This window comes from Hippoglossus hippoglossus, chromosome 19, assembly GCF_009819705.1.
Source record: "Hippoglossus hippoglossus isolate fHipHip1 chromosome 19, fHipHip1.pri, whole genome shotgun sequence".
Classification (NCBI taxonomy): Eukaryota; Metazoa; Chordata; class Actinopteri; order Pleuronectiformes; family Pleuronectidae; genus Hippoglossus; species Hippoglossus hippoglossus.
In genome coordinates this window covers 4,311,614-4,383,702 of record NC_047169.1, presented here as the reverse complement: position 1 = coordinate 4,383,702, position 72,089 = coordinate 4,311,614, and the positions used below count along the sequence as shown (strand labels likewise).

At 44.0% G+C, this 72,089-nt stretch overlaps 2 protein-coding genes across 2 annotated transcripts in view; both read left to right on the top strand.

Moving 5' to 3' along the window:
* The first annotated feature begins 37,771 nt into the window (after positions 1 to 37,771).
* LOC117753067 (protoheme IX farnesyltransferase, mitochondrial) lies at positions 37,772 to 67,280 on the top strand. The gene is made up of 7 exons (XM_034570933.1): positions 37,772 to 37,907; positions 39,132 to 39,274; positions 39,381 to 39,768; positions 39,929 to 40,053; positions 60,514 to 60,584; positions 63,742 to 63,974; positions 66,348 to 67,280. Exons 1-7 carry the CDS (start codon positions 37,877 to 37,879, stop codon positions 66,782 to 66,784), a joined length of 1,428 nt encoding a protein of 475 aa, XP_034426824.1. The 5' UTR covers positions 37,772 to 37,876; the 3' UTR covers positions 66,785 to 67,280.
* Positions 67,281 to 70,977: 3,697 nt separating this feature from the next.
* Positions 70,978 to 72,089, top strand: part of LOC117753074 (heparan sulfate glucosamine 3-O-sulfotransferase 3B1-like) — a 16,947-nt gene continuing 15,835 nt past the window's right edge. The window contains exon 1 of the mRNA XM_034570942.1: positions 70,978 to 71,821. Within this exon, the coding sequence (XP_034426833.1) occupies positions 71,241 to 71,821 (581 nt within the window). The 5' untranslated portion in view covers positions 70,978 to 71,240. The remainder of the gene's footprint in view (positions 71,822 to 72,089) is intronic.

Genomic DNA, 72,089 nt, shown 5'->3' with positions numbered 1-72,089 from the left:
TTTTTTAGGGTAAGTTTGGTTTTATCTATTTATTTTTTGCCTTAAAAAACTTGAAACATTACGATTGACAGCTGAGACTGACTCACGATTGGATGTATCAGTGGGACGACACTAACATGGCTCCATCCCCTGATAATCGCTGCTCAGACTGTGGCTCCAAATGCGCAAAATGGCAGCATTTGTATCATTAGCAGTTTTAAGACCTTAAAACACTTTTTATTCAACATTTATGTTCTGAATTTATCATTAAAACCCTTTCTGTGTTTTTCAGTGTCAGTGTCCGTGAACCATGTCACCTTCTGACCGCGTCATGCCCGGTGACCGGGCCAAAATGTGGAGATGGTGTAAGCGTGATAAGGGATTGATATTGGCTGACGTGTCGCACGTGAGCCTATCAGAGCCACACCGGACAGCGGCGTGCTCATTAAAAAGCAATATGTGGAGGTCTGATCTGCCATTTCCTGCAGATAAGTATCTGTTCATACATCCAAACACAGCAGCTAGGCTGCAGGTTGTTTTATCCGCCACCGGGCCGCGTAATCATAAAGCCTGGATCTCCCAACTGTGAGTTCGAATTAACTACGGTGCTAACTGTGCCTGAAATTGTGTGGGATTGAGGGTAAGGGCCTGAAATCCGGCCAGGACCCCTCCGTGCTCCTCGCTGTCGTAATGTGAAGACGGATGCGAAGCAGAATCGATTAAAAGCGATGATTTGTTGAATCAGGTGTTTTTCTGCCTGGCTGCAGAGACGGTATGACGGTTCTGTTCCTCTCGTGCTTGTGTTCTGCTGAATAGTCTTTGCCTGATGTAGCACGGTACGTTCAGAGCAGCAACAATCTTTGTTTTGGCAAAGGACCGTGTTTCGTGTCAATAAAAAACCCGACAGTATCACAGACCATATGGAGATTCTATTGGCTTTAGCGCTGAATCTGTGATGTTATGGTTTTAAGGCTTGTTTAAAAAAAAAAACCACAGCTGGGTGTAAACTCACTTCTTTGATGACATCACAGCAATCAGACTCATTTAAAGCCACTTCTTCAGAGCGGGACATTGCACAGTTAGTACAAATCACGCACCAGCGGCGCTCTGCTGCGCGCCGCTCTCGTCGCCTCTCACCTATTTTCTTTGAAAGCGATACAAACCCCAGGCCCGACACCTCAGACCTCTGCCTATAAACCAGCCTGGCTCTGTGCGGTCGTCAAAACCCCCGACTCCTACGGTGATGGACATGCGAGAGTCTGAACGCTGTCCAAGACAAACAAGAGCCTCAGTTCGTGTGATTATTGTGGAAGTTAGAATAATTCTTAGTCAAAGCAAAGCCGAAGGAGGGCGGGTGCAACCGCTGTCAGAGTCAGGAAATCTGACGGTGCGCGGCATGATGTATGGATCGAGACTGTTTTTAGAGATCGCAGCCACCCCCCTCCTCCCCATTAATGACCTCCCTGAAGGGTATATGAGCAGAGATGCAGCGATATATAAGACTGTGGTGCTGGATATAGCGGATATTGCTTTACCTCTGGAGAGGGCTCCATTGCTAATGACAAATGGACGGTTGAAGTGACTGGGAAAAGATTGATCTCCTCACATTTAGCTCACAGACATTCCACCTCTTCCTGCACCATCTACTGTATGAGGTGTGCCGTAGAATTAATTCAAACCCTTTACGGCTGTCGGATTGAAAATGTTTTTTTTGTTGTTGTTCTCAGGTGCATTGAGGCCGGACACCACAAACCCTGCAGCCCCTCCGAGCCAGAGGGGTCAGGAGAACTGGGACGACTGGTAATGAGGAGAACGTGTCTGGTTGAGATGATGTATTAACGGATCACAGCTGATGTCTTGAGGCACATTAATCCACTGAGCAATTTGTCAGCAGCGCTAATAACTGGAAGCAACAGGTAACAGTGTGTTTCCCTGAGTTAAGGTCTATTTGAAATGTTCATGGTATTGATTAAAACAACTAGAAGAGCACAAACCTCCACCAAGGTGCAAAGGTCCCTTTAAATCCAATCGAGTGGCACCAAAATACACACGCTGGTAAATATCAGTCCCCTAAATATGTCAATATACCAAGTTTTTCATCCAAATCCATGAATTAGTGTCTTGAGAAATCAAGAAAAATGTTGAACACACCAAGTTTTGTGAAAATCCATCGAGTAGTTTTTGCGTAATCCTGTTTACAAACAACAAACCGACAATCATTACATTATATGAAACATAACCACGTTCTCATTTTAATATCAACGATCACTGCTGATGAGAAGGAAATAATATTCGGAGGTGATTTTTCTCTGTCAGTGGGAAAATAAACTTCTCATCTCTCACTGCCAATAAAGCAGCTTTCCTCATGCGCCGTGCGTAGCTGAGGATTTAACCTCTCACCCTGCGCCGGCGACATTTACATCAGAGGAGATCTCGCTCTGTGATCAGATGGAAAATATGTAGTGGAGACAATTTGTTAACGTCGGCCGTGTAACCTTGTGGGTGCTTCTTTAAATAATCAGAGCCCTGGACGATTTGTTGACTCCTTTTTGTTTCCTTTTTTTTTAATTCTAATTAAATTTCAGACTCAATAACAGCAGCCGAAGCGTGAATGATACCTTGTTAGCCGCGGTGCATAATCAAAAATCCGTGGCTGCCACTGCGCGTCCTTTTCCTCACCTCTCTGCCGCTTCCAAAACGATTGTTTAGGCTTGAAATTATCGCCTGTCAGAATATTAATAACGTATCGCCGCTCGTGGCACTTCAAACAGCTCAGACCCTCAGTTATGTCGGGTATGAAACCCTTTAATTGCTCCCTTTTTTAAAGCAGACGGAATTTCAGCACGCATCACAACCGCTGATTCACCTAAAAACAGGTTTGAGCCAAAAGGTTTGATGCTGTATTTTATGCGCGGTGTCAATTAGCCGCCTCAGACTTCAGTTGCATGTCGGAGCACGACACTCAGGGAGCTCACATTCCTGTAGGTCTGTGTGTGGTTTTCATAATTCACAATAAATTATATATTTGCATTATTATATGTAACTGCCAACCCTCCCCCAGAAGAAATATTTTTAAATTGAGCTGTTGAAGATGTAATTAAAAGGGGTTGAGCCTTATGAGACCAATTTGATTGATGAAATGATTATATACATAAAACCCAAGGATCTTATCTGTTGCTTGACAACTATGTTGTTTCACGTTTCACCCAAATTCTGAACAAATGTTGTGTACACATGTTGAGGAGGATGATTTGAAGTCCTCAGGGAGTTCTCACAGGTTCCCAGTGTCCTTTGGGAGAGACGTGATCGTGGTCTCTGATGTTACTGTGTGATCTGACTGCAGAGTGTGTCCCTCGTGTGTTTTGCAGATACGTGCACGTACCACAGACCCACAGGTGGCCTTGCAATGCAGGTTTCATTTTGTCATATCGCGAAAACCGTTCATCATATCGGCTTTTCACTTGTCATGTGTATTATTAAGGGCCTGAGGAAGTGCGGAGTTGAATTTCAGGTGTTTTGGCCACATGATATGTTCAATATTAATAAAGGTTAATGAAATGTTGTAATGAAATGTTGTCGATCACAACAACGGCAACGACAATTCCCAAATGCTGGAAGGTGCTTGTTAAAATCTCTGTTTTAGGGATTTAAAACACCGTGTGCGTGTGGACGAGAAACCTAAACACAAAGTTCTTTGGTCTGAGCCTCTGTTTTTCCTACTTTGAGTCGGGTGGTCACAGCCTTCAACTGTGAGACTGGGTCTTAAACATCTATCTTTACAGCAAAGTCACTTAAAGTTAATCACTGCAGAGTGAGTAAAGCCATCAAAGCTGTAAACGTTGCTCAATTGTAACTACCCCGGGCCTCGCTGAAGTCAGGTGGACCCGTCACTGGGTGAAACTGCTAAAGCTATTAAGGGATGAGAGTCCCTGTGCTGCAGAACATTAACTCACATCCATCAGCGCCTGTGAGGATGCAGACAAACAGTGCACACACACACACACACACACACACACACACGTACACAGCCACATACTCTGGGAAACTGACACACAGAGACATATTTACACTCACGGAGACACCCACACACGCTGATCGCAGAGCTGAGACAGATGTGACAGTCGAGGCAGAGCCACATCTGGGCTAACGGTTAGGTAGGTGTGTGTGTGTGTGTGTGTGTTTCCCAGGAGTGCTGCCATCGAAACCTCGAGCTTATTCCTCTCCTCACACCACAGGCTACACATGCAGCACCTGTGTGAGTGTGCAGGTGCCATGCGTTCTCGATTCTCTCCCGATCCTCAGAGTGGCCAGCGTGTTGCATTCCACACACTCGCCTCCCCACAAAGCTTTCACGTCCGACTGAACAGAAGAGATCCCGTCTTACTCTGATGGGCTGCCAGAGGAGGGGAAATGAGAATAAAACATGGTGTCGTAATACAACCTTTCATATCACTTTTACCACTCGAGGGATGACAGACAGCGATAAAATGAAAGTCTGGCCAAGGTTGCGTCAACTCCCCCTCCGTGCGTAATGAGGATGGGGAATGCAGATGCATGAGAGGAATCCGTCCTATTGCTCTGAAAATAGTAATTATTTGTATGATTTAGATGCTCGGGGAGTTAGACGGATGCCAAGAATGTCTCTCCCCGTTCAGATTAGCATTACCACATCAGCCTGGACTCAGGGGGAGACCGACAAAGACGGTCCACCAACCGTTTACTCTGCTCTTTAGAAACCGATACTCTAAAACTGAGAGGGGAGAAAAGGTCTGTTTTACATAGAGGCTGGAGAAGCTTTTGTTTAAATCCAGCTAAGAATTCACGAAATGTCTCTGTCTGTGCTTCGCATATCTCGAGAACCGTTCATCTCGTCGGCTTCACACTTGGCATGTGTGTCGGTAAGGGCCCAAGGAAGAGCAGTGTCGAATTTGGTGCCGTTTGGACATGTGATATGTTCGATATTATTATCTGAAGCTGCGGCGGCTGGGAGTCGTCAACGAAATTGAGCGACAACGGTGCTTTTCTGAACTTTGAACAAACAGCTGATCAGCTCTTTGTGCAGCAGCGGAGGCGCACCTCTAGGATTCAGGTTTACAAAGTCAGGAAAACAAAAAATTTAAACAAACCAAGGTTGAAAAAATAGTAGTGAACTGGGGATAATAAAACTAGCGATCAAAAGTCTGAGGGGTTTCTGAAAAGTGAAGTAGATCCATATCCGAGGAACATAGGTTACAGGATGGAGTACAGACGTTGGGGGGGAGGTCAGACAAGTCTTAGGGGCCCAGGGTATGTAGTGATTTATATATGAAGAGGGTGTTGATGAGACAAGATAAGAAGTGGCAGAGGCAGGCACCACCCAAATTCTACTTGAAGTAAAAAGCACCAATTACACAAAAAAGAGTGCAAGATTTTCCTGAGGTTGAGAAGTGGTGTCAAACACGATAGCTAGACCTCTCACATCCGGGTCACTGAAACTTAAATTAAATCAAATTACAGAAAAGCTATTTTAAGGACCTGAAGAAATGCATTAAATGGGCACGTTTAGAACAGACACTGCACGTTTGTGTCCTGCTGCTGTAGCTGCACTGAACACCCCCCCCCCCCACACCCCCCACCCAAACACCCCCCAACCACCCACCCACCCACAATGTCAGCACAACCTCATTTCGATGTGCAGATAGGGAGAGATAGGGCCAACACCTCTGCTGCCACTATTTGACACAACTAATTTAGAATTGGGTCTTTTTTTATGGAAGCCGGGAATACATTACCTCGGCAGAACATAATAATAATGGAGACGCATCAATCAAACGGGCCCCGTGCATACATTGTGTAATAAAGCTTATCTCTGGGTGACACAGTCTGTCCGACTCCGCCTGCCAGCCAGAACGGAGCTGTGTGCGAGCGCTGCCATCAGGCGCTGGTTAACGCCGCATAAATATGCAGTTTAACAGTCGATGACGTTTTAATAAGGTAAAGCTGACGGCTTACGGCCTGCACACAAACACCCAGTTGTTTCCACGGTGCCAGAAAAAAAAGAAAAAAAACACACACAAGCTCAGAGTCCGTGTCTACACAGAGAAAGAATATTGTTTTTCTGAATAGGTGTACCCCCCCCCATCAGCTGTCATCACACACGCACCCCTCCAGATTGTCCGACATTGGTGTGTCCCCTCCCCCCCCCACCCCCCCTTTGCTGCCAAATGTTTCTATAATTTTTTTCCAGGCGTTAACTGGATTCAGCTGCTTGCAAACTGCTTTGGCTCTCATCTCCACTTTCATATTATTTAGAAGGGGGCCCTTTTGTTGACGTATGGCTCCAGGCTTGTTTTGCCGACTGTTCTCACCGGCACCTCTGAAAGTCCTCATTGTGTTCGGAGACGGAGGCAGCGTGATGTCATGCCTCCCAAACACCTGGGAAATCCTGGAGTTTGTGTCAGGGTCTGTTTGGACGAGGCTTTTCTCGGGCGTCCTGCACGAACTGCCGCGTTTGAGACGGCTCCGGCGTTCAAGCAGGAGAAAAGACCCGAAAGGATTCGTCTGCGATGTTCATTAATAACGCAAAAGCTTGAGCTTAAAAAAAGATTCTGAATTTGACTGACATTACTCTCAAAAGACCCCCCTTTTCACAACAGTTTGACTCGTGTTAAATATCCAACAAATGACTGAACTATTTATGTATTCATCTCATAAAGACCCAGGTAGTGTGATCCAAAGTCTAGGACTTTGTTTTCTCATGCCACAGCCTCCACGCCACCGTGTCAATCAGCAGTAATGCCCGCTGTCACTGCGTCACGGTTTCAGACGGCCACCCGCTACTCGCTGGGGACTATGGACGGCTCCAGATGGGCTGGAAAAACATCAGCTCCACAAACACACACATGCATTTTTTCCGTTCTTTAAGCAACGGCGATTAGGGCTCTTCACTCCGTTAGGCCCTTTGTATCAAGTGGGATCTCGCTGCAGTTGGCGACATCCCTCTTTTTAGTCCCCTCTTCTTTGGAAAGAATGCCCTTCAGTGTCATGTAGTAATGCAAAGACTGCAACACACACACACACACACACGCCGCAGCATTTACTCTTTATTTGGATCCCTAATAGATCCCGATGTCGAGGGCACTAATAACATTTTTGCCTCTGTTTACCCGCTGGCACCCAATGCACCACATTTAGCATAGCCCCTTGACACCCAGCCTACAAAGGAATGTGGAGATGGATGCAGGCGGAGTGAGGGCTAATGGGGATGATCCTCTCAATGTGGGCCGTCGCTCATTGTCGCTGTGTTTTGGGCGTTCTTGGCATTAGAAAGATTAGTGTGAGGACACGGCTCATTGGACTCCAAACGATTGTTGCCCTGTTTCCTCCCTTTGAAATGACCGAACTCCGATGGATCTCGGGTACTTCTGCATGCATCCACTACCAGATGTGAAATACAGTGTTGCTAAAGTAAACAAGGCAGTGAAGTTGCAGGAACAAATATGCCAGTCGATGTGTTTTTACTTTCACTAACGCAGATATTTTACAACTTTTTTTGTCTTGTCCACACGCACACAGCTTTTTTACGTAATTAAAAGCACAGATTCTCTGTTTCTCTGTGTCTTTGCCACCTACTGGCCCGACATGCTTGTTTGAATCATTTGTAGTCGAGATAATTTGTAAAATTAAGGATGTGTGGATGGATATTCTTTATGTTTTATACATCAGTTAAAAAATCCTCCGAAGTGTAGACGAGGGCTGAGAGGCTGCTAATCAACAAGGAAACAGTGTGAGACAGTTCCAACTAAAACACTGACTCGTCTAGACAAATCATTGGTTAGTCCACCGTCATTCTGCTTTGTATGCATGTTTTTTTCTGTCCTACACCTTTTAAATGCCGGGTTGCTGATATCTCATTAGGTGACAGTCAGTCCGGTGATAAGCTGCAGTCAGACAGGATGAATCCCTTGTCTCGTCTGCAGGCCTCAGACGCCACACCCAGCCCGGGCCCCCGGGTAGGAGACACATGCACAAACACCCACGAGCACATATGAACCTTTGCACATGCACGCACACATATGCAGTGCGCACACACACAACATCCTCAGCTGTCACGGTCTTTACAACTGATTTACCATCTTGCCTTTGAAATTGTGGGCAGTCGTATACTTACTGAGCAGGGCAGAGGAAGGGTAAGGCTCTCATTTTAGGATGGTAGTGTATCACCCCTGAATATCTGCTCTGGAACGTTTAATTACTCAACGCTGTGTTTTGCTCGTGAGAGAGTATTATTTGTGCTGTTCGCCACGTTGCTGTGGAAGATAAGACGAAGATGTGGAGCCGTTGTGACTTTGCAGTTGGAAATTGCAGCACTTAGGTACAGACACGATATTCTATATTCACACATACAGGACTTGTGGGATTGTTTTTGGTCGGCCCATCACTTTGGTGCAGACTTAAATATCTCAACAACTACAGGGTGGATTGCGATGAAATTTCAGAGCAGACATTCATGGTCCTCAGAGGATGGATTCTACTAAATATAATGAATTCTTAGCACCGTCATTAAGTCAAACGTTGGATTATGACCCTTCAGACGCAGCTTGGTGTTTAAAAATAGTCAGAACAATTCTTGCATGCTAACTTGCTCAGTTAAGATGGTGCACATGGGAAACCTTGTACCTGCCAAGCATCACTGTGGATGTTAGCACTTCTCAAGGTGTTTTTACAGTTTACGAACTCTGGTCTAAATTAGTTGATGTTTTTTGTAAACTTTTTCCACTCTTTATTTCCGTTTGGTTGAAAACTTGAAGTGTCAGTAAAAATCCCTTATTGTGCAGTTATGGTATCGCTGAGTCTAAAACTGTGATGGATTTTGCTGTTTGACTTAAATTCATTGAGGTAACCTGCCTTTTATATTTTTTAACTAACATTTAAAGTATTTCTATGCATAAAGAAAAGTGTCACCCCTAATAATTATAACTGGAGCACAAACTATCAGCCTTGATTTATGTTTATATTTAATAGAAGTTGAGACTTTCTCCTCACGTGGGGAAATGGGGCCGGGGGTTGAACATCTTCAAGGTCAAAGGACGTGTTTCAGTCCACATTTCTGGGTTACGACTCAGATACACTGTGTACACTATGGATGTATTTTCTCTTTAGCCCGTGTTTACATTGTGCCCGCGCCCTATAACAGTTTATATTACACTTAAGTCAATCTTTATTATTTGCATGAGTGTGCAGCAGTGCAGACAGATGGAGGATCTCCAAACGCTGCAATATGGCAACCTCTAAAGATGTCAGCTCTCCCTAAACAAACCTGAAGGCTCTCCACTGGGGCTGCCTTGTGTCATGCACAGCTCCGACTCATCAACGTCAAGTCGAAATGCCTCCTCTTCCTCTTCCTCTCCACTCCTCTCCCTCTCCTCTCCAGACGCCGGGTATTAGAACAGAGCCTTGATCCCAACACATATTCCGTGTCAGACCAGTGTACCGAGCCAACTAATCCCTGACATGCCAAATGAGTACCTGCTATGCTAACCCTTGATCTGCCGGGTTTAGGACACGCACCGGTCCAATTACATTCAAGCTTTTATGAGAGGGCAACAACGTGTTCTTTCAAAACCGCCGGGACTTAAGCTTTTTTTCCTCTTTTATTACAATATGGGGCTTGTCTCTCAGACGGCACCCTGAAGTCTTACGGATTAGACGTGAGGGTGGAAAATTCAGTTGACCAGTTTTTTTTATTAACGTACAGCCATATTTTGCGCTTGTTACGTGCTTTAGCTTCTAACCCCGTGGCCCTCAAGGACAGTAAAAACTCACCACAGCCACTGCTAGGATTTCAACCATGGTTCTTGAGGTTAATGGTTCCTTGGCGAACGGGAAGAGTTGTGACTGTGAAATGAAGTTGTTAAGGTGCCGCCTGCGTAATGGAGTCGTGCATTGTGTTGTGGAATAACTGAAATTGCTCCTCGGTCAGGTCAAGAATGATTTCTGAGGTTTGGGATTTAGCATTTTTGGCGACGTGAGGAGTAAACCGCTGCAGAGCTGTGATTAGCATTAGCATACAGGGAATGTAGAATATTAAAGGGTCGTATCTATGATGTATGTTATGGTTATGATGCAGATCTGCGGCGTGCACACCTCCACCTCTTTATTTGCAGGAGCGAGCAGCAACAGCTTCAGACCTGGTTAGGAGGCCCACGGGAGCACTGAGCTGTAATGGACAGAAAACTGATGAAACCTCCTTTCCCTGACAGCCCAGTGTTTAGGCGTGTGTTGTGTAAAAGAGGGGGGGGTGTGTGTGTGTGTGTGTGGGTGTGTGCAGCAGGCGTATGGATAACTGCACACTGGGGTCTTGTAGTCAGACTCAGAAGGACGGATTCTAATAAGAAACCTCTCCATCCTCTGCGCTCACCATTTCAAGCCTCCCCCCCCCCCCCCCTGCTTAACTGGTCACATTGGCATGAGATTAAAAAAGAAAAAGCTGAGAAGATCCAAAGGACCAATTTCATTTCAGAACTCAATCCGGCGGTGCTTGGGATTTGCATAGTTAATTAGAGGCTGTCTTGGCCTTTTTTCTCCCCCCCCCCCCCGCCGCTCCTCCACGGCTCCTCTGAGCTCGGCTTTGTACTGACAGCAAAGGAGGCTGAGCCCCACGCAAAGACCTCTGAACTCAGCTTATCTGGCAAAATGAAACACCCATGTTTCTAATGTAAACTGTTTTGTAGCACATCAGCGAGCCTCAGTGTCAGCGCCGGCTGCCTCGGCTGTTTGCTTTACCATAACAGCAGAGACGACCCCGTATGGCTGGCCTACTTTCACTCGCAGCCGAGGGAGGTTGTTGCCCTTTGTGGCTTTATTTCAGTTGTGTACTACTATTCTCCCTGAGTGTGCAGATTAGTGCTGTACAGTAGATTTAGGCTGTTTTCCTCTCTATCGAGCTACAAAGGGTGATTAGAAGACATCAGAAATGTGCGTTAAGTAGATTTCCAGTCTTTCCCGAGGCTCAGAGACGAAATGTTTGTCCTCTGCCTCTTTCTCTCGCTTTCTTTTTTTTTTTGTCTTTCTGTCTCGATCGCTCACTGGAGAGTCACTGGAGGCAGGTTAACTGAGCGTACGCCACGAAATACATTGTTCTCCCTTAATGACGGAGGGATAACGAGGGAAGGGTGAGACGCGGCGGAGAAATGGAGAGGGATACAGCAAGTGATGGGGAAGGGCGGAGAGGAAAAACCATACTAATACAGTGAGGAGTCATATGGTATCACTCCACTGCTTTTTCTCTCCTGCAAAGCTTTACACCTAATTACCCCTAATGGCTCCTTTCGAACGGACGAGAGGCAGGGGTCTCATAATCGTAATAGAAATAATAACAGTCTGATGCATATGTAAATGATCAGAGTGAGAAATTATACTTTGGACCGAGTGGAAGCGGAGACCGAGGGGTTCAGGAGTTCAGTACGAACATTAGAAAATAAGATTGTCTTATTGTGCTTATTCTGCAAAATCCCAGTCCAGATGAACAATGGCTCTCCTATTGATTTCCAGTGTTGTATTTTCTATCTAATGACATTTTAATGATTGTAGGATTAACTGGAGATAAATATTGAATCTTCTTGTTCACTAGTATAAGTCTGACTCCAATCTGGAACAATTACGGGACTCAAGGACGTCTGTGCTCCACAGAAGATCCCGTCTGCCGAGATGTGAAGTCCGACTTCGGTGTGTTTGTGTACTTTGAGGTCAGAATGTGGAAAAAAACATGGACACTGTGAACAAAGTGTGTTGTGTTCATGCGTTTAGAGCGTTTTTTAATATCTTGACACCTCTTTCCAATATCTGCATCAATTTGAGGAGCCAAGAAAAAGGGTCAAGGTGTGATATGTATATAAATGATCTTCTCATGCACATCCGGATACTTTTATCTTTCTTATCTTCAGTTCCAATTTGAAGCCTCACAACTCAGCAACTCGTAAACCAACATTTTCTCGGACTTTCCAAGTTGTTCACGTGTTTTTTCCGAGTCAGGAAATAATTTGGCCAATTATTCCAACACCATATGAACGCATAATGTCACCAGTCATCAGACATAATCATTGTAAGTAATAGCTGCTTTAATTTACTCCCCTTTAAGTCTCTTAGTGAAGGTTTGTTGTCTCTATGTCCCCCCCCCCCCCCCCCTCCAACGCCTGGACTCCGCTCTGGATCTCCTGTGTCTCTGTCAGACTTTACACTGTGTGTTTTCTTAATCATGTGCAAATTAGCCCCTCGTCGCCGATAAAATCCTCAAATCCTTTCGGGCTCCCACCGCCCCCGTCCTGCCGCTAACGCAGGGCTCGGGCGAGCGCCGCTGGAAAACTGTGCCTCACCATCGTCATTTATTTTCACTGCGCGAGGGGGGGAAAATATGCACTGTTTGTGTTTGTGGATGTGTTAAAGGCCCACAACGTTTGGGTTGTAAAACCCTCCTCTCCCGGCTGTTAATTCCAACTCCAACACGGGGCCCTCGTCGCCGACTGCGCGCGTGTTTTGCTACATGTGTACGTGTCCTGCAGCTGAGTTTGTACAGTGACTGCACGCTGCCCCGTCTCGGTGTGGCTCGCACACATCAGAACCGTCGCTTGTTTCATGCTACGGCGTAATGGTTGAAATAAATCACAGGCGGTTTTAATCAGAGAGCGAAGCAGCGCAGACCAGGCCTATAAATGATGGGCCGAACTTAGTTCAACTCCCCTCCCCTCCCCTCCTCTCCCTTCTTCTCCATCTGTCTCCATTCTTTTTGCCCTCTCACTCTCTTTTAACAAGCCCTTTATCTTCCCCCTGCTTTCCCACCATCACTTCGCCTCCTCCTCCTCTCCTGCTATCTTATTTTGTCTCACCCACTATCTGCCTGTGTCCTTGACTGCCGGGCTCCTCCTCCTGTAAACAAGGCGAGGAATCACATTTTGGCATTCCTGAAACAACTCTGGATTTGATTTTACAACCCAATTAAAGTCGAGTAGTAAATCAGCCCAGGAACACATCTCTGTTCCTTTACTTTTCTTTGTGTGTGTGTGTGTGTGTGTGTGTGTGTCTTCTTCTCAGTGGGCACCTCGGACAAAATGTAGGACCCTCTTGACCCACAAACCAATATGTGAGCAGGACCCCGGCCCGCTTTAAGAACAGGAGGCGTCTGATGAGCGTGTTTACAGAGCACAGACGCCGCTGTGGAGGTCCTATCTTTGTGAGGAATGCCAACACACACATGCATGGACACACATACACAGACACACACACACGTTAACTGAAAAACTCAGTCATACAATCATTCATTCCCACTGTGGCTCCTCTCTCTCTCTCTATATATATATACTCCCCCCCCCTCTCTCTCTCTCTCTCACACTCACACCCTGGCAGAGCGATGGTAAACCTGTCACTAAAACAGAGGCGTTTGATTCATCAGAAAAGAATCAATAGTGGAATATTCTCCACTCCACTAGTGTCCCATTAATCTGCCGCTGGATTAAAATGTCACACGGGGAGCGAACGGGAGCCGGAGCTGTTTTTCATGCAGCTCTGTGGCCAAGACAGTAATTACGTGCGCTAATCAATCAAAGGGACGCGCGCGACTGTCATTTTTCATTACAAAGACAACAGGTTACGACGGGCTGTCAACTTTACTGCGGGAATATGTGTTAATGACATTTCAATGACTGACTGTGGTCGCGGTGACACGCGGGGATTTGAATGGAAGATGAAAAAAATGAATCCACAAATTACAATTCTAGGATAAGAGACTCTGCAGATTTTGTTTTCTGAGGCGTAAACAAAATTATATGACTGCTCTTTGATGAAGCACATGAATGCTGGTTTTAAAAACACTATTATTACAAAATGTCTAAAAAAAATATATATTTATTGATTGAACATGGTTCATAGCGCCACCTAGCGTTTCAAACCATCTTGCACCTTGCAGCACCAATGCTTTCTCTCGCTAAAGTGTCTGTGCTGCTACTGGAGTCATAACTCATAGCTAGACAGCCTAGATAATTCGCTTTGGCAAATTAATCTGTTTGTGTTTACGATGTCTGTTTGGGGGGTGGGTGTGGTTAGGTAGGCGTGTCTTAGCCCCGCCTCCCAGCACAGCGTTCCAAAGGTAGTTTTTTTAAATTTCCAGGAAGAGACACTTCAGCCAAAACTTTAAGGGGTGAAGTTAAACTTTAAGGGATTTAAAAGCAACAGTGCAGAAGCAAGAAATCAGACTTTCCACTGATGAACTTCTGACTCATTATGAAACATCTTCTGGCAAAGTGCTGGATTCATTTGTTAAACGTTGGCGCTGAGCTCTGATTGGAACATTCAGGGAAACCACCGGGGGAATTCTCTGTTGTTTTTAGATGAGCTGAACAAACGAGTGTGGTTCTGTCCGTCGCATCAGTAGCTCTCTCTCTCTCTCTCTCTCTCTCTCTCTCTCTCTCTAAACACAATCAAAGCCGTGTTAATAGACTTTTAGTGAAGCACCCATATGCAAACAGTGTTGTTTTGGCGCACATGCTCGATGTTGCTCGGTGATAAATGTACCGAGCGTCCTACAAAGACTGGATGACAAAGTTAATTTGGCCCCAGCAGACGCGTCAGAGCGATGAGGTTCCGTATTACCGCCGCCGCCTCACAAAGGCGCCATTATACTGAGGCGAGATGTCGCACATCCACAGAGCCGCCTTACATGAAGCCTCCCAGCTCCTTTATTAGGTCTGTGGAACTCCTGCTGTAAAGTCGGAGGCGTTGCAGAGGGGAGGGAGGCATGAGGCTAACAGGACTCCGGCTCCAGCTCCCGGCGCCAAACAACTGCCACGGCTCTCTGACAAATAAAGGACGCGGCCTTGAAAAGTGCACGGGCAGGATTTGCTCTGTATCTATGTTATTTCTTTGTTTGGGCCGGACTGCGGAAGGAGAAATTATGAATGGCAATTAGCGAAATAGAATGAGCACATGTGTTCTGCCATGCATCACGGTTTTTCCTGCTGAAAATGACCCCGAATGCTAAATGATGTGTCTCGCTGCACGGTGGAGGTGTTTGGGTGTTAAGAAAGGAATCCCCCTGCCAGGGTCGGTGTTGGACGGTCATTATGTCATGGGTCTCAGTTCACCACAGTGCCCGTACCGTCGGCCGCGGGGCTGACAGTCGTCCTCAGGACACACTCGGATAAGACAGAGGAGCGGAGTGGATAATACAACTGGGGGTCAGAGGGCAAGAGGCGCCGGGGACTCTCGTGATTACGCAGGTATCTCAACAATGTGCCGCTTTGTCTCCAGCGAAGGAGACCGATATGAACGCCGAGTCAAAACAAGGTCACTTGAATAAAATGACGAATGTTCCTCAAAAAGGGGGCTGATTCCGAAAGTGTCGGGGACTGAGCTGGACACTGTCGAACGCTCGACGATAACCCGTTCAAAGGAGATTCTGTGCGCTTTGCAAATCCAGCGCTGTCAACCACCCAAAAGACACTCAATTTATCATGTGTTTGATATGTTTTCTCAGCTGTGGCGTCCAGAGTATTTCCCCTAAGTAAACTTTGGGTGGAGAGGAATCCCACCTGTGTAAGAGAGAGAGAGAGAGAGAGAGAGAGAGAGAGAGAGAGAGAGAGAGAGAGAGTGTGACAATGAATACTTGACTTTTTAAAGTTTTACACTCTGTGATTAGTTCCATTGCAGCTGCAGAGACACGAGATCCAACAGTCGTCAATTCTCAGGGGACGACTATGACGTTTTTTTTACTTGATGTTTGATTCAAAAGGTTGTGTCATTGTTGTGGATTGTGATAACAACCGCTGCTGTGGATAATTTATTTTGAGAATAAAGTGGAAATGAAAGACAATAAAGTGGAAATGTTAAATTAAGGGAAACTAAATAAGTTAATAAGTCGTCAAAGTCCAAACACTAGCTATCAAACTATTGTCGTGTGCTGAAAGATAAATAATCTTCCTTGTTACGATTCTTAAAAGCAGCTTCACCAGTTCAACACAAGGCACATGCCAACGTTAGTAGTTTGATATTTTCTTAAAACTTTGACATTGATCTTTAAACCTTTAAATGTCAAGTTTATTCTGAACATTTGATTTTTTATTCCTTTTCTTGAAATTTCAACTTTATTCTTAAAATGTGAAATGTCCCCGATGCCCTTCTGTATCTTTTAGCTCTGCACTTCTGAAGTAGGATTACAAAAATGAAAAGAACTAATTATTAACTCCAGGCTCCAAATGAGAAAGTTCATATATGAGATACTTTAGATTTCTGGAAAGTGGGGGGAGCGCCCATCTGAATACACTGTCTATAACCCTGACTTGTTATTTTCTTCCTATAAACCTTTGTTTAACCAAGCGCACAGAGGCCAGAGACCACTTCAGCAAGGGAGAGCTGTTCAAGATGCCTGTGTGAAAAGAAAACAATGTAAAAATCCGTCAGACAGACAGAAAAAGAACAGAGATTCATTTACAGCCGTGTTTCTTTCCACACAAACATGAGTTGAAGCGGTGATTGCACTCGAATACGTTAGCAAAAGCAGGAACAGTCGTTTTTATTCATGAACCCTGGCTTTATGAATAAAAATACACCAACGACCGAGTCCAACGCGAGCGGCCAACTCTGGAATCCAAAGCACAATTACGAGTGAGTGGTTTGAATTTAGTAACAAACCTCAAAACCTGAATCACATGTGAGAGAGAGAATGAACAGCAATAAATAAGTCAAAGCACTTCAGTGTTGGGTTATAATAAAAACACATGGCGGCTTGATGCCCTCTCCAGCTGTACCTGCAGAGTGGTGATGGGATCTCCATGCGGCGTGTGGAGGTGGTGACTTGTCAATGGGTGGCGCTTCTCCTCGCCGTCGTTATTTTGCGCAGCAGCCGAAGTGGTTTGGGGCCGTTGGTGACAGTTAAATGATGACGGTGTGAAATGAAATGTCTGGGGAGAGCAGAGGTTTAGTGACTCGGATGTGGGGGCCACAGGGGCTCCGAGGAAATCCAAGAAAGAGCTTCCTGTGTGGGGTCTTCCAGGGGCTTGATGTGGCGGAGATGGCGACGTGAGGGGACTTCCAGGGTTCATCACACGTTATACCTCTGTCACTACATTAACTATATATAAAACCACGCTTTCACCACCGCCGCCGCGCCCTCTCCGAGTTTTAATGCGTGCGCTCAGAGTTGGAGAGAGAAATGAGCTAAGAAATAAAGCATTTTTAAGAAGAGATTTAAAAGTTGTGGCTAACCCAATCTCCTCGGGGCCATATGCTCGTTTCTCAATGATTCCTTGGAAAGTGGCTTCGGTGTTGAGCGAAGGACCCGTGGGAGGGTTTTGGGCATCAGGCGTCAGAAAGGGGCCAATTGAACGATGCTGCCTGGGATGAGCAGCACTTCAGCAGCAGAACGTCAATAAAAGCCTGTTTGAAATCCATCTGTGCCATTAAGTATTTACTGTATACTCCACTTAGCACCTAAATGGGGCCGATAGCACTGAGTACACAACTTAAAAATATTCTAAGCCCAGTATTAGCAGTGTTTAAATCCCCCTCTTTCTCCTGCTCTAATCCTTGCTTAGTTTGTGCCTGTGGAGGTTTAGGAGAACAAGTTCTTTGTAGTGTAACACGGGATTAACGTTGAGTGTGAAGCTACTAAACCCACAAGATTACAAAGTTTACTTACGTCTTAAGTCAGAGTGATAAGCAATACTGGACATCGCTTCTGTTTCTTTCCTTCTAGCTGAGTCGAAGATGCAAAGATGCATCGTTCAAATAACTTCAAATAAATAGATGGATACGGAAATAAGATGGGGTTTTTTTATGTCTTTGTTATTCTTTTGCTATTTTCGTTCCAGATGTTTTCTCGTCAAAATGCTGCCGTGGCCGAGGTTAGTTTCAAGGAGGAGGCCGTGTTTGATCTTCCACAACTTATTCTCACAAGATACATTCCTGTGATATGAGTTTTTAACTGTCTAAATTCAGAAAGCAGGACAATTCTGTAGATACCTGTAATTATTCTCCACTCTGACTTCTCTCTGTGTTCACAGTCTGACAGCAGAGCCGACACAAACAGCATAAAAAATGTAAGGTAATGTAAAACAGAACAGGCTGCTCCAAAATACAAACATGCCTGCAAAATGTCAACTCGAATTCTCCTTACGACAGTGGAATATGTGAAACCACATGTGTTTTGCTGAGACGCAAGATGACGACGGTTGCATTGGCATTTAATCGTAAATGCCAGCAAAGTGGTGTTATCAAAACCGTGGTGCTGCGAGTCTTTACTCATCCTCCACAGATGGATGACGTTAACACTGCATTTTATACCGAGGCATTTTCAGCCACTTTACCTCATGCACCGAACAAAAGTTTGTTTTTTCTCCGGATAGCAAACTTCCACTTTCGTCTAAAAAGTCCAAAAACATGCAGATTGGAATTAGGATTAACCGGAAACTCTAAACTGTGATTGTGAAATATGTATTTGCTCAGTCACGATCCACACAGGTTGAATACTCGGATTAATGACCAGATAGAGAGAGATTAGTTAGTTTAGTGTGTTCGTATGCAGACACACTAAACTAAGATGGTACACGTGGTAAACATGACACCTGCCAAACATTGGGTTAACCTTGTCTGGCTGCTAATGTTAGTATCCAGCTCAAAGTGCCACTAGCTTAAATTCTTAGTGTTGGATTCCTTACCACTGCATCTTTAAGCCTTTTAGTAGTTTTATTCCAACAAGGGTCAAACATGTCCATCAACTGATGACTCTGATTTCTGTTTTCATGACTCAATGAGATCGTCTCTCCTTAATTGCTACGTACAGAATGGACTAAATTGGACCAGCAGCTGTATAAAGTACCGTGAGGGGCCTCCTTTAGATGTTGTCACACATGCAAACCAATGGGAAGGTGTAACTCCACTCACTCTCTCCTAAAACACAGACACACACACACACACACACACAGATAAAATGGGCAATATGCCAACTCCCTCGGGCGCGATGCTCCTTGACCACAAAGCCCACACTTGACACCTCGACCCACTCAGCACACCCTCGACACATCCCCGACAAAGACAAAGAACAACTGATCTGCCCTCGTCCTCGCCGCTGTGCATGTATCTGTCCGTCATCCCGCTCTGCCAGGGCCTCCTCCGCACGTCAGCTCCTGAAAAGAACAAAATGATGATAAATGTCTTTACTCTAATTAATACACAGCTGTAGACTGGGGAGAGCAGCCTCGTCCCTCTGAAGGGATTTGAAGGGGAAGGTAAGTGTGTGCATAAGTGTGTGTGTGTGGTGTTTGTGTGTTTTGGTGTAGCCGTTGTGAGGCAGACAGGTGTGCTGATGGTGCTACGTGATTCACTTTGCTCCCTATTTGCATACATATGACAACCATCTGTGCTAATAGGCCTCCGCGATGTCTCTATTAGGCCCCACTGCCACACTGCTCTGCCTGAGGACCGCAGCGGTTGTAACCAACATTGTGTTCATGTCTGTCGGCTTGATGCAACACGCCAGCTGATGCCATCTAGTGAATGGAGACAAACAGGGACGCAGTGATTCGGTGGGAAACAGGAGGAAGCGCAGGAGGAAACCATATGAGCGCTGAACTCCGATCTAACTGTTTTTTCAGAATTTGTGTCGAACAGCTCAGAGTAACATAAATAAATGGTTCCTGTGCAGGAAAGTATAATATTTCACGACAAGTAGAGAAAGTAAATTATTCTGTCATCTTGGAATAAAACCGAGCCCTGGATGATCCGTACAGAAATGTTCCCTTCTGTCCTAAGGTGAGGGAAACAATAGAGCTGCTCACCTCTGAGTGTTTGACAGAGGAACAACAGGGAAAGTAGACATCTTACAGGAAACGCGAGGAAATGTGGAAGACATGAACATATTAGGCACTGAACAAGATTGGTAGAGGAAAGGGAAGCAGCAGACAGAGCGGGAGAGACAAAGTACCCCACAAGGGAAGACTGCCAACGTCAGCACTCGAGACTTTACTGGAGAATCCGAGCTCTTTTTTTCTGAGATTTTTTCCTCCAGCTCGTGTCGAGGAAACAACTCCGAATTGTGTGTCTTGGAGATGCATAAAAGTCGGTGAACTTGTTGAGTTGCTGTGGCGCCTGCAGAGTTCCAGGCGCTGCACTTTGAACAACTGCCTGTGTCTGTTCCATAAATTTACCAATAAGAGAAGAGAAAATAGAGCGGGTAATGAAATCAGGATTGTTTTCTGCTCGGACTTTTCCAGGCAACCTCCGAGGGGAAAAAACAGAATTGATACCAAAAGATTTAGAAATCTGTGCTATCTGCTCTGCAAGGTTTGATTCAAGTCTGTGGCCTTAGTTAGAAGGAGATGAGTTATGAGTTCAACTCTTTGAGAGATGATGCAGAAAGTTTGAAGTTGTCACCTTTTGTGATATTTCGTTTTTTTCGGTTGATTGAGGTGTTTGAGAAAATGTCTAACATCAGCCTCGACCGCTGGCCTTTCAGCCTAGAAGGCACACGAGGACATGGTGGTAACACTTTGGGAGGACGCCCCTTCTTGCTGCTGAATCCAAACGTGGCAGAGGGAGCCTGGAAACTGCCCCCCCCCCCCCCCCCCCCCCCCCCCCCCCCCCCCCCCCGCCTCCCCCCCCCCCCCCCCCCCCCCCCCCCCTCCCCCCCCCCCCCCCCCCCCCCCCCCCCCCCCCCCCCCCCCCCCCCCCCCCCCCCCCCCCCCCCCCCCCCCCCCCACCCCCCCCCCCCCCAACAGTGGAAGACTGGTCACCATCACAACACTGGAGACCATTTACAAGCTCCGACTTTTACAACTTCAGACTTTTCCAACTCGCCAAGTTCTGTCATCGTTGCAGTTTCTTCCCTAAGAAGATCTCCCCCACGATTTCCTTTTTTCATAACATAAATAACGTTGAGCATAAATTGAGCCTTTTCGGGTATGAACTCAGCCCCTTGAATGATACAGCTTTCCTCCACCTTATTTATACTCTATTGTCAAACTGTTGTTCATCGAGCGCTTAACTCGACAGGAAATGTCTCTTTTCCTCTTTCACCCTTAATTACTCCCCCCCCCCAGTACTCGACTCCCTGCAGTCAAACCCATGAGCATTTGGACATTTTCATTATGCTCACGAGTGAAAAGCAGCAGTAGTTTAACTTACACGTTTTCAACCTCCCGCAGTTCGGATCGGGCGACTTCCCGTCACAAATACAGGAAGATAACGATCCCAGTGTTTGTCTGTGTCTTTCTTGTCCCTGTCTTGTCATCAACTGTTTATAAAAGCCGGGAACACCAAGCTAAACAGGACTGTCCTCCTTTCATTACCAATTTCTCCCTCCTCCACTACAACTGCTCTTCCTCTTGTTCATTACTAAATGCTTGTCATGAGACACAACGGAGCCATCACCTAATTCTCCTCCTTTAATTTTGTCCTTACGCACTATTTCTTGACTCTTAACCTTCCTCCTCCTCCTGTTTTCGTTGACGCCGCTGTTATTTTACACCTCCTCATCACTTTTCTCCTTCAGTCCTGCTCCTCCTCTTCCTCATTCTGCTGATAAGTGACAGCTTGCAGAGGTGGGATGAGCTCTGTCTGCAGCTGCTCCATTGGCGCCCTCCATCAGTGGCTTGGTCCAGACAGCAGACTCCCAAGGCAGTAATGACCCCCGAACAGATGATGATAATGGCAGCCAGACGAAAGACAAAGCTCATCCTCCTCTCAATTTCACTCTCCTTCCTCCTCCTCCTCCTCCTCCTTTCCTTCCTTCCTTCCTTGCCTCTCTCTCCCCTTCCATCCTAACATCTGATATGTTCATGGTGCTAACACGTGAGGAGCAAACACTAACTTGGCCCGGCAGCTCTTCCTCCTCTTGTGGTTCTTTAATAAGCTTTAAGTGAGGAAGAGGAGAGTAAGGTTGTAAAAACTGAAAAAATAAATAGCACCGAATACAGCACCCAACAAGATTTAATTGGAGGTCTCCTCACTTACAACCACAAAGGCCCCGGGGCCTCTCGTTGGCCCGATGCTGTTGCATAATGGTTTCTTGACGTTGTGGCTGCCACGGCTGAAAATCAATTAGCGAGTGCTGCAATCGCAGAGTGCAGGAAGACTCCTCGTCCAAGCCACGAAATTTGTTCCCAAAGGGGCAAAAATCTGACTCTGCTTATTGGCAAGTGTTTTACTTTTACCTCGGCCAAGGAGGTTATGTTTTCACCCCCGTCCGTTAGTTTGTCGGTCGTTAAACTACTCGACTGATTAACGTGAAACTTATTTCCTGGGAAATGATTCATGGATTGCAATTTGGTGCAGCTTGATTAAACTTAATGGCCATGATAGTTTAGTTTCCTGTGCCTTGTCCTGAGTAGACCAGGTTTCAGGGTACACTAATATGTTTTCGTGTCCCCAGCGCCGATGAGCTAATCATTCCCTCTTTTTTCCCCATCTGTCTCATCATCAGTTGACCTTGTCAATCCCTCAAATTCCTCTTTTCTCCTCTTTCGCTTGGCTCTGACTTCGCCCAGGAGAACAAACGCCGAACCGAGGGGACTGAGAGCGAAGGGCGTTTGAGGGGAAACGGCAGCTAAAACTCTCATCTCAGTCCAATGTGTCTTTCACTTACTGTTGAGTGAAGGACAGACGGGAGATAAATCATATCACCCAGCGGATTAATATGGGCGTCGCTAGATGAGAGCAACTGACAAGGACATTTGCTTTCCCCTCAGATTTACTCGCTGTGGTAGTTCTTCTGGGAAAAGCTCATGTTTCATATTTTTAATAGAAACATGACAAATGAGCTGGTGTTGTATGCAAATTAGAGATTAAATAAGCAAAGCCGAGCCGTGTGTAATGCACTGCAATGCTGAACATCATAACACTTAACAGAGCAGCAAGACAAACAGGCCAACACACACTCACACACTGTCACTGATGAGTTGAATGACCTCGCCGCCGCAGGGGATGCTTATCTTGGAAGTGCCACTTTTATGAGTGGAGGGGATGCGGCCATTAATAAAGGCAAGAGCCAGTGTCTCATTAGACCAGTCGTCCCCGTGCCAGCTTGGCAGAGCGAGGGCAGCCATGTGCAAGAACAAGAGCCGGGTCATCAAACCGCGGGAGGACTCGGCCCCGACACGCCGGGGCCAACGTCCACAGTGACGCCCGAGCCCCGGCGGAGGAGCAGCTGCTCGGCTCCTGCAGCTGTTCCTGGATTCGGTCTCGACAACATTTGTATCTGATGACCGTTTGAGTGAGTAAACACGAAACTTCAAGTGCAGCACTACCAAGTTTCCGTTTCAAAATATTTGTCTCCCCTGAAGACAGTCTGTGTTAAGTAGAGCCAGGAGAAGAGAGGAGGCTCTGCTCCTTCGTTTGTGGGAGTGATTAGAGACGATGAGATGAACCCAGTCATGTTGTGTTTTTCAAATAGGGAGTGGATCCTTTGTCTTGTTTTTATTTAGCCTTTTTATCAGACGTGAGCTCCGGGAAATGTCAAGATAATTGGGTCATTTTGCGGAGTTGGCCTTTTCTCATATGAAGAATGCAGCAGGAGATGGTCCAGGTCAGAACTGTCCAGGACATGACGTATAAATTGCAGTATGGAAAAGCACGTGTTTTTTATTTAGGGCTCAGATCTTGTTGTTTTTCCAACCTGACGTCATCTGCGTCTTCTTCATCCATATATATATATTATTTGCTTACTGCGGATCTTCCTCCTGTTTCCTCCTGGGCTCATTTGGACATTAGGGTGCTGGCAGGAAATGTTCAGGAAAATGTCAGGAGCATCTGACATCTGACAAGCAGCTTAAGATATGATACGATAATCCTTGAGCTTTTGTATCTGGGCTTAAAGGTTAAAAATCCAATTCTAGGCAGTGATAAATCGAATTTATTACAACTTTTTTGGGGGGCTTCCTTGCATATTGCGTGAATACAATATGTAATTTAATCCGTTTTAGGAAGTATTTTTGAACTCTGGTGACAGACAGTCTTTATGCTATGCTAAGCTAATTGCCTCCTGGTTCCTACCTCATAAAGTACAGACATAATTTAGTATCGATCGTCTCATCTCAAGTCTCGGCACTAAATCCAGTAAACTACAGTCTGTATGTTCAGTCATCTCCCTTTAACATAACATCAATTTCATTAATTGTCTCTGCAGCCTTGAAGTCATCATAACTTAGAAAATATAGCCGCGCTTTAGTGTGCTGTAAAAGAAAGAGCGAGTGTGATGCGAGTGGAAAGCCCCTACTTGCCTAATGTTTGGATTAATTAGTGGATCTCATCCCCTGACGCCCTCTGGGAGGACACACTCTATCACTCCAGCCTGTGTCTGTTTACCAGAGGAGTCTAAGCGATCCAAGCTGACAAAATGTCCTCTCCTTCTCTCCTTCCTTAGCTCTTCACTGGACTAATTGAGCAATTAAGCGTGATTGACTGATTGGTGAGAGTGAGAGGAGCGAAATCTGCCCGGGGACACTGAGGGAATCCCATACAGTAGCTTTAAATTAGCGTTAGTGACTGAGGCGGCCAGACATCTGACTGCTGCGTGGCTCGGGGAGGTGCGGCGGCGGCGGCGGCGGCTTCGCCTCAGAAGACAGATAAGGAAAATAAGGCTGTGTGTTTAACACTGTGTGCATGTGTCAGTGAACTTGAGCATATCCCTGCCCGTGGGAGAGGAGATGGATGTGTGGTTTGGAAAAGAAAAAGCAACTAGGAGGACGAGGGAGGGGGAGGGGGGGGGGGGTTCAAAAGCACAATTAGTCTCTGAGTGATAGCAAAGCGGTGTCCGGTAGAAACCCATCATATATTCCCATGAATATTGCAAAAACAGGGTCCATTCCAGGGAGATACTGGTGTTACATGCTGCTAAATTCACGTGTTATCAGATCAGAAGACGACGAGGAGGAGGCGATTCCCTTTCCTCCAAAGTCGACCTTATGAACAGCTCCGAAAGATTTGCAGTCGTTTTGTTTATTTTACACTTACGCTTTTTTTTCGTATCTGTAACTGAACTCGTCTACAAAAAGTCAGATAAGATGGCGTTTCATCGACATAAACACAGAGCGGGGATTCACTGAAATTGCACTTTCATTAATGACGGGTTTGTCTAGTGAACTATTCTCCATTACTCTTAATTGTTGCTATTTGCTTATTAGCTAAAAGGTCACACGGTAATAACACAGATAATTGACCTCGTGTTGACTACACAGGCTCCATGTGGTGCAAAGCAATGCCGGCTATTTTTATTGATGGTAAATGGGCTTTTAAATGTACACAAGATTATCTATGGGGATCTGTCTGAGCCCATCCTGCACACCGGCTCCTTCCTGCTCTTTTTCCAGGCAATTATTGATATATGAGGGTATTAAATATGACACCTGTGTCACAGACAAATCCCCCACACCGGGGTTCAACCATCGTTTAACCGGCGCTAGTTTATTCGCCGCTGGTGGCAGCTGCGTGACAGAGATTACCTCAAGGTCTTCAGCCCACCCAGGCAGAACAATATCTATACATTAGCTGTGCCTCCACGGCTGCAGCTCCACACACACACACACACACACTCTTACACACACACACACAGTACATGCACACACTCAAGCACACATGAAGACAAATGCTAACATTGACGTTTAATCTTAAAATGCTTCCCTTTTATGAATGGAGCCTGGAAAACTCATTTTTGTAGGATTTCACATGACTTTCCATCTTCCACGGGACATTTACGGTGGAAAAGGGGAGACAGGGAGGAGAGGTAATATTTACAACAGCATGAATCTGCGCTCATCGTAATAACACGCAACCACTTCTGCACAGACCAATTTGATCTCATACAGCGTGATTACAATAACCCTGCAGAAGCAGCAGGTAGCGATTCCAGCTGCTGACGAGGCGCTTTCGTAATGGTCACACTTTGAACATGCAGCAAAACTTAATTTTCCTCCTTAAGTGGTGATAAAAGTGTAATAAAAAGCAATGGGTAGTTGGCGTTCAGCATGTGTCAACAGCTTTTCTGGGACTGAATTAAACATGAGAGAGTGGTTGAGTAATCATGAGCTGGATGGAATAACCGAGTGCTTGAGACTCACCAGTGCGAGGATGCGCTGAGTGGTTTAACACGCAGGTGATGTCTGCGGAGCATAATCGATGTGAGACGTGGGCAGATGCATGGATCGTGAGAATATGGAGAGAAAATGTCAGAAGCTGTTCTCTCTGGTATACTGTCTGAGGAACAGAGTTAAAGTTGTGTATTTTTATGCGATTATTTCCCTCCAGTAACCATCCGGGAATCTCAAGAGATGACCACAGAGACGGACCTTTTCATAGACTCCTGCCCTGCAGCTCAATCCATGTTGCAACATAACAGGCCGTGCACAGCGAGACCAAAAGAGTCGGAAGGTGCACGACCAGCTGGAACTACACCGCCTGCCAGGGGAAGTGACATCATTTCTTTGGAGCCCTCAGCCTAACCCTCGCTAGCATGAAGTAGACTTTAGTACAGCTACTGATACGGAGCGTAAAAACACGAGTAAAATGTTGGAGAATTGATGTTCTGTAAATGCGGAAACCCAACTAATTGGCACAAGCCTCATACGGCTGCTCTGGTCTTCTCAGTGTTATTGTTTGAGGCAGATTTCCTCCCTAAAGCCAATAACACTTTGTACAAGCAAAGTATCTGTGTGGGAGGGAGGAGCAGCGGTGACCGGCTCCTCACACACACACACACACACACACACACACACACACACACACACACACACACACACACACACACACACACTAACTCCTGACTTAAGCATAACTGTCTCCCAAAAACCCCCCCCATTTCCTTGTCTAAACCTCTTCAGTCCTCTCGTACGAATGTGATCCAAACCACTGGCAGAGGATCCTCCAACACCCAGCGATTCCTGGCTGGAGCTCCAGCCGTCAAGAGTCCACTCTCCAATTAAAAGACTGAGCTCAAAAAGCTCAAAAAGACTGCGACAGCCATTCACGCAGCAGTTTTGCCCTCAGTTGAACCTCGTCTGTCCATTTCCTCTCACTGGTAGCTTGTTGAAAGGGTCCAAAAAGATGCATATAGTGTGATTATGTGAGGCTGTTTCTCACTTGCTCTCTGTGAGATACCACATTTGATCTTTTCTTGCTTTGCTCTCAAGGCTGAGAGGGTTTTTTTGGACCCTTTTAAACTCAGAAATCACTTTGTTTATGGAGAAAAACTCTTTGAAGAATCCAGTAAGTTGCAAAAAGCGAAGGGATGAAAAATAAAAAAACATGAAGCATATTTTCACTCTGTTATTTGCCCTTGAGCGACAGAAGTGGTCGGCGATGTTCAAATGCGGCAACGATAACACACGAGAGTAAAAGCATCACCTTCTGTTTCCACTCTGATGGAAAACACGACCCATGGGGGAAAACTAATTAATGTGTTCTCAAACATCTGCAGCAGAAACAACAGTGATGCTCAGAGTGTGATTAGAAACACTTGTCACGAGGGAGGAAACTGATCCTTCTGGTGTCTGACTGACGTTCTGCACCCTGAGCAGCGGAGGGCGGGAAAAAACGGTCTCAACAAAATGGTGAACGATGGTCAGTGGTTTTTCCTCCTTCGTTCCCCGAGTGGTCGTCTGCAGGACAGTCAAGGTCCTGAGGGAAGAACTTCCCCCCGTGGCCCATCGATGGTGTTTCCCAGGGGAGAGAACATATGATCTCTGCCTTCCTGATGAGCGGCAGATTTAGAATTTATCAACAAATTAATTTGCATGAGGAAAGGTATTTTTCAAGGTCGGAAAAATACACTTTTCAAGATATCTCCGCTACGAGGCAGTTTAAAGCTTATATTGATCAGAATATGTTTTACTATCATATGTTGTCATATGGTAAGTGGTGTCATGATAAAGAAATCTGAAAAATAATAGTTCATAAATGCCTTTTTCAAGGTATTTCTACATCCTATGGGAATATAGACACAAACAGAAGCGTATATATAGATCGGAAAAGGGATTTATGGTCAAATGATAGGAAAATAATTTCAGAAAATTTGATTAACCAATCATTCGTCTTCATGTGGGGAAAGTAAAGGAAGAATCCATCATAGATCACAGCTGTAGTTCTGCTCATTAAAGTGGGAGCCAGGCTGAGAACAGGTGGAACAAAGAAACTATCAAACCTGTGGTAAAAGGAATCCAGCTGGAGATAATGTACACACACACACACACACTCACACACACTCACACACACACACACACACACACACACACACACACACACTATATTTTGTCTCCCTGACTCAAGAGGACATTGCATTGACTTTTATTAATTTCCTTACTGCCTGTCTGACCCGCACCATTATTCTAACCTTCACCTTAAAATGTAATCATCTAATTTACGAGGACTTGCTTTCCGTCCTCAAGGAAAATGATTCCCCATAATATGAAAGTGTCAAGAGATAAAGTCCCCCATAACACAGGTAATACCTGGACCACACACACACACACACACACACACACACACACACACACACACACACACACACACACACACACAACACACACACACACACACACAAACAGAAAAAGATGGCTCCCCAACCTGGCAACCACATCCAGGAAACAGCTGTTTTTCATTGACGGCTGAAAATGTGTTTTCCATTTTAGTTTAAATCAGATTAGTCCAATAGTATTTATATGCCCTTCATAGTGCATGTACACACACACACCTGGATCTGGACAACAGGCGTTTTTTAACTGCAACACACACACACACAGCTGCACATACACAGACACAACATGCAGATTTGTCTCCTGCACCTCCATCATCGTCTCTCCCCCCCCCCATCTGGACTCTTCCGTACTTATTCCACAACTTGGAGACAGCATCCATGTCAGGGTTTTTTTTTTTAAAGTGAGGGTGCTGATAGTTAAACTTATATTTGCTGCTCAAGAAAGTGTCACAAAAGCTCTCAAGTCCTATAAAGTATCCTGGTCTCCCCGAGCACGGTATGTCCATCAGCTCCTCCTGTTTGTCTCCCGCCCAACTAACTGTCCTGCGAGCTCCAGATAATGACTATTCCACCTGACACAAATGTTCTAGCACATAAAAGCAAGACAGGAAAGAGAGAAAAATTACATCAGTGCGGTTTCGTTATGCAGAAGCTGATTTAGCATATACACTTATCGAGCTGCTTTGGATTCCTCTTGAGTTTTAACATCTCTGATTGGAGACAGGGGACAGGTGGAGAAAAACAAGATGACACTGTCTATTATCTGTGGAAAGCCGCAGGCGTTTGACCGACACCTCGGCACATCCAGGCTTTCACATCGTCAGGGTTGTAAGAGCTGTTTGATATTCCTAAGTAGCCGAGTAAACATTTGACATAAGGAAGCACTTGATTCCGGCAGCACGATTCAAGTCAGACACCGGATGGCAAGGGGACATGAAAGAGGCCCTTCATGAATCCAACAGGCCCCCGGGTTAAAGTTTCAAACAACCAGCGCCGTCAACCTATACACACACACACACACACACACACACACACGCGCATAAACACACACTCGTCTCGTGAAAGCACATGCATTACGCTTCAGATGCAACAAACATGCACTTTCACACAAAACATACGGCACACGGCACTAAAAAGCCCATGTAAAACATCTTAAGTGTGGAGACGTGTCCCTCATAACGTCGGGCGATTGGTAGTTTATTGTGAAAACTCAGGAATTCGGCGTCATGAAAGCTCTAAGGCTGTGTCAATGAACCCAGAGGTCTTTTGAAAGACAAAGACCTTCAGGGAGATGGACCACAGCTACTCACACATGATAGCAGATAAAGTCTCTGATGATTTCTTTGGCTGATCCATATTTGCTCTTGAACCTGGAATATTTACGTTGTTTCCACAAGGAGGAACAGAACCCTAAGGACTCAGCAGTAAGCACGTTTTAACAGAAACAAGCCTTTAATCCGATGTTTCAGGCTTCACCGACCCTGTCAGTCGATCGGTGTAAAGCTGGACGATGTCTGAGCTGCCTTGCTGGTCTTATTAGTCTTAACTGGTCCTAGCTGTTCCATTGATGGGCTGCAGTTATGTGGCACGTTTCTAGTCTTACATTTACATTCTGATGGAGCAGCCGTCAGGTGCACTTCAGGGTTGACTATCCTTGGGCAGCATAGTCTTCTGGCCGGGGATCGAACCACCGACCTTCAAGTTAGTGGATGACCCGCTCTACCTCCTGTTGAACAGAGATGGTGTTAATGCTGGTCAACTGAAACACAGATGCTAGTAAACCATAGAAGTCAGTCTTGAATTGAATTATTAAATAAAGAAATCTGTTGTTATTCGCATGTTTGTTTTTGTTTGATGTTATAGAATTTATAAGTGATTTCATAAAGCTGCTACTGTTGGTTATATTTTATAATATAAGTATAAGTATGACATCAGTGTGTAATCATGAAATGGACTTCTGTCTTTTTTTATTGCCCACCAGGGGCTGTTAATAAGAGGAATTCCACTGTGGGTCTTGACTCTGGTGCCATTTACTACAACAGGAGAATTCAGTAGGAGCGAGAGATAACACAGCAGCAAAGCTGATTTCAACAACCACCTGTATTCTGTCAGGTGCAGATAACACTTCCAGATGCAAATGTTTTTTTGTCGAAAAAGAAAATATTGATCATAGATCAGAGAAATGTGGCAGCAGGCAGGAAACTCAGAGGAGAAGCGAGGGAAGAGCCGGGGCCGTTTTTAAATGAGAAAAAGCAAAATGAATTACGTTAAGTCTCTCACACATCCACCCTTTACTCATTATGTGGAGCCGTCTGAGTGCTAATTAAATTCATGCACTGATGGGGTTCCCTCGTTTTCTGCCGCCATGCTTTTCTTCTGCACTTTGTCATTCTGGCACCTTCCAAAAAAGGTGGAGGGGGCGGGGGGGGATTTAGTGTCAGAGGGCTGCTGTAACAATGGAATGTGCTTCGAGGTTCATAATCTTACTTTCTTTACTCTTCTTTCTGTACTTTCAAAAATGTAATTTCGGAGAAATTAATAGAGTTCTTGCTTTAAATTGCAATCAGGAACCAAATCTATTGAAGTAGTCAAACGTGGATTAACTATCTTTGCAAAACAGATAGTTTAACCTCATTCTAATGCATTAAATGGTTTGTTGGTATAATTAGACGTAATTTGTGTTTCATTTAATTTCAATCAACTGCTGTTTTGCAAGTGAAGAGTGCCACCAAATTAATTAGTAATGCTCTCTATGCTGCGTCCCTGTATGGGCTGTAGTTTGGGGGGTTTGGGGAGGTGATGAGAAACAACCAGCAAAGTACAAACGGCCCCCGACGGTCACAGAAATGAGTGGAACAGCTTTGTTCCCACAGACAAGAGCAGCATCCAGACTTATTCCATATTATTCTCCCTTTTAAGAGACCACAGCTACCAGGACTCTGTCACACAACCAGCCATGCACAGTGACCTGCAGTCAGGAAGTTCCTCCTCCGGCCTGGCGACTGTGTAAAACTCGCTGGTTTCCACTGGGAGTTGAACACTTTTTTTCGCAGAGACAAAAGTTCCTCGTCATTACAGAGACGGTGCAGCACAGGGACGTGAGAAGTTAAATGTGCTGAAGGTTCAAGCCAATTTATTTGACAAGGAGACTGGGATAAATTAGCTTTTCATAAAAAATTTAATAACGTGTTCGAATGACTCAGCCCATTTCAGCTGGATTTTACTGGATATATGAAGTAAAAACTTTTTTACGATGTTTAAAGATGAGGTTTAGTTTTATTGTATATATCTGTGTATTCAGTAGAAACAGCACCTTATAGTTTTGTCTGCTTTTTGTTTTCCATAGTTCAGTTTGCCAGAGGGGGGAAGGGCAAGCCCACATTCATATTTTCCATCTTCTCCAAGCGGGTGAGTTCTTTTGAAGATTTGTTTCCAGCATTGTTGACCTAAGAGATGCACATTTTCCCCATTGATTCACAGAGTTCTTACTACAGGGACCGAGCTGCAAATCTGCATCTGATTGTATGAAGAAAACGCCTCGAAACCCAACATTAGTTCAGCGGGGACGAAGAGACAGTACATTTTGCATATTGACTCCTTAGGGAGGCTGGGGTCTCGATATCCTCGCCTCCGCCCGTGTGCTCCTCTGTTGGGAGATGCACACAAGGCAGGAAACCGATCCTGTGAAGGCGGCCGTGGATTTATGACGCGGAGGCGAGAGCGACAGAACAAGGCCCATTCCCATCTGGGCCGGGAGCCACTGCCATATTTTTAAGATTTATAGCGAGGATGACACAGCTGATTACTCTTGGTTACTGAAGAGAATTGGACGTGGACTGGCTTCAGCCCTTTTACCGTGTGGATTTGTGTTCACGATGGGGCAACCACAGTAAACCCAGATTTGTTTGTGGTCGTCGTCAGACTTGATCTTCACCAAACCTCCAGGGTGTCGATCACGGAAGTTTCCAATGGACAAACATCAGGAAACTCGACATGTTGTGGAAAAACCAAGGAATGAAAAGTATTAGAAGAAATGAAGGAAAGGAGAAGTGAAGGGATAAATAAATAACACACCCGGACTAATGGGAAAAACACATGGAGTGTTGTGCATGATGTCTCTGGATGTGAAGAATTGTGGAGACTTTGCTGTGACCCCACAAACCGCATGTGCTGTGGACTTTTTCTTTATTCCTCTTGACAAATTTGTGGGTTCGGGCATTATGCTGGGGCCAAATCCTGGACTTTGAGAGTTCAGCCAAACCAAATAATGGCTGAGGAGTTGTCATGACCCCTCCGACCCCGTCTGGATAATGTTTCTGGGTTATGGTCCCTGACACTCTCAGCCAACATAGTGTAGCACCTTGTTGAATGTCACGTGAAATGGCTCTCCGCCCACCTGCCAGGCACCGCCGCCAAACCGAGACAGTAAAGCTGAATGAAAGAAATTGTCTTGTTCTCACCCGCACAATAAATCACAATGAGGTCAAGTTCAAGCGAGAACAGCAAAGTGAAGCCAGATGTTTGTCTGTTTTCCTCTAGTAATGAGATTCAAGCTAGATGCACATTGAATGTGTAGAGCATCCTGAGTATTGTTAGAAATAATCCATATCCCTGAATTTTATCCTAAACTGCTATATATTTATATTTCCTTCTTGGTTTAATGTTCGGGGTAAGTATGTGAGAAAAGACAAAGGAGAGATGCACGCATTGGTTGACACAAACTTGGAATAAGTGTGGCTTCTCACAAAACACTTTCCCTCCCAAAGCCTACTTTTAGGCCTTTGGGAGGCATGGAGTCCATTCCACGGATCTCATTTCCCTGAGCTGTTTGGATGAGACTTTGGGTGAAAGGGGTTGCTCTGTGTGATTGATGAGCCATGGCCAATTAGAGGCTTAGCCTCAGAGGCCCACAAAGACACCCGTGATCTCAGACATAAACATTGGCCGCCATAGGGCCTGAGAATACCTGTTTTCCGTGGAAAGAGGGCAGGCCTTTGGCCAGCAGCTGTGGACAGCAGCAGCTCTTCTCTGGAGGTTTTGGATGCTTCACAGACTCAAAAATAACTTTAAAAAGATGTCGTTAGAGGAAGAACAAGAGTCTGTCCCACAGAAATTCCATTGGTGATGTCAGTATTCCAGCGTGGTGCCATCCCGGTGGGGGGTAGGGTGGTGGGCCGCTGCTCCATCAGACGCCATGTGGTTGATGAGCAACAGGGCGCCAGGCAGGGGCTTGTTAGACAACCTTTGACAACAAGATGTTGCCCTTGAAAATCAATTATAAACAGGGAAGCATCCCTGCATCTGTTTCTGCTTGGAGTTATGTGGTACTGTCTGTTTTTTTTTAGGAGGTCTGACTCCACTGCCATTCAGATGGTCATCCCTGTGGGATTAGTGATGGCACTAAAGCCTGTGGGACAGTGCTTGTAAATCAGAGCAGATGAACTGGGGCGATGACAGGCCTGGGAGGCCTCCGTTATTTCACTAGGCCATTTACTGGGGCTTCCAGGGAGGGGGTGTCTCATTATAGGCGCTTAGTGTGTTCCCCAGTGTGAGACATGTAAAACTAGAATAAAAAATTATGTGGCCATTTTGTGAGGGCCATATGTGGGCGGCAGGCTGTTTGCTCGGAGTAACAGGGCCTTTCTCATTACTGTCTATTAATGGCCCTTCAGCACTTTGCTTACACAACCTGGGGCCCATGCTACCTTCAATTGATTCAACATGTCACCTTTTCACCACTAAGTGCGAGGGAGCTGTGTTTTAAATAGAAAACTGAGTAAATTCCTGGACCCTTGAAATGACTTAAGAGACCTGTTTTCCTCCGGCCACACCAGCCTCGCAGTAAACCAGACAGCCAGAGACCCTAATCCACCAATCTCACTGACATCTGCTCTCCCCTTCAGACTCAGTTTGCTTTGCTTCCCCTGAATGTAAAATTGTGGCATTTTGAAAACATTTGGCTAAGATAACAAAGGACCATTATTTATGGACAGGATAAAAAAAAACATGGACCCATTTCCACTGTCTTCATTCTGTCTTTTGAAAGTTGTCGTCAGTAAGTTGCAATTTTTTTTCCAAGTTCATTTACTTTAGCTATTCAAATTAAAAGTCTGACATTGTTTTCTCTGAGCCCTATTTTACTAGTACTCCAAATACAATAACTGTGGATCTACTACTCCAGGTCGAGTATCCTCCGGCTGACATCAGCCTACTTTTACTCTGATAAACTACACGTCCTCACTCTCGCACAATACGAGCCTCAACTCCCTTTGTGTCTTTGTTTCCCTCTGGAGAGGATGTTTTCAGCCATTTCAAATTCTCAAGATGCAGTGAAAGCACCGTGATAAACGGCCCCCATACGGAGACCACCACCAGAGGTAGTAACTGTAAAGGTCCTCTGAAAGACCCCTTTGGGTTGAACAGGCCTCACAAACTCCTCCTATTGTCCCTGAGCCATTCCACTCCACTCTGCCCATCTGTCCTCCAGGTCCTGCTTTTTAGTCTACCTTATGGAGAGAAAGCTTTAAAGGCATGTTTGCCTTTGTTTCTATCCAATGGAGTGAAATGTGGAATTATCCAAACAAGTGGCGCTTCCTGACTTTAGGAGAACAACTTACCAAACCCTAGAACAAAGAGTGTCAGTATAGCTGTTTTGAAGTCCAGAAAAAGTCTGGGGAATTGGATGTGGTGGAAGAACGCAGCAGGAGATTGTCTAAGTCAAATGTAGAAACTTTTGGGTTTCTCAATAACTTTCTAAGGTCTCGTTTTGGGGCTTAACAAAAAAAATGTAATTGAAAATTAAATTAAAATGCGTTTACAACAACAGAAATCGTCTGGATCTTTCAGGTAAGGGTGTCAGGGCGTTGGTTAGAGCGGGACATGATGTTTACAGAACATTGACACCGGCATCGGCCCTTATCATCAAAACCTTTTGAATCCCGTCTTTCCAAGTTTAACATCTTCGTTGGCAGGATAATGTCCAGACTTCAGTGCCTGTCTGAAAGCAGCTTTATGTCTTATGATATTCCATCAAACTCTGAAAAATACATTCTATTTTCCACCTTTAAATTAAAGATGTACGAGTAACAAATAAAACACCAAATGATATGTTAGCCTGAGCTGCCAGCCTAATGGCCGGGCACAGGGATGTGGAGAGCTGCTCCTTGGAATTCATTACCCTGAGCTACTCACACTCATTGGCAAAGGATAAACTATTCCTTGATGCAGTAAACAAATATTATTCCATTCCAGTCTCGAGGAAGAGGGGCGGCCGCCTGCTCATGAATGAGCCTGTTTGTGAATGCGAGGCCCGTGTCAAGGATGTCAGTCATCAGTAGTAGTAGCCTGCAGATTGCTATACCCTACCCTACCTAGCAACTGTAGAAGGAAAATGAAGTGACCGTAGAAGTCTAAAATTGTATTACACTACCCCAGAAATAAATAATATAGTGTAAAACAAGGCAATAAGCCTCCTTTTCAGCACTCGCATCAAATCTAAACCCATAGAGGTTGACCTGGGTCAGTGCAAAATGAATTTGTGTACAACGGCACATAACGGTTATCTCCTGTAATAAAAGTGCTGTTGTGCTGGATCCGCGATGGCCTTGTGTGTATTGTTGGCATTCATCAGCCGCTGCATCTTGATGGTGCATGAAGATTACACCATGTAATCTTGGCAGGGAAGGAGGCGCTGGCAGTAGAGGAGAATGACTGAGATGAATCAGGGGAATTGGATGCTCGGCTCGGGTTGCAGCGGGAATTAGAGTTCATTGACAACAACTGTGATTGTAAAGGATATTTGCATCATGCCCATTCATAAAAAACAAACCATACGTCGTATGATTCATTCATTCAACATATGATTTTCTCATATGTTGAATATGATCTCGCCAATCAGACAAAAATAATAATCATCCTCCCGGGTCAGTAAATGTTATTGTTCAAGGAAATGAAACACTGAAACAGACAATCATACTGTTTTATTGTCTTTGTTTGAATAAGCTCAGGCTGCAAAGTGAAACCAGTGGTGAGGGTATTAATCAGAAGGGTTCCATCTTGTCGGCCGCGGCTGCCAGGGCCAACGAGATGATCATACACATAAATAACGGGCCAAACAGCGGGGCGAGTCAGAGGACACACAAGGGCGGGAGGCAAGAGGCCAGACATTGAATTAGACAGCAATTTTGAATTAAATGAAACCCATCTTCAGCTCAGATTTATGGCTCCACGACAAACTGACATCGCAAAACATAAAACTCCAACTGGTGTTTGTTACGAGGGACCGTGTTGGGTTTCACGTTAAGTCGGAGCCGAGCAGACTGAAGTTCTTCAGGTGCAGAAAAAAATGCTTCATCTTGAAACTATAAACTTGAAAAAAAACCTCAGTTGTCACTAATGTTATAAACAATGGCTCCATTCTATCCCATAGCCACTCTGTGAAACAACCCATTTATACTGTATTTCCACACGTTTCTAGTTAAATCCCACATTTATAGTCTATAAAAGACGTAATTTTAGAGGTACTCTAAAGACTCTAATTATCACATTATTACTTCACAACAGTTGTGGATGAAGTACTTTAACTTTGCTAAAAATAAAATGACCAATTAAAGACTTTAAAATACTCTATTATTACAAGTAAAACCCGTGAATTCCATGAAGTACAGAAATATCACAATTTAATCAAATCTTTTTATTCGTTTTGCTAGTTTTAGGCTTTTATATAAGTCTTTGTTTTATTGCTAACGTGTTGTTATTGATACATTTTATTTCACGTCTTTGGTTTTATTGTAAAGCACAATGAGCTGCATTTTATCTATGAAAGGTGCTGTATAAATAAAATGAATTATAATTATTATTATTATTTTTATTACTTTGCACAATCCAGTCTCTAGTGTTTACTTACAATGAATTTGCACAATCCCTCCCCTCGTGCTTATAGTATTTTTTATATTTACACTTAAATTTAAATTCCTTGCATGTTGATTGTTATAATATATTATATTATTATACATAATATATATATATTATATTCTTATAAATAATCAAAAGAAAAAGCAGAAAGTGGTTGTAAATGAATTTATACTGAATACTTTCATCAGCACCTGCAGCCAATGGAATGTATTTTATTTATGACTAAAACACCACATTTGATAAGTTCACATGTTTTGAATAAAGTAGAAAGTATCAGAACAATAAAATACCACTCAAACACAGTAGTTAAGCAGCTCCATGTACTTTTCTGAGTACATTCTACCTCTGATACTTCAGATACTTCAGATACTTCTCACTGCTGCTGCTTCCCTGCAGCTCACAACCCGGAAGTGCTTCTCCTGCACCCAACGAGGTCAAAATGGCGGCTCGCTGCATGTGAAGGGGACCGGACGGGAGCCGGCTGAATGATCGGAGAACATGTATAAAACGCCGTGTAGCCGGCTGTCAGGTACCCGGGGGTTTTCTGCTTCTTCCTCTGACGCCTCGTTGCTTTTTTAAAAGACGTTTTACATGTTCGCTCGCCTAAAACAGCCTTTGAAGCTAAAGCCGGAAGCTAGCAGGCTAGGCTAGCATGTGGCTAACCGGTGTGGATGTTTGGCAGAGAGGCAGTGACCTTAAGCAGAAGTCAGCCACATCTGCAGAGACTGAAACAACACGATTACTGACCCGGGTTCCACTTCTTCAACGCGTCGGCTGTGTTTATAATCACGTTGTGTTTACTAACAGCAGGAAAAGTTAGCTTCAGGGTCACGGATTTACAGTAGTTTAGGTTGTTATTGATGCTGTCGATATGCTAAGGTGTTGTTTTCCTCCTCTGCATTGAACTGGTGGGACATTTCAGTGCGTCCTCACTATTGTACATGTTTTATGTGCAATCATACGAACATGATGTAGAAAAATGAACTGAGTGAAATGACCTTTCACGTGAAATCAAGTCTTTTTCTAAACAGTTTCATCTAAAGCTGAACGTTATAACCTCAAGGAAGATGGTATTTATTCAAATTAGTGGTATAACCCTTGTTTGAGGTCAATACTCTATAGAAAACTACCATAGGCGTGTGTTAAGTTTGATAGTCAAGTAGTTTGTCAACTTTATAGCCACTTAACTCAGTTGTCAACAAGACAACAATCACAGCATAACACAAAACAAGAAAAGAAACAAAACACACAACCCCCCCCTCCCCTTAAAAACATGACATACTTCTGCACTGCTCTGTCTTCACTGAGGCTTATTACTGTCAGCTACCCCATGTTATTATACCACAGCAAAATCAAAGTGAGGAAAGAGGAAGAGTGGAGATGTATTATTATCAATTATCATCATCAAAATGAAGTTTATTGCCAAGTAGGTCTCCACATGCAAGGAATTAGCTTTAAAGAACAAGTGTTCTGAGTGTAAAGCGAAAGATAAAGACAAGAATATTTAGTACAAGAGCAGAATCAGAACATTTTAAATATATACTGTCAATTCAAGAGAACAGAAAATGGGCCTGATTCAAAAGCCTCCTTCATGTTGCCATGATTTTAATTTGGAAAGGCCAGGACCATCATGGGAATCAGTATTCACATTGGTTTCTATTTTGTTTCATGCACAATTAAACATGTTTTTTATAGAACTGAAACGAAAGTATTGACTCTGTTAACAAAGCATCCTGTCTTGTGTGTCCTGTAGGTTTGATCGGTGCTAGTGTGAAACAGAAATTAGCTCAAAATATCCCTCGATGTGATCAGACGGCCCGGGGCCTTATTCAGCTGCACAGAAGAGATCCATCAAAGTGGTCGACCTATCAGCAGCTCAGCTTCCTTAAACGCCAGGTAGCTTTCATTGGACTTAATATTTCATTGTTTTTAGATTTTAGTAAAAGAGTACCTGTTGCTTGTTGTTAATACAAAAGTTATGTATCCCCTGTTTTCCTTTCAGTATGTAGCAAAGAACAACACTGAGCTTCATCAACGTGCCGTCCCGAAACGGGCACCGGTCCTGACCATTGTGGATGAGAGAGATGACAGCATTGAGAGGCAGGTGGAGAGAATACCAACCATTGCTCCTGTGGTGACAGGCCCTGTGCCACAGGTAGAGGATGTCACCAGTCAGACGCAGCCTGAAGCAAACACAGCTGCAGCAGATGTGGCTGCGCAGAAAGATTCTGTGTCCGGCACAGCTGCGATTTCAGATGAGACTCCACATATCCAGGTGGAGACGGAGGAGGCGAGGGAGGCTCGTCTGGACAGACAGTGGAAGCAGGTGAAGGTGGATGTGGCCGACTTACCGGATATCTACGCCAGACTGGCCAAAATCAAACTTACAGGTATTTTGCATTGTACATTTTGATAACAGGACATGATATGAACTATTTAGAGAGATGTTGATACTAGGATAATATGCTTCTACAGCAACAGAGCATATCATTTAAGGTGTTCTGTACTTTTTTAAGTTCCCTCTATAATATTCTTGCTTGATGGTTTCAGCTCTGGTGGTTACGACTGCAGCAGCTGGCTATGCAATGGCTCCGGTGCCGTTTGACCCAGTCACCTTCTTCGTGGCCACTCTGGGAACAGGCTTGGCCTCTTGCGCTGCCAACTCCATCAACCAGGTCAGTTATCCTCAGAACAAGGGCTTTCATGTCTACCTCAGCATGTTTTTAATTAGTTTGTGTTTTGTCTTCAGCTTGTTGCTCACCACATGTCATGAATGCAATTAAACCCTCACTATTCGATCATGGAGTTTAAATCAGCACCTCTTGTACACAAAGTCACCAACGATGGAACATTATAGGCTTCACATAGATGGGAATTACGGCAGGATTATAATAAACCCTGTGTATCTAATAAACTGTCAACTTTGTATAAATGTATGATTAACAACAGCTGATTGACTCAAACTACAAAGACGCCATAAGCCAAGAAATATTAAACACTCGGCCTGTGTAATTGTTTCAAGAATTGCAGTAAACACTTGAAATGTTTCTGGGCTTAAATCTGTTTATTTTTAAGAACCAATTTCCTTTTGGAAAGAGCGAAACGACGACTAGTCACAGAGCTGGCGAGATGTCAGTATAACAGATTTTTGTTGACGTGTTTTACAAATATGAACATTCTTGTTGACAGACACACCCACCCACTAGAAAGAGCCAAGAGACCCAGAACACATCAATTTTTTAACCACTTGACATTCCTCTTTTGCTGCACAGCTCAAAAATGCATTGAGCTAACTGTAACGCTGTTATTATTTCCCTGCTGAAAGCTTTTCTTGAAGCTAAAGACAAAGGGGAGCTCGTGCACCTACACACTTAAAATACCTGGAATAAGTAGGGCCTCCCTCTGCAGTCTAGTGTTGACATTGTGCGTTGGAATTTGCTCCGTGACTTAAGAATATTGGTATAATAGGTGACCTCTCCCTCAGCCGTGGATTGAACTCTTCTTAGTTGTGTCTTTGGCCTGTAATTTGGCAACGATCATGATTACACTGCAGGTTCCTGGCCTCGGGGGCAGCCCCAAGCCTACCATCAACGGGCATGTTCTGCACTTTGTGTGTTTTTGTTTTACAACAATGAAGTGCCTCACCAACCCACGCATAGTTTGTTCAAACAGCGATCATTCTGGACCTGAACTTGCATCTGTCAAATACGTAGGTGCATTCAAACCCACACCCCCCCCCCCTGTGCTTGTCTCTATGGATACGCATGTGCAAATGTTTACACGATGGTGTTTTTGTTGTCAGGTCTGAATAGTGTCAATCAGTGCTCAAGTTAAAATTGTGTGGTCTCGTCCGTGGCGTTAAACAGAGCTCTGCCCCGATTCCTCTGAGCACCTCTACTGCACACTGAGCAGGTGTGTAAATATTCTTCAGGTATTTGAAAAATGTCCCCTTCTCCTCACGCTGAGGAGAGTCGCCCCGACTCAAGCTCCAAGGCGTTCAGAGCGCTGAGTGATGTAAGAGGCGGCAGCCACTGTTTGTACCCTGGGTGTTCCCTAATCTGTGGGCCCACCCTCACATCAGGCCCGTCACTCTTCATTTTGTCCACTAACTCAGCCCGAGCTTAGGGTATGACATAACTTCATTTTTCATAGAAACGGTGTTATGTGGCTTTCAGTGCCTCTGTCTTGGTTTCCTCCGTCCAGGTCTGGTTACACGCCTACAGTCAAGGTGAAGCGTGGGCAAAGTTCACCGCAGATGTTGTCCCAATTAGACAAGTGTGGAAACCTGCAGGGGCTTCTATCACTTTGAAAGAGTTAATCTTTTCCAGACTTTTTGTAACGGGGCCTCGCATTTTTAGAAAAGCCTTTTCTAAGACAAAAAATGTATAATCACAATGGAATTTAGAAAAAATATAACAAATGAAGCTGGTTCAAATCAACGATAATATATTTAAGTGATTTTATTTTATATTTTCACCTTATAACAGTTATAAAAAGTAGGATTGAAGTCATGAAAGCCCTCAGATGATATTAAAGGGGCAATATGACAAGTTTGAGGGTGAGTGAAAAGACAGAGATTGAAAGTTTATTATACATGTGGCTAAAGTTTGCTTTGGTAGGATTTATGGTATTTTCGGGAATGCTTCACATGGTTACTGCAGATAAATGTGGAGTGAACAGAAAAGAGATCCTGATGGAATATCACTTCAACATTTCTCTTTGTTTTCACAAATGGCCTTGTGTCTCCTTGGCTGAAAGTCATCAGCGTTTACGCCGTTTGAGACCAAGAACTCCTTTTTTGTGGCTAGTAGCTGGTATGCGAGCCCGAGCATTCACACAAGTCAGATCCATTCTGCTTCCTCGTTCCCTCTTTCTCTGTGGGTACGTGCTGTGTGTCATCATGGCCGTAATTGACAAGAGTTTGAGATGGGAGTATTGTTTCAGGCAAATTAGCCACATGTCTTCAAGCAAGGCCGACTTTGAAGTAGGTTATAAGACAAAGACACGCAAGGGCTCCATTCTTTCATTAAAGAAGTCATACGATCATCACCATTAACAAAGTAAACTTGTGTATTGTTGGTATTGTCCTGTCTCCCTCTGCTTGTCTGGTATGGAAAGTATATGTCTGTAAACATACAATGTAAGAGAAGTTGTTCGTGTTGCTTTGTTTGGAGAAGAATGTCATTTTCCTCAGTGTAATTACACACACAGAAGGACAGGGGCTGTCATGTGTGACAAGTAATTGCCTGTTGCGCTGCCTCTGTGGCAGTACTAACACATCCAGGATCGTCTGTCAGGTCTTCTTGTCAGAGACACACCCTCACCTGTGTGTGATCTCAACACTTTGTTCATCCATTTGTTTTTCATAATCCTGTAAAAAAGTGGAATGGTGAAGAAAAACATCCGACCTTCAGATCTGATGCCAGGGTTTTTTCCTCTCTTTCATCTTAAAGAACTGGTGCATTAGTGTGGCTGGTTTTGATCAAAGCTAGATGTCTTTTTATATGAAACATCTAACGGAACCTTGACAAACGAAGATCACTGCCTATGGATTGTACCGCTCCTCCCTAAATCCATAATTCTCGGCATCTAAAAGGGAGTGTGCAAGCTTGTGACCACACAACTGTCAAATTACCTTGAGGAAAATGTCTTGAGGGGGTGAAAAATACTTTGGCTCTTGAAAGTGGCAGCCAGGCCATCAGTGGAGCTGTCAAAAGCCAAGGCTGCTCTTTGTCCCATCGGGAAGTGCCCATAGGGCAAACAGAAACGTTGTGGTTTCTTTTCAAAATGTTACTCTACTTAGGAAACTGTCGGAGAGATGTAAGCACTTGGAGTCACGTAACAATGGCAAGTCAACATCTAGAGTTTCACGCCACAGTCCAAAACCGTAACGCTGTCATCTCCGTCTTGCTGTCTGCAGAAGATAATCAAGTCTAACAGCTAAGGGATGTAATTATTTCATCTCCCAGTCCAAGTGACTCTCATGCATTGAACGCAAGAACATTTTAGCCTGTTAGTTTTAGTTTTTCTTCTGCCTCCATCTTGCTGCTCATCCAGCCTTAAAAGCCTGTGTAGAGGTGTTCGAGCGTAAAACGGTTAATACTCTGTAGAGAACCTAGAAATAGCTCAGCCTGTTCAAGGCCATACCTAAGGTTTCAATACAGAGTTCCCTCTGTTCCTGCAGGACAGAATTGAACTAGGTAGCATTAGATGAAAAAAGTGCTGGTCTTTATGCCCCCTGGGCCCCACACCAGGCACAACCTCTGCAGGTGTTCCAGCCGTCATCACCTTCCAGTTTGGCCACTACTTCGACTAATTGGATAATTGGGTCAGATGAGAGTTTTAGGCTGGAGCCTTAAAGACCCCGGGGAAGTCTGAGGTCCCCTGCGGTGCAAACAAGACCCGATGTGGCCTTTTACTCTCAAATAAGCACCGCTCGGCTATTTTGACAGCAGCTGGTAGTGTAAGTCACACCGTGTCTGCTCGCGTGTTGGTTCTGATGAACTCTCAGGCAGTTTTTTTTTTGTGGCTGCCTCGTGTCATTTGTATTTTCGTGACGGTGACAGCAAGCTTGTGTGTCTGAGTATCTCCTGTGGTGAGCCGTCTCGAGGCTGGCACGCAAATGCGAACCCCCACAAGCCCCCCAGCCCGTCCTGTCCTACCACTCCGAGCTACACCCTTCTCTCCTGTCCTGTGCAGGCATGCATTATTTACACTCCTGCATGTTTCCTTCTGAGTTCATCCTGCTCATGATCATCCAGTGCACAGGTACATGACTAAACATGGGTACAGGTTATGCAGACCAATCGTGTGTTATCAGAACATGATGATAACATGTTTGATATACTTCTTTTAAACCTTTTTAAAAGCAGAAATACTTTGGTTTACCAGGTTTCTTTAAAATCCTAGATCTCCTGGTAACCAGGGTCAATCATCACCCACTTGACGGGAGGTCATTAACCAGTTGTGACATATTGTTTCTTAACTTGTGTACAGATGATCAGCAGAATAATAGGAATCGCTTCAAATTCATAGCAGTTGAATATTATTTTAATCTGACTACACAGTGTAGTATTTAAACTCTCTACTCTTAGCTGAAGATCATATTTTCAACTTTAAAAGCATTGTCAAACCCTGCTGACATCACAGTCTGCTGTCTGAAGCACATGCTCGTACAATGCAGGCTTGTTCTTGCAGCTGATCTCTTTATCTCTGATCTCTATCTTTATGTTGTTTGCAGTGGCAGTCATCTTGTTAATCATATTTACCCAAGTGTTTGGAGGTCAGATTGGTTCGCTGCCATGTGAACTTGGTTCTAAATCGAGACTGGAAATTCCCTCATGTTGTTATACATATTAAATAATCCCTTGAGGCATATCTAGTTTTCTACATAAATCTGTGTGTTTTTGAACTGTAGTGATGCTAATTTATAGGCCGGTCTCAGTGAAAGTCACACTTGGTTGAATTACAGTGGTATAGCAGTGTGTTTTTATTACTGCAGTCAGAAAGTATTAGGGCTGCGACATATTTTCTTGTTTTATATCTGGACTGAAGCGTGTCTAATTGGAAATGGAAGTTTAAAAACTGACTCTGTGCTTTGATGACATCTACTATAGAAGGAAACTAAAAAGTAATCGGACAAATTCACAAACTTATGTTGAGTCAAAGAGTTCACGCAGTAATGGAAAGCTCCAAATAATGAGCCAACACACAATTAACAGGATAGCATGCACTTTCTATGTAACGTCACAACAAGGGCAGCAAGACATACAGTGAGCTTTGTGTGGAATACTTTCTTAAATTGATTTATGAGATTCTTTCTGCTGTGGATATTTGTTTCTAAATCATGTTGTCAAGTCTGTACTTGACCACTACAATTTCCAAAGGTAGTAAGTATGGCCATAAGCAGACCTTGCCTTCTGTAGGTACTTTTCTTCAGTGTACATTCCGTGTACTCCTCTTAGTTCTAAGATGGTCGTCCGTGATTATGTTGCTCTTTGCCGATGACGTCTATATTTCTGTTGCTGTCTCGGTAGTTGTCCTACTCGTGCTGGGTTGGCGGCAGACTCGATGGTCCTTCACAGTCAAGGCTGCCTAAGCAATTTTCCAGAATTGGGCTCCTCATGTTGTACTTTGGGGTACCTCACAGGGCATGGTACCTCTGGAGAGAATCATTAGTTGTAACAGGACCTCATAGCCACTGAAGCCCCTCTTACCATTGCACTCTTCAAAGATGGTGAAATCCTTCCACTGGATTTGTATCTGCCGCCTGCTGAGAAGCAGCGACAGAAGATACGGGTTCAAATGGACACCGTAGAATACCTCCTGCGTGATGACATTGCTGTCTATTATGTGCAGTTTATTTTTATTGAAAATTACCCCCCCGCCACCCTTGAATCCCTTTTGATGAATTGCAGTGGGTGTCTTTCAAAATGGCCCCAATATTGAGGGGGTACTCTATTTGTTTTTCTTGTGTGGAAAGCTTCAAAGATACCGTCAGGCAGTTAGACTTTTCAAAGGACGACATGTTGGTCATTTTTTGTGGAGTGCCTTTTTTGAGTTAAAGGTCAAACACATTAGAAACTAAGCCCAATGGTCCATTTGACTCGAACGTGATCCCTCCCATTGTGCAGATGCTGCTCTCAGGATCTTGTTTTCCAGCAGCTTAGTTAAAACAAAAAAGGGCCGAGCTGATCTTTGACACTGATAGTTGTCTCACGTTTTGTTTTGATTGTCTGTACCGAGCGCGGATGAAGAGATGGAAATTCCTTTTTTAATTGCCCATCAAGATGGCACGAAAAGGACACGATGGGTATCTCTCCTTTTGGTGCAGGATTAAAATGAATATTTAACCAGACAGCCCTGTTTAATAGTTAATTTCTTTAAAGCCTTTTGTCTCTGTCAACCACGGGGTGCCAATCCGTTTCAAACTGTACAACTGGGTCTCTTGCAGCCTCAGATGGGAGACAGATGCTTTCCTCTGATAAAGTCATGAAGGGTAAATCCAACGATTGAAACCCCCAGAGATGATGCCTTTGGGGAAGCGAGAGCAAGGACTGTTGCCAGGCAGGCTTAAATACTGGGATGTTAATAATAATGAATTTGTGTGTGTGTGTATATGTGTGTTTAATTTACAGCCTTTTTAAAAGACTTGCATCAGTGTTGCACTTGAGTGGCTCCTTTATTCATTATCTTATGTCACTAACACTATTAACTTCAAGTGCTTAGTCAAGTACATTTAGAGAAATACTGGTAAAACACAGCAAAGAAAGTTCTTTCTCAGTATCTGCTTTTAATAATTGGTCACAAAATTCATGGATATGTTTTATCAAGCAATGTCAAATATATAATACAATGAGCCACCGCTTAGTCTTTAACACTCCATATATAAAACAGGTTACTCTAATAAAGAAATATATGCTATTGAAATCAAGAATCGTGGACATTTTACGGTGTCTGTATTGGTTACTACTAAATCTTTTGTCTTGGATCAAAATACAATATGTACATTACATTTCCCCTTAAACTACATATTCCTTTTGATCCCAAACTAAAGCCTTTACAAGTACAGGGTGTCCTTACTTCAAAAGAAGAGGAACACAACACAGCGTCCACAACACGTCTTCATCTTTGTGTTAAGATCACACTCAGGAGAGATGCACTTCTGCTCACACGCAAAGTGTCTCTCTGAGCTTTCAATGTCGTGGCTTGTTTGGGCAACCACACCTCACCACAATGGAGTTGCCTTCACCCTAGGGAAGGAACATGACTGACTGATGGGCAGGTGGGGCCCCTCCTCAACACCTCCCTGATTAGCCTTTAGTTTTTCACAAAACACTGTGATTATGGGCTTCAGTGACCTACAGGGGCGAGATGCAGACACTGTTGAAGCTTGAGTCAGAAGGCTGAAACCACCCACCTCACTGTCTGGCACCAGGGAACCTTTCTACACCTCACTCTGCATTGGGCAAAGACGCATGCAAGCTGAGTTAGTGCTGTTACATCAACCTGAAGTATTTTTTCTGTCTTGCTTGTCACTGGTTATGTTTTCACCAGGATCACACAAAACTACTCAGTGGATTTTCCACAAAACTTGGTGGAAGAATGGAACAAACGTGGCACATTTGGTGTGTAATTTAAAAGGGCTGTTAGGAATTGATGGACATATGATCTTTACTTGGTGCCATTCTAGTTGTTGCTAGTGTTGCTAGAGTTTTCAGCAGGTGAAAAGAAGGAGATATTTATGGCCAACAGGTTAGGACTGTGTTTCTCTGAATCTGAGACACTCACAACACCAACATAGGCAGTTTTTCTCAGTTTCTTCTCAGTGTCCTTTTCCAGTTTAAAAAGAAGCACGTCAGCACCTCCAGGATTCACCGTGAAGGTATCAGTGAATAGAGACACTCAGTCTAGAGGACAAACCGTCTCTCTGGTACTAATGTCACGCTGAAGTAGAATGTGGACGGGGTCGCTGAAGACACACTCATCTTGGAAGTGGCCCTCTCTGTTTGTCATCAGCCCTTAGCACTGTTTGAAATTAGCAGAGTGGTGCCAGAGGTTTGCATGCCTATACAGTGGATGTAATATCGCTGTGTTTTGCCAAGCCTCAGCCCCGAATGTTTTTTTGTTTAGTTGAGCAGCTCAAAATGACCCATTATACAAAATAAGAAAGTTAAAGTATTATGACAGAAAAACGCAATGACTGGGCAGTAACGCAGAACGTCTCTCGTGAGGCTAACGATAGTCAGATGAACACACATTGTGTTTTGATTCGTGGCACTGTATTACATTAAAGTCAGCGACAGAGAGGTGGACAACAAATTTCATGAACTGACCCGCTGTCGTCTGTGGAGCTGAAACTTCATAGTCACCTTGTTTTATACGTTTTTGACCTGCCTGCCTCTGTTAAGAGATAATTGTACATGTGGGCTTGTTTTACAGTAGCTAAACAATGAACGAGTGGAGAAATTAATGTGCATGCAGGGATGATTAGAGAAATACTTCAATTTCATTTCAGGAAAGTACATCTGTTAAGGGTATCTACATTTTTAAGAAATCCCATTTATGTAGTTTGTGTAAATTGTGCAGTTTTTTTCCTCTCTCCGTGAACTCAAGCAAGTTCTACCCTCTATCTGAAGGTAACTTGGCCAAAGGCAAGTAAGGAACACTCTTTGTAATACTGAGATCCGTGGATAATTAACAAAAGCAGCCCTGTTTATGGCGTGCCCGTGAGCCAACACTGCATGCTAATTTTATTCAAACCGAGAAGCTTCGGGGGCAAGAGCATCATAGCCGGAAAACAAAATGGTTACCAACGAGGACCAAGACTTTTCCCGAGCTTTGGGTGTATATCACATACTCAAAATATAGGTACAAAGTTTAGATTTACTTGTTTGGCCTGAAATGAAGTTTGTCTCATTGGGGTTTAGAGTAAATTCTATGATATATATGAGTTTTAAACTTTTCAACTGATTAGCAGGATGAAGGGTTAATTCATTAAGCTTTTCATCTTCTCATTTGCTGAATGAGGGACTTATTATCTTAAATCTTGCTTGTGGCGGGATTAATTAAACCCAGATTAGCATTTCATGTGGTCAGCTGGTCACATTTCTTTAGGCAAATTGACACATGAAGACAATTTGACAGTTTTGTTGTCTATTTGCCATAACGTCTTTCTTTCTACTTGAGTATGGTTTTCTAAACCCCTCTAGACTGTAGGTAAAGGTTCTTCTGAACAAGTATTCATTGTAGTTCATGTCATCCATTGAAACTAATCCTCAGAGATCCTTCTGCCACACTGCTGAACAGTTCTCTGTCTTGTCAGAGCGTTTTGAAGACAGACTTCATATGTAGACTCATGTCTCACTCCAACTCCTCTTGTAGTTTGAGTAATTTTCTGTGCTTCTCTCTTATAACTTAAAATTTTAAGAAGGGATCTTGTTTTCTTTTCCACTCATTATTATACAGACAATATGTCCTTAATCTTAACTGCCAACCAAGACCTTCATTATGCTATAACACGGCTTATCTCAAACAGTTGAAAAAAGCTCATAATAGTCTCATTAAAGGCTCTGTTGTCGTGACAGTTATAACCATTTTAAAACTGTTCTTTGTTTGTGTCAGGAGACAGTTTTGGGCATTTTTGAATACTCTTAGAGGTGATTTTGTAATATTTTTGTACGGTTTTGCTTTATCTCCTTTTGTACATTGACTCCTGCACACTGATCTGATTCTTTAACATCACATGAAGCTTTTTAGTGTCTTACAACATCTATAGTGATGCCGCCACTTCACATGCACTGAAGTAAGTCTGCCTTTGTCTCTCTTGTTGAGTATAGTATTACTTGTGCTCTGTCCACATGTCGATTCCACCTGTTCTTCGCCACCACTCATTCCTTTCTCGTGTCTGAGAAAGTCTCATCCTGCTGGATTGGTTCTGAACACGCCTGTCTCGGGTTTAACTGGAGAAGCTGCAGCTAGTTTAAAAGATTTTCAGACATACTGTGTGATGGCACGACTTAAACTGTACCTATTTGTGTCTCCTCTTTACACGAGGTAATGCTTCTGGATCACTTAGGGATTGTAAAGCCTCACTTTGTTGTCTTTCTGTGTTTATGCTTGCATGTCTTAATAACTGTTTTCTGTTATTGCCATGGCTCCTGTAAGCCAGGAGCCAGCAGAAACATCGCAGCATTGTCAGCCCGTAAACAAAACTGACGTATCCCCTTTAAGTGAGGCTGTATAACTTGACACTGCTTTGAAGCGGCTTCTGTCATTAAGTCCTGTGTTGTTGTTTTTTTTTTTTTACATTCCCTAAATTACTGGGTGAAGGTAAACTGCATTTTATTTTTCCATCTCATAAACATTTTTTGGCCGTGATATAAAAGAGAACCTGTGTGATGCTTTAGACCCAATTCAGCAAAGACTCACAACTCACTCCTTGTGGTGTTATCTGCCTCCTACACAACAGCCACGCTCACACAACAAAGACCTCGAAGGCCCCACATGTGTGTTTTCACCCTGAACACAATAATGTCACTGTACAGTCACTCGTTCAAGTAGCAGGAAGTAACCACGGCTGTGGACCCATTCATTTTACACCCACACAACTTTAATCAATATGAAAATGTTAAACAGCTGGGTGCAGTGGTTATACTGGTGGGTTTGTGACTTTTTCTCAACCTGGGGGTCCCGACTCCCACCGGGGTCGGTAGATAATGTTTGGAGGTGGTTGTGGAGGGAAAAATAACATAATATATATTTCTAATAAGGTCACATATTTTAGACTAGGAATTAATCACTCAAAATATATGTGCACATGTGATGGTGCTATAAAGACTTTGGCAAAACAAGCCTGATTATAGTGGTGGGAAGTGACTCAAAGGTTGAGTTCCACTGGTCTGATTTACCCAGATCTGAGGGATTAAACATCTCTACCGTCTGAGCTGTGCTTGTCGCACTGTTGAGTGGGGGGTCCTCATGCTTTTGCACTTCTATCCGTGCTTCTGTTGTAGTAATTGCCTATGGAGAGACAGGATGGTGAGGAAAAGAAATGGCTCCAATTCCACTATCCCACAGTTTTAATGGCACTTAACCACGTTCAAATGGCTGTCTGTTTAAGATGCAAGGCTTTTATGTAGTATACTGTAAAGCAAATATAATACTCTCTTGAAGCACATGCAATAAGGTTGAGCTGTTCTCTCAAAATGTTAGTCCCCCCATTTTTTGTTCTATAACAAATAAACCTATATATGATGACACATCATATATATTTAGATGAAAGACGTAAACACTGTGCTTCAGTGTTTTGTCAATCTCATGCAAAGCAGTGTCGTTCCTTTTATTTGTGCCAATCCTCGCGACTTCTCTCGGAGGAACTGTGCCAGCACTTACTTTTCCCCCATTCAGACACACTGGAAGCTGTGACTTGCCACATCCTGACAGAAAGAATTTCTGTTACTTTCGCGGGGACAGATGGTTGACAGCTCACTCCTGGAACCCGTCGAAGAGCTAACTGGTTGCTTTTCCACTTGAGAGGATAGCGAGGGAGGCGAGAGGATATACGGAGAATATGGCAGAGGAAAGGGATGGGTCTCGGGGGGCAAAGCTCTGGCGGCGGAGGACGACTGACTCTGACAGGAACTTTGTTACCCTCTTCTTACAGTCTCCTCCCATTTGCTCCGACAAACAAGATTGAAACTCATGGATAAATTATTTACCCTGCTGCTTTTTTGCCACTGTTTACCATCTGCTCCCTTGTGTTGGGTTTGTCAGCAAGTGTTCCGCCTCCATATAAACATTGTTCAGATTTTTCCCTTATTCTGTTTCCCGTCAAGTATGATACTAAAAAGAGAGGGTTAGCACAACAGGAGATGTTTTAAACCGAGTTTACAGGCTGGAAACCACAACTCTATAGTTTATAATCCGGAAATCCAACTGTTGGAGTTTTTGGTTGTTTTTGGTTTCAAAACTCTCACCCTCTTCTTCTTCTTGAGGTTAGATCAGAGCAGACCCTCGACATTAACCCTGTGCTCTTTGTCTTTTTGTATTTGGGTCAAGAAGAAGTGACTTTGAAGCTCTGTAGGATGTGATTCAATCTTTTAGTAGGGAAAGAGACAAAGACTCCATATCTACATAAAATGTTTTTGCATTGGATTATAGGAAGAAAGCTCAACAGCTTCCCTTTTTTTTTTTTTTACCGTGTCCCTGAACTAAACAGCTCTGCACGGCACCACTTGAGCTGCATCTGTTATCAGACGTCCGGTTTACAGAACATGTTTGAGTGGGAGAACAAAGATGCTGATAGAACAATGTAAAGCCGATAATGTATACTATAGAACTATGTTAAACTCTCTTATCCAGATTCACACACAAATTGAATGGGTTCCTCTGTTAAACATACTGCACCTTTTCCCAGTTTGGTGGAAAAACCCATCCGGTAGTGTTTTATGTAATCTTACTAACAAACAACCAACAAATGGACAGGGGTGATAACATGACCCTGTGAAAGCCATTGGTTTTAAACATTGAAAAGGTCTGTTTTAGTCTTTGCTCTACATGATATGATCGGCATCTTGTGGTAAAGCTATTTAGAAAGCGTTTGTTTTTCCACCAACTTGACTTATTTGATTAATAGGTAGTTGACCTTCTTCCAGAATTGAAATTGTACTTCTTTATAAGGTAATGCTGTGAGCGAGTGGCTAAAACACTGGCTGCACACAGATCCAGACCTCACTGCGCTGTCGTCCTCTTCTGGGGCCCTCATTTTGATTTGAAAGGCTTGTTGAAGGAGCCTGCCGAGATGAAGGGGGGGATTTTGCTATGGGTCACCGCTGCAAATACAAATATTCCAGAGGTGCTGATGGCTGCTGTCATGTTTGAGAGAACAGTGCGGGCCTTCATAAGCGTCTGCTGCTTATCACTTCCAACTTCCACGGGCTACATTTCTTCGAAATCTTCACGAGCAGCCCTATCGGAGCTGTATTGAAGCTGACACACATACATACACACTCATTCCAGTCTCCTTGTGGTCAGACACAGCTGCGGACCAAAGAATCTAAACACCCACATTCCCTCGAACATACACATCGACATGCACATGCCTCGTTTTCAACGGCACCTAAACTGTTGAGAGGCTTTTCAAACTGCTTGTCATGTCAGTCGCACCCTCACAGTTATTAGCAAATGCCCACTGATGGCGGAAAGGACTGTTTATTTCTCTTAAAACAATTGGCCACACACACACACAGGCCGGTTCTATGTGTTCAACATTTCACTGATATGGTTTTCCCACAGTATGCGAGAATGAATAGAAAGCACTTAAGTGTGTGCACAGTACATGGTGATCAGGAACTGGAGGGGAAATACCCTCATTAGTAAGAGCGTTAACTTATCAGGCTGAGACTGGAGATATGGTCGGCCAGCTCTCCAACAAAGGAATTTGTCTTGTTTGCACAGTTGATGTTTACAGTGGAAGGAAAATGAACGTGTCAGCCAGTGTGACCCAATGTCTGGGTCTCTGGCAAATTATATCAAACCACTTTTTAAAATTAGTCTCATTATTTAAAACCCATTTCACCAAAGGAAAAAATTATAATAATTAAAATAAACACGCCCTGGAACGAAATATATTTTTAACGTTTTTTATCGACATGAACTTGAAAAAATTGGGTCCAAATATTCGATGGAGTTTGTTCTTTACATATGAAGAACGCAGCCGGAGATCGTTCCGATCAGACACGTTGACAACAGCATGAAAATGTCTGGAACACTCAGACGAGGGGGGGGTGCCTGTGTAGAGCACGCAGGAGACAGGACATGACGTATAAATCCCCTGGTTTTTGTTAACAGCTTTCAAGTTTCACATCGGTTCTTATCATCAAAAGCTCTCCAGTCTTGTTGGCGTTCCAATTTGACTTCCAATACGGCGTCTTTTTTACGTGCATGGCACCTTTTTCATCCTGAGGTATTCTGGTAGGAAAAACTCTGTCAGGAGAATGTTAGGAGCAACCGACTCGGACATTTGTGTTCCCACTTCACAGCCCCTCCGGATACTTTCAGGTCAATGTTCAGACCAAGTGTCCTTGTCCATAAGTCTATAAGTTCATCCTCTCTGCCATCTACCAAGAGTTTGGCTTGTAACCTGACTCCTCCCCCACACTAGGAGGCACTGTTGCTCGCTCACAGTGTGGCATAAACGATGAAAACGGTGATGTGATACGACACTCAAGGCATGCGTGATAAACTGCGGCATCACTTTTAAACAAAAGGCACATATTCCCCACCAGACTCCCCTGCATTAGTGATTTAAGATGTTCCTTTGTGCAGAACAGAAATAGACAACGCTCATTTATCTTAAGTTTCGCACCAGAAACTTTTCTTTGTGGAGGTAAAGCAGCAGCTGCCAACAGCCTCCTTTTGATCAGACGAGCTGGAAGAAAAACACGTAAAGCAAAATGTAAGAATGATGCTCTACCTTTCGCCTTTTTTTTTTTTTTTTTTCTCCATTTCATACTTCATCCCTCTTTTGTCCCCCCCCTCTTTGTGGCCCGGGCAGCGAGAGTGAAACATGCTCCTGCCTTGCGGTAAGCTTTCCCATATCTTCACAGGCAACGGGACTGATTATCGGCAGGGCAGAGGTAATGCGGCTCTGCACGGCATTAATTGGCTGATTAACATGAGGACAGTTTAGCGCTTCACTGTCTCACTCTCAGGCCATTAATCAAGAGGGAAGCGGTGCCAGCTGAACGGCTGCCAACAGCTCCACACAGCCCACTATAAAGAGATGGAGAAGAGGTGTGGGTTCAGCACACAAGCTGAAAGGGAGACGTGATCCACTCTTTGGCCGGACGGAGTACTGCAGTCTTTACACCGCTGCCTGGAGGGAACGACGGGAGACTTTAATATATAGTAGTGGGATAGAGAGGTTCTGGAATTTTAGAAGACCAAGATGTGGTGGTTGCTTCAACTTGGCTACTTGCATTCGACCTTTGAAGGTCTGAAGTAAAATGTAATGATCACGTACACATGCATGAGTCAGCGTGGACTCCCTCAATTGTGAAAAGATGTCTGGCTCGGAAGGTTTTTTGATCTTAGTTTGTGCTGTTTTCTTTGATTTCTTCCCTCCTTGAATTCAGCAGTGCAAACAGTCCTGGCTTTTCATGTCTAATCACCCACCAGCTGATCCCCTGTCATTTCATCACAGCACAGGAATCGCAGAGGGCAAGAATCCACAGCATCTGCCAGCTGTTCATACTCAGCATCCCAGACTCCGGCATGCTTCCTGTTTTTAACTATGGACTATAAAAGATGAACAATGCATGTTACCTTCCTCCCATAACGCGCAAATGAAGCATCCCGGGTACAGACGCTGCCACCTTGTGCTGTATGTGTCATTTGGAATTCAGAGTCTGTGCAGTAGTGATTGTGGCGTGGAGCCGCGGTCTCAAGGTCCTGCCGTCATGTAGTCGTCCAATCGCAAATCAGTGTCATATAGCTTAAAGTAACTAAAACTGAGCCCTTAAATGTTCCTCAATGTAAGAAGAACAGAAACCATCTTTGAGAAATTTTTATTTAACCTTTATTTTGACTTTATTGTTTGGCCCATGTCCAATCTGCTAACATGGAGGAGGCTGGGTTTTTGACTGGCCAGCTACCAGGGGTTAGCTATGGCTTGACTTTTTGGGGAGCTGTCACATTACAATGCACAGTGTTTGATGACTGTCTACATTCGACCTCTGCACATTATCCCATGTTTCCTCCTTTTTGAGTTAATCTACTGCCTGTTTTTTATCATCTCTGCCATCCACTCAGGTTCATTCTTACAGTTTAATGAGTACTTTGCATGTGTTTAACAGGTTCTTCAGGGAATTGGTGTAAACTCTCAGCATTGCTCACATAACTCCAAAACTACTCATTTGACTTAAGAGACATCAATAGCATTTTTGGAGTTCGAACAGCCGCCCAACTTCCACTGTGTAAACACCTTGAAATAACGTTGATCTGCTCTACCAGCGTTTTTTTGGTGTGTTATGACTAGTCAGGTTGCACGCGTTGTCTGTTTTGTTCCATTTCTTTTCTTTGTCATTCGACTTCAAAACGTTGTGAACGTCTGCCTGAACCATCGACTTGACTTCTGAGGGCGGCCTAATCTATGTAAATCTGCGCCTGCTTGTTTGTCAAGTGGCTGATCAGAGTCTGTTCACAGTTGGAGTTGAAGGGGCTTTGAGAGCTCTCGAGCCTTTTTTCAAGTAGACTTGGCTTCGCATGCGTCGGAGCACCACCCACCCCCGTGGAAGTCTTGAGTCTGCCACTCTGCTCGCTGTGTGCAAACAGTTGACAAGCCGACAAGTGATGACTCGGTCGTATTTTTGGGTTCAGCCCGCGCACCTGGGTTTCCCTCGGCAGAGTGAGAGAGACGCGGTGTTTAGGCCAGCTGATGTTCCTGTGAGCCAAAGCCATCCAGCTGCTCGGCTGTGTGTATTCCTCTGCCTGTGTTGAGGCACACTCTTGCCTCTCGAGTAAACACAGTGAACGCACCGTGTGTAGTTGCTGCATCGCTCCTCTCCGACCTTCACCTCACTTCCCGTTGTTGTTTTTCCTGGCTGATAGGAGGTGTGCTTATCGTGTGGGCTCTGTCAGGCACAAGCACTGAAGGAGGGCAAAGATTTTAAATTACACACATTGCCAAAATGTACAAATAAAGTCCTCCTAAATGATTGTTTATTTGCAGATACATTTTATGGGTAAGCGTCACTATAAATCAAACCAGGATACAATGCCAAGTTATCCTGTTTAGCTTCAACTGGAGAGTAGGAAATGGCTCCCTGCAGCCTGTTATCAATTGAGCCCTGGTGGTTGGCACTGGATCACGCTCTGTCTTTGATAGCTCGGAGGATCTGGCAACTAAACACTCCCACCTCCTTGCTTCACACTTTGGTCTTGCCTGTTTTTAGCCCTCATCATCTGGCAGATAATTGCCCCTACGGTTATGGGGTTTGTGTGTGTGTGTGTTTCTGTCCGTAATTGAGAGCAGCAGCCATAACTTCCGGTTTCATTCTCTCCAACCTCTCTGTGTATATCCAGAGCTGATCCATAAGGCTGGGATTGGTATTGTTCCAGGCAGTTTTTTTTAATGGATCTGAAGCACGATCCATTTTCAAAGCTTTGTTTGCACGCCACCTTTTGAAAAGTGCCACACTCGGCTCTACAAACACTACAGCCTGCAGTTTCAATAGGCTGTCATTGTGTCAGTGATGCGAGCACACAAATATATCAGGAACAAAAGTCTGTTTGCCTCTATTTCCTGAACATTGTGCACATTCATTGTGTTGTTCATGCTGAAGATGAAGGCTGTTGAAATCATGTCCAATCCCTCCTTCCACAACCAGCCCCACTGACGCTCCCGGCCTATCTCTCTTTTTACCAATAATATTCAAAATATCAAAGCCTAGATCAAAGCTGTAATAGAGGCTATATTATTAATGTAGAGTTGCTCAGCTGTCAGACATAAACTACTAAGTTTTATATACAATTTAATGAGATTTGTTTACATTTGATATTCAATATACGAGAGTAAAGAGACATTTTGCCATTTTGTTTAATTTTGTATTTTGTTTCTTTGTTTTAGCTTTTTTTTTTATATTGGAAATATAGTATTTATATTACACAGTGTAAATACTATATATATTTGCCTATTGATAGTAATGGGGTCACTTATTAAGTATATTAAATCATTCCCTATTAATTTATTCAATTATTAACACTTTATTGATGACATGTATAATATACTGGACAAGTTTCCCTGCTGGAGATTGATTTTATTGCCAAACATCCACCAAATGCTCTGTCAGTCAGTTTCACAGTCAAGTTACTTCAAGTCAACGCAGGTGACGACCTGTGAAACTCTCATCAACTCTAAACAGATCCACTCTGAACCTGGAGACCTACCTGTTAGCAGCAGACGTGCACGCACACAAACGGCCCAATTATTTAAATGCCATCACTGTAACACCGTGGCCGTGTTGGGGCGGAAAATAATGACAAGGGCTGATGCGAACCAGATGAGGCGCTCTGACTTAAAAGGCAGAGAGACGGAGGAACGCGAGCAGAATGTGACAAACTGAAAAGAAGGGGCAGCGCGCACACAGTGGGAAGGACTGAGTGACTTCGACGTTCACATCAAATCATCCATACACACTGACGACAGGTTCACCCAAACAATGGCAGTGCTGTGGAACTTGTGTTTTGAAATACTCGTCTCTCTCCTCTTTGTTCTTGCACATGGTGCAGGTGCCTTCTAATCCTGTAGGGGCACAATGCAAAGGTCCTTTTTTCTCACATGTGGAATGATGTTCTTGGAAACTGAGTGGATCCGTTTTATGTGAGCCGAGTTGCAGCGAGCTTGGCCCTCGGCCCGCCTGCGCCCTGTTTCAGCACTGCTCTGGCCACAAAGTGCATTTCTCTCTCATGCGGCCCCTGACCTCCTGACGCATTTCCTGACCCAGGAAATAGAATTAACACCTCAGCCGGGGCCTTGGGGTCCCACAGCCGCATACACAGCTGCGCTCTGCCCTCGCCCAGTCCACTCAGCCAGCTAGTGCTCCATGACAACTCCATGAAGCCAAGATGGAAAAGGGAAGCGGGAGATTTTCTTTGGAGCATGTGAAGAGCTTATTCCACCGCTATTTTTAATATCTTTGGTTGGTTGAGGAGTTTTAGTGCTGCAACTTCAGCAGTAACAAGAGCCAAATGAGATATATTTACCTACTTTATAATGTGTGGCCGGCACCACCATGAAAGGCTCCGCTTCTTTTATTACTTATGCTAATTTTGTCCTCAAAATAATGTAAAAAGTGGAAGGCAATTCCTCTTTGACTAAATGTCACTGTGATCCATTTCTCGCCTGAAATGAAATCCTGAGAAAGGGCAATAACAGCTCATGCAAACCACGGTAAAATATAACACCAGCAACGACCAGCAACACATTCGACCCGGACGGAGATTCAAGGTTGGAATTTGGAAAGACGTGGAATCCCAGTCAGGTGACTCTGAGCAGCCCACTCTCCTAATGCTCTTCAAAATAAAAAATCTATATAATATGAAATGCAGTGCCTTCCACCAGGGGTTTTCTTAATAATGTCCAGTGTCATAAGTGCAGTAAATCTGAGGACTGGGCTTTAAGGAGAGAAAAGTGGATTATCTGTTTATTAGACATTTTATGTGAACCATATATCAGAAGAGATGGATCTTGATATTCTGAAGCCTTAAGAGCTTTATCTGTTTTCTTCATTAGTCGAAGGCTCTTATGCAGGCAGGCAAATGCACACACTTTCGGTCGCTAACACACACACACAAAGAGGGAGAGGGAGATTAGCCAGTTCCTGCATATAAGCGCCCCATGTGTTTGCATTTAAGTCACACATTGCCAATCTCATGGGAGCACTTTGAAGCATACTCCTCCAGAGCAGATCATAAAACAGGAGTATAAGTAGTTTTTCACATAGTTGTATCCCAGAACACCCCGCCACCAGCGCCACCTCCCACCCAACAGCTCGCCGCCACCGCCTCCACCTTCCACCTCCAGTCCGTTTACTCTCCCGAGTGGTGGGGCGAGCGTTTGGCTCAGAGGTTCGGATGTGACCGTGCCCCGAGCCGCTCCTCTTCCGTTGTTTCTCTCCACATGTGGCAGGGAAACACTCACAGAGCCGGAAGTGGTGGAAGTCTCCCATCTTTGCTTTGCCCTGTACATTTTATGTGGCTCTTAGTGAATTTACCAAGCTGACTAGTGTGTCTGTGCTAACATCAGAGAGCAAGGAGGCAGAGAGAAGGTGTAATGTGTCATAATGGCTGCTTGCTTTCAAAAACTGATTTAAAAGAGAAAAAGAGAATGAATGGAAGAATAAATTATCTAAAAAAAGGAAGGACAGACGTACCTTGGTTAATGGTCCCTGGTTTTGAGTGTTGTGAATATTGTTGTTAAAGCAAAAAGCTGCAGATGAGTTGCAAATATATAGAATATTTGTTTATTTTGATTATGTTCAAGTAAATAAAGATGCTGTAAATATATTTCAATAAGTAAATAAGAGTTAAATAATAGGTAATAAGTAAACATTTGATTTTGAGAGCAGGTGTTTGTGTACATTATCTTTTTGTTTCTTTAAAATGTTTCAAACTTATCAACTCACTAAAACCAAACTGAACTGACAAAGACCAAAGCAACGTAGAAGTGGTCTGAAAAGTAGGAAGTGGTCGTGTGTGTACTTTCGGGTGGACCAGGCTATTTTCAAGTTTGTGCAGGACTTGACATTTGTTTTTTATTTGTTTGCATCTGCAGGAATATTGCAACACAAACATCTGTGTCTTCGACCTGAACAGCTCATTGTTGAAAACAGAAAATTAGCATCTGTACCTTTTTTAACTTTTGGTGTAAGAACTGCATATAAAACACACACCCGGTTAAAAAGTGTTAAATCTAAATTCAGCTTTAAACCACAAAGTGATGAGTTTTCATTGCTGTATTATACATAATGTGATGTGTGGGCATGAAAAGAAACTGAGTACGTTTCCTCCCTTTTCTTGTCTGAATGTGTCTGGAACAGCATCTGACCTTTTAATGTGTTCCTCTGTCTCTGCAGTACTTTGAGGTGCCGTTTGACTCCAACATGAACCGCACGAAGAACCGTCCACTCGTCAGAGGACAGATCAGGTACAGCTTTCTCCCTTTTGTGCTTATTTAACAGCATTTTTCCCATGATGTTGTGTATCAACTATTTAGCGTAGCAGGCCCATCTGCACTTTTTTATTGCTAAAAAAAAAAAGAGCGTGACGACGGACTGGAGAGTGCGAGAGGCACAGAAACAGCTCAGCATGTTTCGAAATTCAGCTCAGTGCAGACGAGCAAACAACACTAGCAAACTGAATTCATACTGCAACGAATGACAAATTCTGTCACTGCTGCCTTGCTCACTGACAGATAAAACACTAGTGAGCACACATCCAGCACTGATTTAGAGTCTTATTCTTACTTTTGCATACATGTTGCAGCTTTAGTTATTGAGTCATTATGACACTGGAAGACGAGGACTGTAGCTGCCAATAACAGAAATACATGGCAGCAGTGAGGTCCCTCTGCGTTACACCTGTAAGATGTAATGTGAGCTTGTTACCAGGCCGGGGGGGAGGAGGAGGGGGGGAGGTTGAGGTTACTTGAGCACAATTCGCTTTGTTACCTCCAGTATTTAGATGAGAAATTAGCTCTGCGTTGGTACTCGATGAACTGCCTGCATCACCGTGTCGATACAAATCTTTGTAAAACTGCCACAGGTGTTTCACAAATGCCGTCTTCACCCATCGTCAGTGGTTGTTTTACTTCTCTTACAGGAAAAGCTCCACATCTCCTCTTTCTTTTGTATTCAGGAGCAAACAGCTTATTATCTCACATGCAGCCAGCAGGATGCTAAATACCCGTGTTGCCTGCTAATAGCAACGTAGTCACTTTATGACTGAACACTTTGTCAGTATCATAACAGCTAACTCATCCCAAGTTCAGGGATTCTCCCCTGACGTGCTGTTTAAAAGTGGCCTCTCCTGCTGCTGAGCTGGTAATTGAAGATGTTCTCTCACTGTCTAAACACAGCCTCTTCTCCCCGGCTTTTAGTGTGTCGCTGACAAAAAGAGGTGTGCGTCTGTATGTCTGCGAGACACATGGAGACTCTGTGTCTTTCGCCCTGTCTCCTTCCCTCTCTCACACATGCGGTGTAGAGTCGGCGAGCAGATGGGAGGCAGGGACCGACCTGTCAAACAAGCCGTCAGACGGCCGTATTTTACACATTTTCCATGTTGTTTTCAGGACGAGGCTTTTTATGAGCCAAATGATGTTCCTCCACTACATCTGCCTCCCCGCGCGGGACTCTGTCTGCCCAGTGTGATGTAGCAGCATCTGAAATAGTTTCTCGTTTTTATGTCGAGACTACAATAGTGTTTCCCCACCTTTTATTGCTCTTCTGTAAAATGTGAAGTACAGTTTCCCATCCTCAGTTGTGGTTTTTTTTGCAGAGTTTGAAGCTTCCACATGTGGTTCGATGCTAAATAGCTTTCAGATTCTTAAAAGGAAGGAAACACAGAAGATACATTTTCTTTAAAGACAGACTGTGACACACAAATCATGAGTCACGACTGTTGACCTTGCTGGATCAGGTCATTTAGTCTGGAACAGTTAGTCTCGTCAGTTTGGAGATAAAATGATACGTGTTGTTTTGAATGATTCTTATCGTTTGTGTTCTCATGAACTATCTGTGTTTATTAACCTTTGTCTTCTTTTACAAAGATAGAAGAAAAAACAACTTTAAGGCATTTGATTTTCATGACTGCAATCGTGATGGTCTGAATCATTTACCAGGAGAAATAATGATGTTTTTTAATGGCTGAAAATGGAGAGCAAACAATGAACCAGTGCAGCGTGCTGTGAATAAGTATTTAATTATCCAGCTCTTAGTGCAAATGTATTAACTCACCTTCAAGTCTGGGATTTGAATTTCTTTGTCTAAAGTTTCCAGACAAATCGCTGCAAACACTAGGCAAAGGAAAACATTTTCTAGATGGATTCACATTGCTGCTGTTTTTGGTACTAGTGAAAAACAAATGATGTGTATTTTGCGACATAGCAGTTCAGGATACAGTACAAGTATTTTCAGGTTTCTAGAATCTATAAGTTCTACATTAGTCCCTAAAGGCAGCTTGACGTAGTCCAGACGAGTTAGTTCTCTGCAGTTTCTTCACCTCGTCCTCTTTTACCTCTTGATTATTTAACAGCTTTAAGTGGATTCATCCGGTTTCTTTAAGCTAATGGGTAAAAATCCCTCACGTGTCACATTTGGATCCAAGTCCTTGATTGTTTTCTAAACAGCTGCCGACTTCGCTGGCGTTCTGTGTTGACTTTACCCACCTGACGTTATGACTGCGGCTGCGTCCGACTGTAAGCAGAGGACAGTAAACCCACCTCAGGCCATGTGACACAACCCCCCCCCCCCCCCGCCGAGCCAGCCCACAGCCAGACTGTCAACAGCCCATAGCCAGCCTGCACGGCCCCACCTCAGCCCACATAAAACAGACATAACACCACTAATCACATTAATGCACCAATCTCTCTGCTCGGCCGCGCCACCAAAATAAAAGCCCCGTTTGCTTTTTGAAGAAGAAGGCCTGCGTTTGGTCAAGATTTTAATCTGCCCTCTCTTTAATTTATGGAGCATTTACTGGTGAATTTGAACCAGACCCGACCATCACTGCTTTCAATAAAAGATGAGGGGAGGAGGAGGAGGAGGATAAAGGAGGAGGAGGTGGAGGAGGAAATCTTCATCCGGGGTAAAAGCCTGAGCCACAGCGGTTTTCTTCGGCTAGTTTTGATCTCTGGTGTGTGCACATGCTATTCATCTTGCAGGGCTACTTTTATCCCCGACAAACTCTTATCAGATGAGCTTCCTCTAAGCCTCCCGTTTTGAGATGCAGCCATGCAGGGCGGCTCACTGTCAGTGTGTGGCCTGGGTGTGTGTGTGTCTGTCTGTGTGTGTGTGTGTGTGTGTGTGTGTGTGTGTGTGTGTGCGAGAACAGGTTCGACTATCTGGTGCCTGCACAAGCCCACAGACGTTCATCATTCCGTAGTTCCTTTGGAAATCAGAGGCTTTTGTCCCTGCCTGTATTTTGTGTACTGTAACCTGTGTATATATGTATATATATATATATATATATATATATATAAAAACCATCAGAATCTCATCTCATAAACCTGCTTTTGTAAATATTGAATGGTTTCTTTGCTGATTTAGCTGATTATCATATCCTCTCTCCCTCCTGTCTTCCATCAGTCCCCTCCACGCCGTGTCCTTTGCTCTCGCCTGTGGGATACCGGGAGTCGCTCTGCTAACGCTGGCTGTGAACCCGCTAACAGGCTTCCTGGGCGCCCTCAACATCTTCCTCTACACCTGCTGCTACACACCTCTCAAGAGGCTCAGCATCACCAACACCTGGGTGGGAGCGGTGGTGGGCGCCATACCTCCTGTCATGGGCTGGACGGCTGCCACAGGTTGTCTCGGTCCAGGTACGACCACATATAGATGATGCCACTGAAACATTAAGTCCACTGAAGCATTTTCAACACATTGAAGTCATTTATGAAGCAAAGAAACCAAATGGGTGGATTTGCTGCTTTTCTCTGTTTTACATCACTGTAAATTAAACATCTTTGGGTTGTGGACTTGAGATGAAACAAGCACTTTGAAATAAGACACCACTCAGGACTATGAAAATGTGAAGTGGGGCTTTTCAAAGTATTTAGAAATTCAATTAAACCAAATGGTGGATTAGAACAAACTGCCAACATTCAAAGTGAATGAGTAGCGTTTGGGTCGGAGCCTCCAAACCCAAACCTGTAGAGTCCTGAGTTAGTGGCAGGTTTCGTTTTAATCTGCAGCTGAAGCCAAGAATCCATTGAATCTATTGAAAATACTTTTTTCGATTTAACAGGTTGTAGCTTTTCAAAGGAGAATAATGTGCCATCTTATTTTTCTTATACGATAGTACATCGAATATATTTGCGGTTTTTGAAGCAAATAATTTCAAAATGTTACCATTAAACAATTAGTAGAGAAAATGAAGAGCAGATGAATCGATAATGATGATAATTGTTGCTGCCCCTTGTTTTATCTCACGTCACTGTCTCCCTGCTCAGTGTGAATTGTTGTTCTTCACTGGGTTCACTGGGACGTGTCGAACCAGGCTGGATATCACACCACACAAAGTTTTATTTACACACAGGCCAGAATCCCTGTAGTGCTGTTAGTTGTCCTTGTTCCTGCAGAGTTCGACGGCACTTATTCTAAGTGGCTTTGCACAAAAGCATCTGCCAGATGAATGTTAGGTTAAGTGAAGAGACGGAGACTTATTCAGCTTGTTGGTTGCACACATTTAAGTTTTCTGTTATGGCAACTGTATGAAATGTGTTTTCTCATGTTGCTGCCATTGCCCAGGGGAGCACTCGCTCAACTTAATATTTATATTAGTGGCCTCATTCAACATCATGTTTATTGAGTTTACTGGCTTTTCATCTATGAATTAAAATACTTTTATTCCATTCCATCACTGTGTTTATAGGAGAGCCACTAATTCCATAGCAACTGGTCTTCTTCATTAAAGCCACAATCTAGTCTGCACCGAGGCTCGGCCTTTGACATGAAGTCGCCCTTTTGAATGAACTGCATGTTATCAAATGATTAACGTCGGTGGAGGAGGGAGAGAAAGAGAACGAGAGAATTTGAATGATACGGAGCCGGCTGCGGTGCACACGCAGGATAGTAACCGCAGTAACAGACGAGACCAGAAAGACAACACGCACACTGAAAATTCACTAATGCAATAACACAACGCTAACCACCAGTAATGGACAAGCTAACGTTAGCCCGCCTGTGCTATGCTACAAACTGAATATAATAATGGATGAACAAAGTGAAGCCAATGCGGAATTTCCAGTTTTATAAAATATGCCACAAAAGGTATTTTATTGAAGCAAATGTTCCCGACTGCACCTTTTTAAATATAGGAAAAGTATCTTCCTGTCACTCTATGCACTGATTTATTTAATAAATAGTAACTGTTGTAATAACAAATAGCATCAAATAACGAATTAAAACCAATGTGCACTTAAACGAACGTCAGTGTGATGAGAACAATCTAAAACGACAGAATCCATCTTTGAGAAAAATGAATGTAACCTGACTATTTAGTTTGGTCCATGTCCCAATCACTAACATGGAGGAGGTGGGGTGTATGATTAATACTGCAGCCAGCCACCGGGGGGCGATCAACATGCTCATGTTGTCCATCTTTATATACAGTTTATGACTGAGACAATATTCGTAGTAACTGTACGTGTTGGGAGGTTTTTCAAAAGTTTTAACTCCATAATTGAATTTCCATGAGTTAAAATTTGATTCAGCTACTTAATCAGTAAATCAATCATTAAATAGCTGTGACACCGAGTTTTAAATATGAGATTATACATGAAGACGACCTTTCTGGCTCTGAGTATTATTTTGAAATACTTGTTTTTCCTTTTTAAAATAGACCAAAGTGTTGATGTCTCCCACTGGATGTAATCAAACTTGTTTTCAGAAAAAGCCAAAGCACTTTGCTAAATATTGTTTTGTTTTTTTTAATAAAAACAAAGTTTTGCAAAGTGGTTATTTTTGTGCTTTGAATATATAAATGTTAAAGTTCTGTCTTTTATTGCATTGTGAGATTAATAAGAGGAACTTTTATCCAGACATTACAATATATTTCAGCACTCGGTGTAATATTTGGCAGCTGAGTATGAATTAAAGAAGCGGCACATTAGTTTGACTCCCTCAGACTCTGCTTCATTAATCCTCTCCCCCTTCCTCCTCCTTTTATCTCCCCCCCCCCCCCCCCACCCCAGGTGCTTTGTTGCTGGGTGGTTTCCTGTACAGCTGGCAGTTCCCCCACTTCAACGCCCTCAGCTGGAACTTGAGGGAAGACTACTCCCGCGGCGGCTACCGCATGATGTCCGTCACCCACCCTGGCATGTGCAAGCGGGTGGCCCTGCGCCACAGCCTGGCTCTGGTGGGCCTGTCCACCTTAGCACCCGTGCTGGACCTCACCACCTGGACCTTCCCCCTCATCTCCCTGCCCATCAACCTGTTCATCAGCTACCTGGCCTTCCGCTTCTACCGCAAGGGCGACCGCAGCAGCGCCCGCAAGTTGTTCTTCTGCAGCCTGTGGCACCTGCCCATGCTGCTGCTGCTGGCGCTCACCAGTAAGAAGCCTCGCAGGGAACCGGAGGAAGTGGCGGCTCTGCCTGCGGCCGCTGCTTTAACCGTCACCCTGCAGAGCTAACTCCTTTAACGCCCCGACGCCTCTGACTGAACTGAGCTGCTCCCTCAGTGTTGCTCTGACCACTCGTCCTGCCGAGTCGGGGGCCGGATGGTGGCCACGTTATCTTACCTGTTTAGTGGCAGCCAGTGGTGCTCACTGCAGATCAGGAATGATTGTGATCAAAAACAGCGGATTTACAGAAAAACACACTGAATCATTGCACCAGTTTGTGATCATTTCAATGTGTGTGTACTGTGTATATTCTGTATTTATTTGTGTAGGGGCCCGACAGTTCCTCTGTGTTGTACAGCGTAAATTGCTCCTATGGATCCACGCAGCAGCTGCGTCTGCAGATTTATCCAATGCATCGTCGAAATGCAATTAAGAAGATGGACATGAAACCAAAAGATTTATGTTTGATTTAAGAAAATGGGGGCAAATATAATCATGTTGCAGCTCATGAAGCAGCTATATCTTCGCACCAGATGTGTGTGTCACTTGATCCCAGATACTTGACAGTTATAAAAGCCTCGTCGCATTTGTCGACTCAGCAAATGCACCGATGGGTCTTTCTTTAACGTAACGGTTCATGTCAACACGGTTCACCGGCACCAAAACGAAAGGGAACAGTTCCCTCCTGTCGGAAAAACAAGGGCAATCGTTCTCTTAACAATAAACAAAGTGATGATTGTGATTCTGTCTGTTGTGTCCTCATTGACTCGTTCACTGTACCTGAAGTGTGAGCCTCGCTCTCATCAAACACACAAACCTTGTTAGGTGCTGCTGAACCAGATTAAAGTTCACTTATAGCCTTAGTGGATGTGTTCGCTTTAAGCACAAACGGCCATCCGTCCAATAAGCGCCGCACCTGTCAGTCAACATGTGCTCCCCTTCCGCACTTCACCCCTAGTTTTGGTATTTGGTTTCGTTTGCGTCGCTGCACTTGAGAGAAGCAAGCGTCCCCCCGTTCCCCTCGCCGCCATCCTCCCTCCATAAAAAGGGCTGAGGGATTTAGTCAAGGCCGGGAGACCTGAAGCGGATCGACATCCTCGTAAAGTGTCTGACCGGACACGGCGTTTCATATCGGAGGGCGAAGGGGGGAGAGATCCAGCCACCTGTTGCAGTCGGGCGGAAAAAACACACATGCACCAAACCTGTGTAGAATGATGTCACACTATCTGCACCTCTGGACCTGCAGCTGGAACTGCTGCCGTCTTTTTAGGAGTTTTAGGAGATTAAATATGCAGATGAAGCGTCCGAGTTAACTGAGTTTTCAACCGTTGAGTCTGGTTCTCGAGGTTTCTTCTTATTAAAAGAGTTTTTCTCAACAGTTGCCAAAGCGCGTCGTTGGAACTGTTGTGTTTCTCTATAATATTGTGAGTCTTCGACATTACTATGTAAAGTGCCTGGAGATTGTGTCTGGTGCTATTTGGAATAGAATTGGAATGAAGACACAATCTAAATTCATCCTTTTTGAAATTCTCATTATTCAAAGTTAACTGTGAAAGTTTGGGGCAAGTTTATAAACTCAGGAATTATCCAAAAACTCCAAAACAATAATTACTTCATAACTTGGCTTGGACGTTATTCTCCAGTTTCATGTGCTCACCCTAAATCTGAGTTTATATCTAGTTGTATCTCAACTACTTTGATAGATTCTTCACTTGTGCTCATAGGAAAATTGGTTTGCAGCGATAATGACATAACCAACTCTTACGTTAAGCATTTAACATTTTTGCAAACATCAATTTAAGTTTTGGAATGAACATCTGCATTTTTATAAAAAAAGAAATCTGGACTTTTCAGTAGTTTGAGAACTTTTTATTCAGGAGGAATATTTTAACATATTTATCTTCAGAAGAAAGTATTTTAATGACTTACATCATCAGCTAATACACAAAGTGGCAGTTGACCACAAAATAATTCGGCATTTTGTACTTTAAATTTATCGCATGAACTCTCGTGCAGGGTGAAGAAAAACTTGAGAAAGTTCAGTGTGTTATTATTTCATAAGCCAACAATATTTCACGAGCTCTCTCTGGTTTCCGTGCACGAACACATGGAGCTTTCTCTCTTTCCCACTGATATCAGCCATTAAATCATTGATGTTATTTGCTCCGTCTCCGAGTCTCTGAGCTTTTTTTCACGCCAGAGTCAACAAAACTGAGGAGGGGAAATATGCATCTGTAAACAGGGGAGAGGGTCCCTGAGCGGCAATGAGCACTGGAGGACCACCACCACCATGTGCTTTCATATCCGCACACATCAGATGAATGTGTGGGGGGGGGGGGGGGGGGGGGGGGGGAATAGTGAGGAACAGATCAGATTCCAGGAGTCTTCAAAAAAAAAAGAAAAGAAACCTATAGGCAGTGAAACCTCAGGATGACGGATGACCTCTGGCCTCTCCTCAAAGGTCGGCTGTTGCCAAACAGGATCCAAAGAGCTGCAGTATAATCCTGAAGCAACATTTAACACAAACTACACAACGAGACCGGCAGCAGCAGTAAAACACCCACAAGTTCCTGCAGGATGAAGGACAGGAGGAAAACTCTGTGGTGGGAAAAAACGGATAAAGACAAACTTCAGGAACACAAGCAACAGCAGCCCTTTATTTTGTACGTGTTTCAAATTAAATATAAGAATATACACCTCTGATTAAAAACATGCTTTTCTATGGGACTCAGTGTTTCAGGTTTAGGTTTTTACATGTTCATGCTCGTGCACAGTCCCAGTGGATGGCGTGCACGTCTTAAACATGAACACACACTTCGTCAGTGGATCTATTTTCCTTCAGAAGATCCCGAGGTTGAGTCATCTCCATGTTTCCCATGAAAAAACCTCGCTTTATATTTATTTCTCCTCCACATTTGAACATCAAGTGCATCTTCCCACTTTCTCTCATTCCGGAGCTTTGCAGGACTCGTCCTCAGATATGTGGGGAAAAGTTTAACGTGTAAAAGTTTGAATGACGAGACAAAACTATTATTTACCAGCTATTAATCTGATTCTATTTGTTGTCACAATTTTTAATGTGAAATAACCTCAGCGGTTTTAAGAAGAATACAAATTAATTTACAGCCTATTAATAATTAAAAGCTCTTAAAAGCTTTGTTCTGCTTGTTTGCTGCAGAACTTCTTCGAGTTTAGAATCACAACACTTAATAAATAAAACAATACAAAACTATAAAACCACGAGACTTTGTTCAGGGTTTAAGTTTTAGTTTGTTCAAGTTCAATTTGAAGTAAATTCCAGATCCACGCGAGCACGGAAATGGATTTAACTTGTTGACGAAGTGATTTCAACTTTACACTTTTACACCAGAACACTTTCATTTATTTTAGCGCCGAGAAACAGAAGAACACTCATATGTAAAAAAGTACCTATAATTATTTATAATAATTATTATAATAATAATAATTATAATCATAATCAATTAAGACTAAATGAAATATGAACCTAAATAAATAAATACATTATGAACAGTCTCTACTATCGCAAACTATTATTATTATTATTATTATTATTATTATTATTATTATTTAGGCCTGTTACTGTTCCTCCAGTCGATTCTTCAGCCGTCAGGGTGAATAAATACAGTAAATTAAATGATTATAAATTAATTAAGTAATTACATAATTAACATTAATTAATGAATCATCTGTCTGACTTTACTTTGACTCGTTTGAATGTAAAATTATAAAAGTGAAAGTCTTGACCTTCGCTTCAGTGTCAGGAGTAAAAACTCAAACTTTGTTTTAACACATAAAAGAGACAAACTCGTGATGAACGTGTGTTTGTGGGGAAATGATTTAAATTCTTCTGATGTGTTTTCATGTGATATTTTATTATTTATTTGTTTGTTTTGTTAATTAATTAAAAGTTTGTCCTATTCAGCAGAAACGCGTCAGAAAAACTTCGCACTAAAACCTGAACTCAGTCTAAATTAAACCGAATCATCCAAACGCGTTAAACTTCACTTTGTTGGTTTTTACGTCCAATAAGAAACTTTTCCAAACTTCCAGTCGCACGCGCCTCTTCCACGCTCCCACAGCCGGGCCCCGCCCACACGCCTCCCTCTGATTGGCCCCCTCCTCCCAACACTCAGCCGCTCGTGCACCATCCTCGCGGTGCGATTGGCCGCCGCCGCTGTCACTCTCCCTCCCTCCCCGTATAAAGCCTGGATCTCCATCAGCGGCTCTAACGAACCTGAGATGATCCCGGAGCAGCGCAGCAGCAGCGGCGCGTCTGTCGCAGCTTCCCCCGCGTTACCACCACAACCCCGCTGAAGAGTTCCTCGATGCGTCTCCATCCCTGGATCTACCGCGTCCTCAGGTCCCACGTGCATTAGTGGTGCTTATTTATATATCGTCAGTTTCAGGAGAGCATGTGCGTAATTGCGCGCGGGTCGCCGGGGTGCCACCGGGAGTGAGTTGGGCAATATGCGCCGCTGGGATATGATTTTCACCCGAGAGGCTTATGGAATATAGGCCGGTGTGTCTCAGCCTGCATGCCCTGTGCTCCAGCCCCGTGAAGAAGAAACTAATCCTGCTCAGCATCATGTTTTTCATCTGGGTGTACATGCTGTACTCCTGCGTGGGCTACTGCTCCACGATGCCAACTTTGGCGGTGGACGGTTACCGGGGCAAGGAGGCCGGCCCCGCGGTGGGCAGGAGGACAGAGAGCGGCGGGACGGACCTGGTGTCCCGGCTGCTCGCCAAGCCGCAGCCGTGGGAGGACGTGGAGAGCGACTACGAGGAGCCGTCCGTCCGCACCGGCGCGTCCCGGGACCTGCTCAACGACGAGCCGGACGCGGACCGAGCCGAGGAGTGGGACGAGACGCGCGGCGAGCAGCAGAGAGCCCCGGAGCCCAGCGCCATGTCCAGCTTCTCCAACGGCTCCGGGAGCAAGAAGCTGCCGCAGGCGATCATCATCGGGGTGAAGAAGGGAGGCACCCGGGCTCTGCTGGAGTTTCTCCGGGTTCATCCGGACATCAGGGCCGTGGGAGCGGAGCCGCACTTCTTCGACCGCAACTACGAGAACGGACTGGAGTGGTACAGGTACAGACTCATTTAGTGGCTGATGGGTGAATGAAATAAGAGAAAAGGCTTCTTGGATCATGATGGATGATTTTATTTCTTTGATTAATCGATTTATTTGGCACCGCAGAGCTGCAGTTTATGATCCAACTTGTATTGTTATATTTATTTGAGGGTTTTTATAGTTTTCTTCAGTCGATCACTCAGTGACATTAACTCCAGATTAGTTCACAATGAAAATCATTTTAAACTCGTAAATGTACCGCAAGTTTATTTTATTATTTTTTCA

Bases quoted from the DNA above. Each gene is read 5' to 3' on its own strand.
- LOC117753067 (XM_034570933.1), top strand. From the start codon at position 37,877: ATGTATAAAACGCCGTGTAGCCGGCTGTCAG. The intron at 39,769-39,928 runs GTATTTTGCATT...TGATGGTTTCAG, and splicing joins GGCCAAAATCAAACTTACAG to CTCTGGTGGTTACGACTGCA. The intron at 60,585-63,741 runs GTACAGCTTTCT...GTCTTCCATCAG, and splicing joins CTCGTCAGAGGACAGATCAG to TCCCCTCCACGCCGTGTCCT.